The sequence below is a fragment of the Halichoerus grypus genome, chromosome 9, assembly GCF_964656455.1.
Source record: "Halichoerus grypus chromosome 9, mHalGry1.hap1.1, whole genome shotgun sequence".
Classification (NCBI taxonomy): domain Eukaryota; kingdom Metazoa; phylum Chordata; class Mammalia; order Carnivora; family Phocidae; genus Halichoerus; species Halichoerus grypus.
In genome coordinates, this window is record NC_135720.1 from 36,930,727 (window position 1) to 37,002,815 (window position 72,089).

The window sequence follows — 72,089 nt, forward strand, 5'->3', positions numbered from 1 at the left end:
ATTTAAAATTTTTTATCACAAGTTTCTGGTAGCAAAGTAAATAATAGACAATATTATAAGTATTTATATTATTTTAAAAAATTTTGTCCCGGGGCGCCTGGGTGGCTCAGTCATTAAGCGTCTGCCTTCGGCTCAGGTCATGTTCCCGGGGTCCTGGGATCGAGCCCCGTGTCGGGCTCCCTGCTCCGCGGGAAGCCTGCTTCTCCCTCTCCCACTCCCCCTGCTTGTGTTCCCTCTTTCGCTGTGTCTCTCTCTGTCAAATAAATAAATAAAATCTTTAAAAAAAAAAAAAAATTTTGTCCCACTTTTGACTGTATGCAATGGAATTTTTTTTTTATTAACATGTAATATATTATTTGTTTCAGGGGTACAGGTCTGTGATTCATCAGTCTTATGCAATTCACAGAGCTCACCATAGCACATATCCTCCCCAATGTCCATCACCCTATTCAATGGAATTTTAATACCATTTTATTATATAGATAGATAGATAGATAATTTTATAGCCACCGTCATCCATTTTAAAGCTGCATTAACAAGGTCTTCCTTAATAATTACTCTTTTTCTCCCTTGAATTTGTATTTCCATTATGCCTCCTTCACAGCTATTGCAATGAATGTAATACTTTAATGCTTGAAAATCTTTTACTGATCTTCTATCATACTTATTTGCAGCAAAAATATATTAAACATTTTAAATTTTAAAATTAATTATCTGGTAGCACAAAACAGCTCTAAGTAATCAAAATATCTTCTAGGTGAGTTTCAAGTCAAATACTATTACTACATAATTAGTCAAAATATCATAAAGTTTTAAATTATTATAAAATTTGATAATTATTAAACATAAAAAGTAAAATTTTATTGTAAATGCAGTTCTAAGATAGATAAGTGAGAGATTGGTTTTGGTGCAATTAAAGGAGGCTTCTTGATTACACCTTGGGCAATGAACCTTAGTAATATTTGGAACTGATGAGTGAATGGTAAATCACTCCTTTGCAAAGTAGAAATGAAGTGATTTTAAAAGAGGAGGTAGATGGGGTGCCTGGGTGGCTCAGTCAGTTAAGCATGCCTTTGGCTCAGGTTGTGATCCTGGGGCCCTGGGATCGAGACCCGCCTAGGGCTCCCTGATCAGTTGGAAGTCTGCTTCTCCCTTCCCCCCCACCTCATTCTCATTCTCTCTCTCTCTCTCTCAAATAAATAAATAAATCCATTAAAAAAATAAATAAAATAAAAGAGGAGGTAGAAAAGGAGAACCACCACATCATTGTCATTTCATGTGGCGTTTAAAGGCCAATCAACTTTAGGAAATTGTATCAGAGAAGCTGAAAACTCAGAAATTGATTTCTTTAAAGTTAGCCATGCCCATTTACCCCATGGAAAGCCCATGACCCTCCAGGCTACTGGCAACTAGTCTGAAAACCACTGGTTTAAATAATCAGATAATTTATCCCACTGAACAAAAAGAGCAAAGATAAACTGTTTCCAGGATGGTTAATTCAGCAACCCAATAATGTCGTCAAGGATTCAAGTTATCTCTAGCTTCCTGCTCTCACGTTAGCATCCCCCCTGGCTGCAAGATGAGAACTGTCCTTGCAGGGCGCACACAGATAGAGATTGTTCCAAAAAAGAAAGAAGCCATTTCTTCCTTAGCAAAAGGAACCCTTTCCCTGAGGTGCCAAGCCAACTTCCCTTAGTATCTCCTTGGTCAGAGTTCCATTACATACCTAAGCCGATCACTAGCAAGGGAAACAACCATGATTGGCTTAGATGATCAAGATTTACTAGTGGGGCTGATGATAGGGTCAGTCCCTCCCTCCAAAGCACATGGCCATGGAGGTGGGGGAGGATATCTGAATATACTTGAGATTCTGAAGGAAGAATAAAGGTAGTTGGGGATGTACACTGGACAAAAAATCACAGTGTCTCCAGAAATACACATCTCTAAAGCTTAGAAGGAGAAACACCAGAAAGTTTACATCCATGAGTGGCTTTTACATTCTTTCTTGTGCTTATTTCTCTTAAAATTTTTTTTTAATTTGTAACAAGAAATAAAAGATGATAAAAATTTTGCCAAAATATTTGATATATGAGATTACCATGACAATATTTGAATACAAGCAAAACAGCAATCTATATGTGACCATTTTTACAGGGCAAGAGAAGATGATATTTGTATTTTTTTCCTCTCCCCTTCATCATGATTTAAATAAAATTTTACTAACCATTTAAAGAAACTTGTTTCTATTAAAAATAAAAACATGAATTTTTAAGGGAGAAAGAGACTTTTCCAGAAGCCAAATGAGGTTTTGCGTAGCTTGAATAAATTAGGAGATAATTAGTTTTCACTAAGAGTTTTTAAATATCACATGTGAACAGGTAAATTAGGGTCACTGCCCTATGCCTGTGATCAAACACTTTCCAATAACTAAGTTTATGCAGACCTGGTACAAAGTATATATCTATCTTTTTCAAGGAAAACAAATAACTTTGTTAATATTGATTCACAGAGCTGGAAACGACTGTGAAAACTCACCTGGTCCACACCCCACCAACGTTCAGGTCTAAATAAGTCCAGAGAAATAACAAATAACTGAGTTTTTAAAGTTTTCTGGAGCATATTCCAAAGTTTGGTGGTCCATCCTACATTCTAAAATCCCTACAATCTCTGTTAACATATCTGTGAATCAGTGAATATTAGGGCTTGAAATGAATAAGGTAAGGTCTCAGGGAGCATGCAAGAGGAACCAACTGTACATGAAAATAATTGCCATACAAATGATCAGTGATGTGTACCATCAGTGAGATGGTAAGAAGCACAAAGGAGAGAGTTAGCACTTGATATAAAGAGCTAGGGAAGGTTTGGGTCCTAATGTTCCCACTATCTAATGTCAGGCATCAAAGCAAACAGACAATAAAAACAGCTATTCTTAAAAAACAAACAAACAAACAACAACAACAAAAAAAACAGCTATCCTTTACAGAGTGTATACGCTATGCCAAGCATCATATTTTAGGTACATAAACTCATCTGATGCTCCCCCACCCCAAACCCTGAGGTGATGAAACTGAAGCAAAGAAAAGGTTGGGAGCACTCGGTGGCTTAGTCAGTTAACTGACTCTTGATTTCAGCTCAGGTCATGATCTCAGGGTCGTGAGATCCAGCCCTGCATTGGGCTCTGCACTCAGCACAGAGTCCGCTTGTCTTTCTCCCTGTGCTCCTTACCCCCCACCCTAGTCTTTTTCTCTCTCTCTCTCTCAAATACATAAATAAAATCTAAGGAAGAAGAGAGAAAGAAAGGAAAGAAAGGAAAGAAAGAAAGAAAGAAAGAAGGAAAGAAGGAAAGAAAGAAAGAAAGAAAGAAAGAAAGAAAGAAAGAAAGAAAGAAAGAAAGAAAGAAAGAAAGAAAGAAAGAAAGAAAGAAAGTTCAATGACTCCTAAGATCATGTAACAGGTCTGCATCAGAACTGAGATTGGAACCCAGGCAGTGTCCATGCCTCCTAAATGCTACAACACACAGCCTCAACTATACTAGGATATTAGATATACGCAGACAGTGTGGTACACTGAGCAGAAGTGATTTAATGACTGGGTGGACCAGGTTTAGGCTCCTGTCTGTGTCACTTATGACCTTGAGCTATTCTCGTAATCTCTCCAAGAATCTAGTTTTCCTCTTCGATAAAAGAGAACAATAAAAACTACTTTAGGAAAAACCTTCTAAGGTTTAGAGGCTATGGCCACCAAGGAACTAACCCAAAAGCCTGGCCCAGAGAAGACACCAATGAGCTACTCCACAAGAAGCACTTGAAATAACATAGTCCTGAGTTGATGAGCACTACAGAAATACAGATGGGATTAAATAGGATGTCATCTATCACACAAGCTCTTCCAGATACTGGAGCCTCTAACAAAAGTGGTTTGAAAGATAAAGTGCTATGCAATCGGTAAAAACGTAATACAACTGACTATCTCCCATTAATGACAATCATAAAAGGTGTCCATGAATACCAGATATTAAGAATAAACAATGAAACTTTCAGAGAGACCAGTGGGAATTTCAGATTATTATATGATAAAGTACTATCCTTGAACTTATCTTGCAAATCTATCCAATATGCTACCCTACCAGAACTACCCCAATCCTACCCAACCACAAAACAAAAACCAGAGTCAATGATGAGAACCACAGGCAAAGTGAAGTCTGGTTTTACATTTATTGGCCATACAAGGAATAGAAACCTCAGGACCTGGTGCAGCTACATGGGGCCTCCTTTTTCTTAGCCCTCAGGGAAATAATTAAGTGATCATTTTTCCATTTTCTATAAAATTTTATTGGGAAACATTTGAATAAATAAAGCCACAGAATGTTCATGGATTTATTTTTTTAAGGAAATACATTTTTGCCTATAAAATTGACAAAGATTCTATAGTGGCTCCCCCACCATCTCCTTTAGGGATCTGAGGTACCCTTAATCATATTGATAAAAGAAAACACAAATATGTCCTCATGAGCGTTGATGGACATGAAATCAAATACAATGAAAAAGCAATATCATAAATGTTCCATTGCAGGGACATTCTACTTAAGCTCCTCTCAGGCTTTTTGTATACAAAATCAATAATTTCTGATCTCCTCTTCTCCTGGTAAATATCACAGCAGCAAGCACTGACATTCTTCATTGGTCCAGTGACTTTCAAATTACATTCAAAATTAAGGACATCTTTCTCAAAAAACTTCATTGCCTATTTGATGTGCTTCCCAAAGTCTTTGAATGGGAAATATTAGCCGAGGGACATTTTTCATGGTTATTTTTCCAATTTTCTTTTCCTACAAACTTACACACACACACACACACACACACACACACACACACACACTGCAAAGCTCTGAAAAAGAGTCATCAGTCCTCATCAGAGTTGCAGATTGATCTAGCTGAGTGGCCACGGGATTTGCCTGTTGGTCAGTTTTACCACCCGAGGCACTCCAAATCAGTCATCCTCAGGTAACCCACTTCTTTACACGTTTATTCCTTTTACATTTTGTTCCTTCCCCTGCCATGGCCTCCCCATTCTTTACGAAGAGGTTCCTTTCTTTCAAGGATTAAAGAGCCTATCTTTACTGCTCAAGTTAAATTAAGAACTCCTCATGCCCTAATGTTTCCATTGCATTTATCCCATTGTATTGTAAGAGTATTGGTCTGCATCCCCAGTATATTATGAGCTTCTTAAAAGAAAGGACCAAGTCATAGTCATTTTTGTATGTTCAGTATCTAGCAAAGTGCCTTGAACTTGGCAAAGTTCCCAAACTCTGGTTGTTCAATGAGTGAATGAAGGCCAGTAAATGACACACATGGGAAGACCACAAAGCTCCCAGAATCCCTGTTCTTGCTTCCTGACATCATTTCTTAAATGGCACCCAGCCTCCCTCTCCACTCCCTTTCGTTCTCTGCCTCATGGAGCCTCCTTCCTTGGTAAAGCCCCTCTTTTCAGGCCTCTCTCATTTCAAGAGAGTAATTTACATCTCAGGAGAAACTCCAATCCCTACGTTCCTTTCCACACCCCTGTAGGATGTGTATAATTGTAAAGATGAAGAAGCTGAAGCTCAAAAACATGAAGTCATTTGTTTGTGTGATCAAAAAGCCACAATAGAGCCAGTAATAGACTAATAGAACCAGAACTGCTATGCATACAAATCCAAAGCTACTCACAGCGCTTTCTAGTATAGTGTGTTCCTAGATGCACACTTATGGTTTTGTTCAGTCAATCCTTAAATGTGAATCTGTGGCATTGGAGAACAAAAACACCTGAATGAAAGAGATGGAATTGGCCAACTCTGTGTGACTTTCTCTCTTTGGTAGGGAAAATGCCAAGACAGAAAATTGTCTGACACACAATATATTATAATCATCAAAAATAAAATTAGTATATTCTGAAAAGTATCATTTGGTTTTCTGGTACTATATCAATTTACATATACAAACTTAATATTCCAAGAGGGTTTATTCATCTCTCATTCTAGTAAAATTGAGAGACGTCCTAGTTCTTAGTTTTCCTTAACTAATAAGCCTTGAACATTAATTGAGAGGCGCAAGTTTTTCCTGGGAATTTACTTTTGTTTCATTAGTGAAGGTGCCTCTGATAAGCTACTAATCTACTAACAAACTGTCTCAGCCATAAGTGTCTTGTGCTCAGTTCACCTTAACTAAGACTGATACTAATCAGAAGGCACATTTTAGTTAATAAGATTTGCTATTTAGTGAGTACCTACCATATGTAAAACATGTCCTGAGCACCTTCTATATGAAACCTCATTAAACCTCACCACTGCCCATCATTATACAGAAGGTAACTGAGACCCATAGAAGGTTAAGGGTGAGCAAACTAGCCTGCATTCACCTAATTGCATTCAACTAAGCTGAACTCAGTCCGTCTGATCCCACAGTCTATTTCTTAACTCCTTCACCAAATCACCTTTTCAATCTTTTGGCACTCAAAAGCTCTGCTTTCAGTCTCTATGTGTAAGAAACCAGAAAGAACCAACCCCTCAAAACAAGTAAATAAATAAAATGTCAGGGTTTACAACTCCTATGACTTTTTTCCTTTATCACATGGAAATAGAGAAGTGGTTGCCTTTACTCTTTTTTTTTTCTCCACATTTCAAGTTAATGAGAGAGAACAGCTGCCTGATTTAAACACAACAGCTAGATTATTTAGTGCCTTTCCTCAACTATAAAACATAGCATTGATTCAATAGAACTCCTTGGTGAAAAGATCAATTAAGTTGAAGTTGCCAGATTCATTTTGAAATTGTTTGTAAATCAAGGAACTATGGTAAAAACACTATCTATATGGTGGCTAACTTAATAAGCCTTCAGTTTATAAACCATCTGTGTGCTCTTTGAAGGCAAGAACTTTGTTTTAACCATTGTGAACTCTAAATATATAATTATTAGATAAGTGCATTAATGAATAAACATTTTCTAGATAAAATTTTATCCAAAATCAAATCATTTTGAACAGACTTTAACATGAACAGAAATTCAAACTAGTATCACAGTAGCCCCAGTTGCTCCACATTTTTACCAATTTACAATTTGGGAATTGTCAAACTTTTTTATTTTATCCATTCTAGTGGGTGTGAAATGATATTTCATTTTAAATTGAATTTTCTAATTACTAACAATGTTAAACTCTTTTTATATGTTTATTGGTCATTTTTATATCTTCTTTGGTGAAGTGCTTGTTCAAGCCTTTTGCCCATTTTTTATTGAGTTGTCTTTTCATTTCAATATGTAGGAAATCTTCATCTATTCTGGATGTGAGTCCTTTGTCAGATGTATGAATTGTGAATATTTTCTGCCAGTCTGTGGCTTACTTATTCATTTTTTGGTGGTGTCTTTAGCTAAACAGACTGTTAATTTTGATGAAGTTTATTTTACAAATTTTTTTCTTTCATAATTTGTGCTTCTTGTTTCCTAAGAAATCTTCGTTTATCTCAAGGCCACAAAGACATTCTCCTGTGTTTTCTTTCTTCTAGATGATTTATGGTTTTAACTTTTACATCTAGGTCTATGATCCATCTCAAAATCATTTTTATTTATAATGTGAGGTAAAAGCTGAAGTTCACATTTTCCATATAAATATCCAATTGTTCTATCACCATTTGGTGAAAAGACTTTCCTTTGCCCCATTATTCCCCACTGACTGGGTGTCTGGAGGGATCAGCAATTGATTGGATATGTGTGAGTCTATTTCTGGGCTTCACTGACTTTACTCTTCACATAGAAATAAATATTCATTACCAAATAAATATTTCAGCACAAATCTAAGCTATCTGCAGAACATTTTGAATAGAGAAGGAAAGGTAGTTTATTTCCAGGGACTACCCCCAAAATACCTCTCTTACTGACCTACCTCGTTTTCTCTTCCTTTTTGAACTACAGCAACAAATGTAATTAGAATCACTCCTTTGAATTAGAACATTTTTCCTCAAACTTCAGTGAGCCGTGAAGAAGGAAATGATTTCAAGGACTCCCATGTTGATATTGGATATACTTAATGTTGTTTAAATATGTGCAAACATAAAACCAGTTATAAGTACTTTAAAACTCTTATGAAACTATAGAGCCAAATAACATCACAACTAATATTAAGTTAAATGAAATAATAAACCAGTAAAAAATCAAACTTAACAACACTAATTTCAAGGGATAGACACTAATTGCTAGCCAAAACATCAATGTAATATTGAATCCTGTGGCATGGGTTCTTTTGAATTCAGATGCCTAAAGTATACGGCACTGAATGGTGACTCAATTTCTCCATCATTTGTCTCCACACGAAGTACTGTGAAACCTTCTGTAGAAAATATGTATCTCCGTCTATAATGTCAGATATGCTAAAAATTACAAATTTTCATTTCTGTATCTTAAATTATTCCCTGACTCCAAGCCCTGGTTCCACCAGGATGACATTACAAATGAAACCTCAAACTTCCAGGAGGTCATCCCCCTGGAACTGTGCCACACGGTGTGTCTTCGTGCCACTTCATCAGGGAGTAAGGGACAGGGACCCAGCTCCTGAACATCTGTCCTCACGGATTGCCACTGGAATGTCCATCACTCCTTTCTCCTTGATCCCTGACTAGCTACTATCCCTGTGTCATGCTTTGGGGCAAGGGGATCCTTTCTGAGGTTCTCTGTGGCTCTGCTTTCCCCTACTTACTATGCAGCCTCTCACTTCTCTGAAGCAACACTACCAAAGAGCCAAGAACAGGTTCCCCCCTACTCTTAGAACCCCACAACTCCCACAGAAATTCTCCTGCACCACTGACTGGGCCTATAAACTTTCTCGGCTATTTTCCAATTCAGAGGGCCAGAAAGGCTATGAATTCTCACCTGGAGGAAGCACTGAGGAAGCACTGAGAATAAGATATATAGAGAAAGAGAAGGTCAGTGAGACAAATGACTGACATCCTGGGAAACAGGAAGCCTCAAGTCCATATCCCATCTCTACTATATTGGTTGTGTGACTTGCCATTGAGCTTCAGGGTCTTCATCTTCAAAATGAGAAACAATAAATGAGATAATGTATGCAATAATCCTAGCACAGTGTAGCAGTTCAAAAATTTCTAACTATTATCAGTATTATACTCTGGACTCCAAAGTAAGAATATTGTCACCTAAGCTCCTAAAAGCTTCAGTGAGCAATATTTATTATATTGTGGTGAATTAGAGCCAGATACATAATAGTTACATACTAGATACATAGAATGCTCTCCTTGCCTTCAAGGACTTAGTTCCAAGAGGAAATCTAGACTATATAAATTACAATTTTTGAGACGTGTAGAAAGAACTAGAAATCAAAAGACCTGGGTTCTTGCCCCAGTTTATGCTACATGTTTGCTGTGGTTCATAAGCTAATCACTTGACTGCTCTGAATCTCCTATTACTCCTCTTTAAGGCACAGAGAATGTTTTCTATTATGCCTACCTTAAGGACTATTATAAAGCCAAATAAGATGTGTTAGGGCGCTAGTAAATGGATGATATTATTAGTGATTTTCAAAAACAAAGTCATATCTCCTTGTGTCCTCATTTTACAGATGACAAAACAGAGCCCTACAGAGGTTTCATGATTATCTAACAACATCCCAGTCAGAGCCAGGATTTGCACTGAGGACTACAGATGCCTCTCTCCCAGCTTGTTGGCATCAGTCTCCACCCACCCTGCCATCTCCCTCTCCTCTCACTGTCTCTCCCTCCCTCTCATTAAAAAGACAAAGCACCATGTAAAGACTAAGAATTAATCTAGAGTTCTTGTTTAAAACTCTGAGATGATAGAGTAGGAAAGTAATGAGCACTTAGAGGCAGGGAAGGTTTCACAAAGATGAGTGCTCAGAGCAGGTGCTCTGTAGCCCACAGGACCTCATTTCAATTCCCTGTCCAGTGCCATTGTTTATGAGCAGGGCAATAAACTTCCCCAGCACTTAGCACTCCCTGGGACCTCTTTAAAGGGCTCCCCACTCTCCTACGCTACCCAAGAAGGCTAATTAGTGAGCCTATCTCAGATCTTTTACCCGCAGATTTCAGAGAGCTGCACATTTTGTGGACTTACCAATCGTTTCCTACTTTTCATGAGGTGGCTCGTTTTGGTCAACGCAACACCCTGACACCTCTGCTTACTCATGAAAACTCTTACCCCAGCTGGCTCAGTCCTTGTTTACAGGAGAAAGTTTTACTCTCAGTACTTTTGACTTGGAGCACTATTTGGAAAGACTCAGCTCATAAAGTCTTACAGTTCCTTTGTTGGCCTTATCATGACCTGAACATTTTGTTAACAAAGCACCCTGTTAATGTTTTGACCATAAGGACTGATGTGCTTGGGGCTGATGGTGTTGCCAAAGTGGTGCTTGCTCCTAAAAAGGGAAAGTTTTAATTCTATTTTCAAAATAAGTCATCTTACCCCTGCTATATTAGGAAATGTCATAAATCAGTTCAAGAAGTCCGCAGTGTGTGTGGGTCAGTAGCGTTGGGAGGGGGAGGGGTGTGTGAATTCCTCTGTTGTTAAGGCTTCCTGGTGTCACCAACCTCACTTCCCTGTAGGGGGTAGGTAAAGTGTCACTTGTACAAAGTGCAACAGCCCCAGTTAAAATGCGTTTGAAATTGGGCTTTTTAATTACAGAATATACAAAGGCATTCTCAGTGGGTGCAGTTGGGCCGATACCTAGTGACGAGGCAGAAACTATGAAATAACAAAGGTGATCTGAGGGTCTAAAGACACAGGCAATGATTTGGCTCATTTCATCAGGACATCCCCAGAGTCCTAAGAGTCCTAAACATGACTCTTCTAAGAGTGAATTTTTAAAGCTCTCTGCCTACCCGCACCAGGAGTGAAGACAGAGATCTCACATCAGGAGGAAAGGTATTACCATATTATAGGTGCTCAAGGGAAAGAACCTAAATCCTCAGCAGGGGAGCCATACTACTGGTTGGGGGCGGGGGCTCAAGCAAGTAGGGACTCTCAGGCACAGACCCCATGGGGGAAAGAAGACAAAAAGTGATCAAAAAGAGATTGCCGGAGGCTTCAACAATCAAACCCCATTAGCCCACGTACAGGCAAAGCAATTTTGTGCCAGATCCCCTTGAGTGGTAGGAAGGACCCCAACTCTCTTAAGGAAAAGACCACCAGAAAGTGGAGGGAAAGAAGAGGAAAGCTGCCCAAGCAAGGCTCTGAGCATAGACAAGCTTCCTTACCCCTCTCCTCTCTGGCATCTCAGGATACTCCTGCCCCTCTAAAGAACACCTTTTCCTCACCATCCCCCCGCACCCCAAACTCTTCCCCAATCCTGAAAAATCATACTTTTCCTCTCTTTTGTAGAAACTTTCTCAACCCCAATCTGCTTTGATGAATGCATGAGTTCTAGAGTTTATGTCAGTATGTAATACTTCATTCTATAAAGTTACAAAACCTTTCATGTTTTATGTGCTTTATTTATGAGTCAGTTGTCTCCTTTCTTATCTCTATCAGTTTGTAAATTCACTGATAGTAGGAACTGTCTACAATTTCTTCTAAATTTCCCTCCTTACCCCAAGGAGTTCACTCTTAAAGTATCTGTTGTCTGACAGGATGACTTTGCTATGTTTTTAGCGGATCATATTGTTTGCCTCAGAGTGTTGACAAGAAGTCATTAAAATAAAGGAATCCGTGAAGAAAAGAAGTGTAGTGAGCACTTTGGCTCAGGAAGCCATCACAGTGCCTCAGTTCTCCTGCAAACAGGTCTAGTCCCAGGACACTCTCAACTCACAGGACACCAACGTCAATCCCAGTCTTGGGAAACACTCCATTCCCCACCCCCAGGGCCAACATGGCTGACAATCTTTTCTATTAACCGCACAATCACAAGCCCATGGGAACAATGGTGCCCTTCTCTTTTAGGTCAGAGTTCACATTGGTCAATTTACATTCCTGAACCTTTTAAGGTTAAGTCTCCTTGCTTCATGGTCCAACCCACAAAACACTTTCATAGGTAGGAATCTGTATTAAGGTGAAAATAGCTGGTAATGACCCAAGCATTACCCGATATGCCTAAAATGGACAGAAATTTCTCCATTACTGGAAGGAGCCACACAGAAGTTGGGCAACAAAATTTAGCAAGGTTACTGTCAGGGGAATTCAAAACTAGGGACAGAAATGAGACAACAGGTCATCACGTGCACTACCAAATACTAAGGTTTGGGATTATGAATGTTTCGAACAAAAAGAAGATAGAGGATTTAGGCAAGATATTTCTACCAGCTTCGTAATTAAGCCATAAGGAAATTTCAGCCAGACACAAAATCTAAATTCAAAGTAGTAATTCCAAGCTGTAACTGGGGATGAAACCATTCCTATTATTAACCTTACAGAGAAGATTTGAAAAATAATCTAGGGCAAGATTCTGGTAACATCAAGCACTAAACGAGTTTTATGTTTTGAGCCAGAGGTAATCACTAAAATATTTCTTTAAAAAAACTCATCTTTCTCAATGTGTGTCCTATTTATGGAACAATGAGCAGTTTAAATCTTGAGAAAATTGTGTTCTTATAAACACTTATTACATAAATAATAAAATATTAAGTAAAATATAATTTGTTTAAAATTTTCCAAACAAAAGATTTTACTCTTAGGGAATGCCCTTTGTGCTTTAAACTATTAAATTAAATTTTGTAATTAGTTGGGCTTTGTCATTAAAGCCATTTTCTATTACATGAAAAGACAATAGTACAGAGCTTTAGCGGTCAGATTAAGACAAGCAATTCCCATGACTCATAAACCATAGAACTTTGTAGCCAAGTAACTGAAGCATCTGCACCTGTCCTAGACTCAGATTGCTGCACACATATGCAATTTCTGAAGAAAAATAGGCAACTCCTCATTTTACAATTGTATTGGAAGCATATGTATCATTCCGACTTCTTTATGTTGTAATTCTGGCCTAAACTTGTTATGTTCTCTAAATTAATAAATTTAAGGACTAATATGTTAAGAAATATTTTGTTTATAACTAACATTAAGTTTTCCTTGCCAGATGCTTCCTTGGTAAACAGGATAAACTATCCAATGAGTGAAAACAATATCAGGTTCACCCAGCTAATGGCAACAATTACTGTGCTTTGGATTTTAAGGAAAAGGTATTTAGTCATTGTGCATCTTACCTAGCTCTCTGGCAGAAATTCCAATTTGAAAAGTATAAAATATACTCACATATATTTTAAATTTCTGATTCATATTCATAATAGGTAATCTGTGCAGATTATCTAAAATGATCAAATTCACTATTTCTGAAAATATGATTTCATGGGTCAATGATCGAGAAATACAATCACTCAGGTTTTTTCTATAAAGTTATATTTTTCCTATTTCTTTCATTCCAAATTATCTTTAATCATTTTACCACACAGTATATTCTTTTTTGAAAAAAAGCAGGTTTAAAGTTTTATTAGTGATTCAAGCATATGGATTCTTATTTATTACAGAGTTTACAAAAATGCTGTTGCCCAGAAAATGGTTTTGACAAAGTTCTATAATCCACAGAAATAGTCTATACCTTTCTGAAAAGAAACAGGAAAAGCATGAATCTCAATTTGTGTTTTTTTTTTCATTTTCTTTCTTAATTATTAGGGCTTGGTAAATTAAAATGTGTTCATATTTTTAAAGCATTTGCAATTCACAATAACATTTCTGAAAAGAGAGAAATTTTAAACCCATTTTCACTTGCTTGAGTGTTAAATAAATATCTTCAAAAAGTATGTGTTTTGCTTTTATTTGTGAATTGTCTTACAGTTCTTTGCAATGAGTGAAATTTTGTCTTCTAGCTATGTCATCTAAAGATACTTATTCTGGTACTTAGGTTTGTATTTTTTTAGAACTGTCATTTTGAGTTTCTTTTTATAGTGTTTGGAGAAATGAGAGATTAAAATCCAGCCTGCAAGACTGAACAGCCCCGCAAAGTCGGAAGAAATCCGGCAAATGTGTTGTCGTGGAAGCCAACAAGAATGTGTTTCTAAAAAGAAGACAGGATCAACGTTGCCACATGCCACTGATTCAGTATAGTAAGAGTACTCTGATTCAAATTAGTTTAAGCAAAGCCTGTGTGTCTACCCATTCCCTTTCAGGCTCCACTTAAATCACAATAAAGAAATAAAAATGAGATCTGAACCCACATAAACAAAGAGAATGAAAGTGGAGACCACAGCAGGTGAGCGACATCAACAAAATTTTGGAAGATGGAAAGTGAAAAGATGAGCAGCAAGTGACTTTGCTGAGAGGAGAGAGCTCCAAGCCCTCACAGGGAGGAAACCCACAAGAACACAATTCAAAGCCACAGCACAGTTCCTACTGCAAATCCCTAGAAGGGATCACATATTGGAAGTGTGCCTCTGGAGGATGGGGGGCCTGATAACAAAGGAACTCGGTGAAAGTTTGTATAAGGAAAAGATACATGCCCCAAATCACTTTCCAATTCCACATACCCTGAGATTACCTCTCCCACACACTGGTAGAGAATACAAGTAAAAAGAATTCTCCAGAGAGTTCAAAACAGAAGTTTGGTAGGTTTGCCAGGCAGAGCTGAAATTGGGGCTGAGATTCCAAACTAAAAATCCAGACTATTAAGTAAAAATATTTCTACGAATAGTGGGACCCCCAGAGACTTCTCCCACTAGGTCCCAGAAAGCTGCTAGTCAGGTTTATGTTCTCCAAGCAGGAGAAAGGAGGAAACTGCCTGGGGCCAAGAGAAGAGACCTACAGACACCAAAGAAATAGCTGATTTCGTGACTTTTTCTACCTGGTGACCCTAAGGACACATGTACCTCACATACTTAAGTTTCTAGTCAACTTCACTTTCAAATGAGTTTGAATAGAAAGCCTCTAGCATGGAAATCAAAGTCTAAAATGAATAGACAGAAAAAAGGTAACAGGAGAAACAATCTATTGCATAAAGAAGAGAACAGTCGCAGCTTTGTTTCCCTGGAAGCCAACTGTCAGATGGTGTTTACTAGGAGGTGTCCTTAAATGGCACCAAAGCAGGAATGGCCATGGGGAGAAGTCAAGCTGCAGGGGCAGTCCCATGGTAGGCTCAGCCTCAGTCTCTGGGGCTAGAACCTCTCAGAGTTGAGCCAGTTGAGCTAACATGGCCCAGCATACATGTCTCACATGGAACAATCTTTGGATGTGGGCCATCCCAGAAAGGAGGTGATCTTCGGTTAAGGCAGTGCTCTGCAGCTGAGATGATCCACATGGGGCTCACAGCTGAAGATTCTCTGCCCGTAGCACTCCTAGCAGTGGGGGCATCACACCTTTCCTTAAAGGGGTACCTGGGTGGTGCCTCCCAGGGTCCACCACAATAACTTCAGAGAAACTAAAATAAAGATCTTTAGAGAGCTAAAAGAGAGTCTTGTTATCTGGTGAAACACAAAAGAATGCTATCTAGGGTTGGTTTGGTTTGGGTTTTTTTTGTTTGTTTTTTAACATGGAGTAATCTGAGGGCATAAAAGAACTCTTGAAATTTAGATATAAAAACAAAAATTAAACAATAATTCCACAGAAAGGGTGGAAGGTAAAAATGGAAAAGATAATCCAGAAAATGAAACAAAAAGAAAAATTGGGGAAATAGCTTCAGTGAAAGGAATTTGAAAAATTGGAAAAGCAATTCAGGTTTAATATCTGAATAAAGGGAGTTCTAGAGAGAACAGAAAACATGAAGGGAAAAATTAATCAAATAACTAATACACAAAAATAACACCAAAAAATTACAAAAGGCGTGTGTTTAAAAATTGAAAAGTCCCATTAAATCTCCAATAAAATAAATGAGAGGAGAAATGACATCATTTTTTGTGAAATTTCAAAACTCCAGAAATAAAGCAAAGATCCTAAAAGCTTTCAGAGGGAAAAGTATATCCCATGTGTAGGATTAGGAATTCAAATAGCATTGGACTTCATAACAACAAAGTGGAAGATAAAAACTAATGGAACAAAATCTTTAAAAATCTGAGGAAAAATAATTCCCATACCAAGCCAAACTTTAATAAAATGGGAAGGTAGAAAAAGACGTTTTCCTCTCATTCAAGTTTCCTTAGGAGCCAATTGGAGAATGAACTCCAGAAAAAGGAGAGAATAAACCAGGAAAAGCATGTGATTGAGGAAAGAGAAGCAAAGACAGGAAAGGATAAATAGAATCCCAGTTCCACAGTAAAGGGAAGACCCAGGACAAGAACTTAGTAGTAAGCATAAGAAGCACCTGTGGTGGGGCACCTGGGTGGTTCAGTTGGTTAAGCATCTGCTTTTGCTCAGGTCATGATCTTGGGGTCCTGGGATCGAGCCTGGTGTCGGGCTCCCTGCTCAACAGGGAGTCTGCTTTTCCCTCTCCCTCTGCCCCTCCCCCCTACTCATGTGCAGGCGCTCTCTCTCTCTCTCTCAAATAAATAAAATTTTTAAAAAAAGCACCTGTGGTGTGAGGGCTTAGGGGGGATTATATGTGACTGTATTGAGAGGGGTTGTATAGCTCTTTGAGATCTGAAGGATGAATCAGTATTAAGTATATAAAAATAAGCTAATGATGGGGTGCCTGGGTGGCTTAGTCTGTTAAGCACCCAACCGGCTCAGGCCCTGATCTCAGAGTCCTAAGATCGAGCGCCACGTCGGGCTCCACACTCAGCGCAGAGTCTGCTTAAGTTTCTCTCTCCCTCTGCCCCTCCTCCCTGCTTGCTTTCTCTCTCTCTCTCTAAAATAAATAAATCTTAAAAAAAACATAAAAAATAAAAATCAGCTAATGAAAAAATCATGCAATTTTTCATTTAGGAAAACAATTTCCTTAGGAAAAAGAGAGGTCAGAGCATCCTGCTAAGCTCAGCTGTATACAGCATTTATTTAGTCATAATCAAGTTAACACCAAACACAGGTTAAATTAAAATGATGATTGAACTGTATTTAGAGGATAAGGAACTAGGAAATACATGGCAAATGGCATGGGGATGGTAGATAGGGCTGGATTCCTTTCTTCTATAAGTGGAAGCTATAGAATATATCTGAGGCTTAATCACACACATATAAGAAAGAACAGTATAAACATGTTATTTAGACATTTGGAGTGATAGGCCAGAAGAAATAGCTAAACAAATTGGAAGTGGTTTTGTTTGTGCAGCAAGAATTGGGATGGGTATGTGCTATGGTGAGCACTGTGAATTGTGTAAGACTGTTGAATCACAGACCTGTACCTCTGAAACAAATAATACATTATATGTTTAAAAAAAAGAAGAAGAAGAAGATAGCAGGAGGGGAAGAATGAAGGGGGGGAAATCGGAGGGGAAGACTAACCATGAGAGACTATGGACTCTGAAAAACAAACTGAGGGTTCTAGAGGGGAGGGGGGTGGGGGGATGGGTTAGCCTGGTGATGAGTATTACGTTCTGCATGGAGCACTGGGTGTTATACACAAACAATGAATCATGGAACACTACATCAAAAACTAATGATGTAATGTATGGTGATTAACATAACATAATAAAAAAAAAAAGAATTGGGATGACAAGTGGTGGAACAGAATACTGCTGTTTTTCATTATAAATTTTATACTATTTGACTCTACAGTATATATGCTATCTGTATTAAATTTAAAAATAAAATATTAATTTAAAATTTCTGTTTCCATAATAATTTGAAAAATTTGATTTTATAATGCCACCATTCAATCCACAAGCAATGAACCCACATTTAAGCATATTCTATCATACCTGGGAAAAAAGAAATTCAGTGAATGGATGGTGTTTACAGCTAGGGCTGGCTTTAATGATTTGATTTCCCTTGGCTCTGATAAAATACAATGGCTTTGCTGGAATTGACCCATTTTACCCTTCATCTCAGCTAACTTTTCTTCAGCCACCCTTAAACAAGAAGAAACAGCTGTTGGGAGTCTAAGTAAATGTAACTTTAATTTTGATTTCTTTCCAAACTCTACATTTAACCTGGATGAGTGAGTGAAATGTTGATGGATCATCACATTCTCATGTTATAATTTATGTTCATGTCAGGCCAGCGAACACTGTTCATACATCAATGTGTCAGGTATTGTCACCTTAATAGAGTAAACAATTAAAAAGAAGAATTGTAACAACCATTTTAATGGGTTTCTCGTTCATTTATTTCATAGAAAAAAACTAAAACTGTTTTGTGAAAATAAACTACCCATACTTTGCCCCATCTTTCTTTTTAAAGTGATCCATCAACCAGACCATAACAAGTGTTTAATAAATCTATTTTATTCCCTTTATTTTAATAGGAAAATTAGAGAATGGATCCAAGTAGAGAAAAGGCCATTGTCTGGGTTCTTATGATCTCTTCTCCACAGGTCACAGATTTTCAAAGTTCTTAAAATTACACATTATTAAAAATGAACTGGGTTCCTTTTTCCAAATAAGATAACCCACCACCTCCCTCAAGTGGTCAATTGGATTAGTTTTCTGTTTCCAAAGCTGACTTGGTTTATTTCCAAGAACTGTAGAGCCATGTATAATGGCTGGCCTGAATAGATTCTTTTCCTTGAACAAATTATTTGGCCTTTGGAGTGAAGGAGGCAGATTACGTTGAATTGTGCTGATATTTTAACTTCTCTAGGTCAAGATAAAAAGATGCTTACCCAGGGCTAGCAGTTGTTCATGATACTTGCCAGCTGAGGGTTGCCCTCCCTCCAGACCTCTCCTTTTCTGCTTAACCAAACTCCATCATTTCTAGTTACTTAAGGTCTTGTACCATTTTTTTATTCACTCAAGTAGAGGTGCTAATTCCTGCTTCCTGAATAAATGGGCCTTTCAGTGATTATACACCACCTAGCAAAACTTGTTTAGTGATGTTATTTCCTAACTAAAACGAAATAGTTTTAAAAATGTTTCCTCAGTTAATCTGATTGGGAAAGGGGAAAGAAAGGAGACCGAGGCTGTCTTTCTGATGAGCAACAGTGAGCAAATTCTCATGAATATCTACAGTCAAATCATTTCAGAGCATTTAGTACCAAAACTTCAATTCAGGAGACACATATAAAAGTCACTGCTCTAAGTTACTAGGCTAATTTCAGTTCTAACAATCCCCCAGAATAAAATATGCCAACAAGGATGTCTGTGGGGTATTAACTTGAATAAAAATATCTGAGTCGATGTTACCACTTAGTTACCATCCAAAAACATGAACATTGCTGTTCTTGTTTTTGGATGGTAACTAAGTGAAATTCTTTTTCTATTATGTTCACTCCTCAGGCTTCTGGAAGGATTGAAAGGAACCGTGAAACAGTCAGTCTGGGAGTCAGGTATAAGAGTGGACACAACTGAATAGAGTTTTGTTGCCTTTATTGTCTAAATAATGCTTAACCAAAGTTTTCAAATTGATTTACATAAACTAGCAATCAGCTAAATCTGTTTTTTGAGGGCATTTCTAAGCTTCTTCTCTTTGGGCCCCAATCACGAGATAAACTAACTCCTACTACAAAAACGGTAAGCCTCTCTGGTATTTTGGCTCTTCAACTGACTTCTCCATTAAGCCAAAAACCCAGGAATGGAAAAACGTCCACACATGCACATGAAATTTACCAAACCTATGTTAAAAAAAAAAAAAAAGAGCCAAGTATGTAGGAGTAGAACGGAGAGGATCCTGAACATTCTAATCCCAAAATAGACCAAGCCATACCAAGGTCTCATTCTTCTCTACCTCGGTCTACTTCTAAAAAAATTGCACCAATTATTCTTGAGTGGAAGACCTGGGTTCATTCTTGCCACAACGCTATGAGTTTGAGACAGTAGGGTTGACAGACACAGGAAAAGTAGTCTATGATATAAAATATTGATATATTGATATGTGTCCCTACTGAATGAAGGTATGTGTGAATATCACAATTGTACAGTTTGAAACCAGCCTGGGAAAGCTGCAGCAACCTTGCACATAATGGACTCCTTTTGACACCGTGTTCTGGAAGGAATCACTTATCTGTGCTCCCATCACTACCACCAAGAAAGGATGTGTTTGGGGCTCACTGGGGCTTTATTCATCTCATTCACTCTGTTTCTCACTCTCGTGTTTCTCAATTTGCTCTTGTTCTCTCACTATTTCTTTCCTTCTGAAAACCCAAGAAACACAATTATAGCTTGAAAGTTGCAAGGGTAGCTTTACCTTTCACCCACAAAGAACTAAAAGGCAGGACCGTATATCAGATACGCCATGAGTTCTCAGAATGCTCTCACTACTCTTATATGTGGCCAACTACCAACAGGTGAGGCTACACACTGAAGAGGAGGAAATCCCTTTAGCTAGATAAAACTTTAATGGAAGAGTTTTGACTCCTACACAAGAGATTTGTGATAATCAAAGGGACTGAATATTGTCCCTATTTTATAAGAAGGAAACTTCATTTATATTAACTTCCAGGGAACAAATATCTTGGTTTACTTTTTTGTGTAAAGTGCTATAAAGGAAAGTGTGGTTGAGGGTAGTATTGCTTTAGGGGCTTGGGGTTGAGACAAACACCAGCGTTTTCCTCATTATATGGGTAGAATGCCATAATGAAGTTTCCATATTTTGGTAAATTGAAGGTCATGGCAGCCAAACAGATGTCAGGAATTACAGATTCAAAATTCACACCCTAAAATGTCTAGGGGCTTTTTTGTGGCCGTCCTGAGGTTTAACCAGCAAAGACTCTAGATGTGTGTGAAATGAGACCATTTCTTTGTTTTCTGTGACTCAGACACTTCTGGGTTTGGAGTCCCAGTAGTAAAGAACTGAATGTTGTGGCCTATTCCCTCATCCAGGACCCACCAACGCCATTCCTAAGGGTAGCCTATGGGGAACAAGAGACAGTGGGAGTGAGGGGTACAGAAGGTGAGGCAGGAAAATGCATTGCCTAGGCCAGTGCTCCAAATTTAACTTCCTGATTCTGGGTGGTTGTGGGGATCTGAGATCTGCATGTTTCACAAGTCCCCAGGACCACATTTTGAGTGGTGAGGACCGTGGATCAGAGCTTCTACACTCCCTACTGAGAATAATTACCCCACCCACACAATCCCAGGTAGAACTTTGCTCCAATTCTTCTCTGATATTCTCCTGAGCCAGAGAAAGAGTCCACAGTGACACACTAATCCCTTTGGCAGCATACCAAGGACCAGATGCATAGCCAGAAATTCTGCTGGGTTCCAGGATGGGTGTTTGAGAAAGGAGACAGAATGAACAATGAACTCCTTGCTTCACTGCTTGAGGCCACACAGTCTCTCCAACACATTGGGGAATGCTGGGTTCCTTTGGTTTTCCTGAAAACAGCTGCTGACGCTACCCTTGTATTTAGAGTCAGATTTAAAATCCACCCACAGCCTATTCTTTTTAAAGCAGCAAATCATGAATTTGACTTTCTATATGCTTCTCATCCGTGGGGTCTGGTCACCAATTGACTCCTCATAGGGGGTTTGCCCCTGGTGCCTTGCAGTCTCTGTAGATGAAATTCAAGAATTCTCTGGTAACTGTAGCAGGACAACTCCTCAGACCAATGACTTTCCAAATAACCTCCTCATTCCTCTCATGTTCAAAGAATGGGAAAGAATTCCAGAGAGCTATGTGAGGGTGAACAAGGGCCAGAATTGTCATTTATATCTATGACCTGACAGAAAGGTGGAAATGGAGAGAATGTTATTCAATGCTTTCTTTTTCCCCACTGTCCTAATCTCTCCTCAAGAATGTTTTGCCAAGACAAATAATATATTTTACCTGAAGCATCTCCCATTGAAACTTCTTTGCCATAAACAGGCACTTCAAACTTATGAGAGACGGAGAACTCTTTTACCAGACTGTAATCTCCTTGAAGGCAGGAATTCTGTTACCTCATTTACTGCTATACCTTCAGCACCCAGAACAGTGCCTGGCACAAAGCAGGTGCTCAAAAAATACCTATTGGTAGTTAGCCAACCATAAGATTAATGAAGGTACTGTGAGAATTCATGGTGTATCATACATATATCTACATACTGCACACATGCTTATGAGATCCAGTTCACCTCCTGCCAGCTCCCTTATCAACTCCCTTCTCTTCTGCACAGATTTAGTCCCTCCATAGTGTCCTCAACTCTCCTATATCCTTCCTTTGTTCTACATTTTCCCTGATCTTACATATATCAGAGACAAATTTGCAGCACAAGTTTAGAAAAAGTGTAGAGTTATGGCACCACTATCCTTTCTAAGGACACTATGTATGGCCACTGAAGGAACCTTCATCTGCAGCAGGACAAACTAAATTTAAAGACTGACTTCAGCAAAACAAACAAACACCTCACTGATTCAGTCTACCCATTCCCAACGTTGATGAAACCATAAGAAATCAAACTTTGTCTCAGCAAAGTTACTGCTTTATGTACATAATACCCACAATTACATAATCTCATCTATTTCGTTAAAACAGGATTTTTCCAAATTATATCCTTTCCCAGAATCTGACAGACTCCAGTTATGCCCCAGCTCAGAACCACTTCTGTAAGAGTGTTATAAGGAAGTCCCTGTTATATGTGAGGAATGTGACACTTCTATGATGTATTAGAGCAGAAATGTTTGCAAATCACCCATTCTAAAAATGGGTTCCTCAGGGTCTCCCAGGCTGCCCATTCCCCTCTCTTCCCCACCTACAAAGGGCTGACATCTTTTTACAGCATCCCATGTTTTGGACTCTCCCTTTCACTCCACAAGCAAAATATACCTTTCCTGTGTGTGTCCTCTTCCTGCAGAGCTCTTTCCAAGAGCAAAATAATCCAATCTATTAGTCCATGAACAAAAAAGTATTTGGTCTCAGACATCTATTTGCACATTGCCAATGACACTACCTAGAAGGAAGGGCACTAAAGATGGGACACTCAGGCCCTGTGGAATGGATATGTGGGGGGGACTGTATTGCTCATGTTTTTACTATCTTCAATAGCACAAGGTAGTGCTAGGTAGCTTTCCTTTTCTATCCCAAGTGCAAGGGGCTCCCGAACATGGGACAGCTCATCCTGATACGCCTGATAGGCTTCTTACTGGAGCAGACCTTCCCTGTTCAGACACAGTGTGAGTCAGAACACTGTTCATCCTCTCTGCCACCTCTTGGGCTGACAGTTCGGGCAACTCAATTATTTGAATCTGACGACCAGACAAAAATAAGCCTTTAGTTTCAAGCTTCGCTTCCATTATTTCATATTTCCCTCTACAATCTGGAAATAGAGGAAAAATCCCACCAGCCAGTGGGAAAACTTGTGAACTGGAGTAGTAGGTGGAGTTTTCACTAACCCACAACAAATTCCAAATACTCTCAGGAAAAATCACATTCTAACCAGCATCAAGCCTACTTTTGTTGTTCTTTAAATTTTCCACAGCACTAACAAGGGTATGAGAATTTTCGTAACTCTGGAGTATGTTCTAACTGAAGTGGTCACACCACAATTTAGCAATAGCCTCCAAAAAAAAAAAAGGGCACTAGAAGTAACTTCTATTAAATGTCATGAGAGTTTGTAGGTGCAGATCACTGGTTCAAACTAACTATATTTGCTATCTGTTGGCATATAGGCTGAATCAAAAGCTATGAATATGAATGTGGAAGGTGCTAATAATTCAGAACCACAAAGATTCCAGACCCATAAAGGTAATTTTTGCAAAGTCAGTCTTGTTGTTAAAATATGTATTTATTTTAAGGTGAATATATATAAAGGTAAAGGTAAGATAGAGTTATCTGTTATTTTTTTATGGAGCTAAATTTTAACATCACATAACATACTTTCATCTGACATCATGGTTTCAAAGAGTGAGAAAGAGGGGCGCCTGGGTAGCTCAGTAGGTTAAGCGTCCAACTCTTGGTTTTGGCTCAGGTCATCATCTCATGGGTCATGGGATCAGCTTGGAACTTGGCAGGGAGCCTGCTTGGGGATTCTCTCCCTCTGCCCCTCCCCCCATGCACACACATTCTCTCTCTCTCGCTCTCTCATAAACAAATAAATCTTAAAAAACAAAAAACAAAAAACAAAACAAAGAGTAAGAAAGATATAAAATGCCCTGAGGATTAAAGCAAGGAAAATGACTATTTCTGATTTGTTTGATTTCCAAGCTTAATCCATATTTCTGTACCACTCATCACTCAGTTACCCCCAATACCACCACCCCGTTCATCCAATCTCAGTGGAACCCTGGGAAAGACATTTTCTATTTGAAAAGTTCTAAGAAAAGGGGAAAACGTGACACTTCTATTTAGCTTTAGAATACAGATTGTTTTCTTTAAAGATGAGGGGTGAGGTTCAAGAAATATTCTGGAATTTTTTTCTTCAAAATCAAATAAAGTAGCCATACTAGAATGCCCCAATCAAGTTTTTGATGGGAAGCTTTTCTTTTAAATATTTATTTATTTATTTGAGAGAGAGAAAGAGAGCGCACGAACAAGCAGGGGGGAGAGGCGGCGGGGGGGGGGGGAGAGAATCCTCAAGCAGACTCCCTGCTGAGTATAGAGCCCAACATCAGGCTCCAGCCCATGACCCTGAGATCATGACCTGAGCCAAAATCAAGAGTCAGCTGCTTAACCAACTGAGCCACCCAGGCGCCCGGGATAGGAAGCTTTTCAACTTCAACTTCCTCCCATTTACAAAAGACTTAAGAAAGCTGAGGAGATGTATCAAACATTGTAAAAAATAGATACCTTGTTAATAAGAAAAAATATATCAGTTAGTAATTTATCTATAAAAAATGCATAATAATAGAATGGCTCAAAGAAGTTATCACAAAGATACCATACGTAGGTAGCAGGTGTGAGTAGGTCAGAGATGGGAGCACAAGGGACAAAAAGTAGTACAATAGGGAAAAGTGTTTCAATAAAGAGAGAGAATGCAATCAGAGAGGAAGTTTCCTACTTCACAATTCTGACCAGGGCTAGAATAATTTTGGAGGACATATTTGTTGAGTCTTCATGTAATGCTGAGCAATGTGTAAAGAAAGAATCACATACCTTCTAGAGACTCTCGGCAGACCTGATGAAATGAAGCCACGGCCTATCCTCGACTAAAGATTCTGCACAGGGATTCTGCTACACAGTGGGAAAGACAGATGTCCAGCCAGACTGATGTTTCTCTGCTCACATAACTTCTTGGACTAACACTCAAGTAACAGACCAAGGTGACATCTTATTCTAAATATCTCTCTTCTTCGATGTGACACCTCAGAAACCCCCCACAATGACAGAATTTTGGCTCCTCAGCTAAACTTAATGATGCAGAAATAATTCAAGACATAGAAACTGAGAAAAGAAAGTGCTATACTAAGCAGAAAAATGTTTTGTTTAAGTAAAATACATTTTTTCTTTATTTTAATCAAGTAATTCAATCACTCCAAAAATGTAATCATTTGCTTGTGTTCTCATTGGTACTGGAGAAAAAAAATTTAACCTTAAAAAAAAAAAAGCAAATCTTTAATCTTTAAAAACACAGTTTCTTAAGGTCTGACTTGAAAAACTGTAACATAAAAGAATTGCCCCATAATGGTATTGTCACATCATCTACTCTTGTGACAAACTGTTCTCTGACTATTCCTTCCCCAGTTCTCAAAATAAAGATACTATAATGGAAGTTTTAGAAAAAAAATCTGTTGGTTTCAATTTTTCTTAAATCAGCTGCAGTTCAACAACCTGAAATAATTAAAAATAAATTGGAACTTAATGTTTGTTAACTCAATCATAGCATGTGGCTAATCGTGCTCACCCAGTCAACACAAGCACCAAGTTGCGATGAAATGAAACCATCCTGCTAAAATATCCACCCCGCCCACTCCCCAGGACTCTCAGGATGCGATGTCATATCTATCACTCGCCAGGGGTTACTTCCTTCTTCTTACCACAAACACTCCCATTGCCAGAGGTCTGAGTGAGACTTGAGAAAAAAAAAACTGTGAGCGAACCTTGCTTTTTGCTCCCAGAATGCAATAAAAATACATACAGTCACCTTCAATAATTATCTCTTTACACCTTTATCCTCCCCAGAATAATTTTTGTGGATTTAAGTAGGTAAAACCAAATAGTTTTGACTTCCTCTCTTTCCACAGTAATGATTCACCTTACATCCAGAAGAAAGCAGTGCTGATAGCATCAGAAAAGGAGGTAAAAGTTCAAGTAGTATACCTGAGTGGTTCTCAGTCCACTCATTAAAAATTACTTAGGACATGAAAAAAAATACCATCCCTGGAGCTTCTCAATTAGTTGTTCTAAGGGAGGACCCCAAGTCACTGGCATTTTATCAAAGATTTTGGGATGATTTTACTATGGCATGTGAGAAAGGCAGCTTTCACTTTATTTTTTCACTTACTTTCACTTATTAAAATAAGTTTTCAACTATGTTCAGCAAAATTAAAGCTGGAAAAAATCTTAGAGATCATCTAGTTTGTGCTTCTCAAACTTTGGTAAGCATGCAAAGCACCCGGGGATCTTGTAAAAACTATAGATTCTATGTCTAGAAAGGTGAGGGAAAGACCTGAGCCAATTTAGTCCTAACAAGCTCTCAGCTGACTTCGATGTGGCTGGTCTAAGGACCAGACTTTGAGCAGCGAGAAAGTTCTTCCCCTTAGCTGTGACAGAATAAGAAACTGAGATCCAGAGACACTCTTCCTTAAGATAAGACAGCCAGCAAATGAACAAAATGGCACCAGAACCTACATAATGACTTCTAGTCCAGCAGCTACTACATGGAAGAAACCTTTATTTCTTAAAAAAAAAAAAATTAATTAAAATATTCTAATTTTCGGGGCGCCTGGGTGGCTCAGTCGTTAAGCATCTGCCTTCGGCTCAGGTCATGATCCCAGGGTCCTGGGATCGAGCCCCGCGTCGGGCTCCCTGCTTGGCGGGAAGCCTGCTTCTCCCTCTCCCACTCCCCCTGCTTGTGTTCCCTCTTTCGCTGTGTCTCTCTCTGTCAAATAAATAAATAAAATCTTAAAAAAAAATAAAATAAAATAAAATAAAATATTCTAATTTTCTATAGAAAACTGGGGGGGGGGGACTAGACTTTGTTATAATGGGATTTTGGCAATTTAGAATATAAAAACTGATTTATAGTGTGTGGTTATTGTAAAGAAATTAGGGAGATCACTATGATTTACCAGTAAGAGTCCATTTTGTGTTCGTTTGTTTGTTTGTATGCAGGAGGCATAAATATATGGTAAGAGAATAAAACAAACTGAACAGAAGAGAGAAATAAACAGACCACGTACAATAGCACATGAAGGCACCAAGAGGAAGAAAAGGAAACAATAACAGGAAATAAGAGGCCAGGCTGACAAAAGAAAAATAGGAATAAAAGCAGAGAGCTAGAAAATTAAACACAGATTCTAGAATAAAAGGAAAACATAGCAGCATAGAAGGAAAAAAAAAGGAAAACCCAATGGGATAGAAGGATTCCTGGAAAAGACCATATAAAATAAATCATAAGAAAATAGCAATCATGGGAAGGAGGGGCACTTAAGAATCAGACACACAAATATGTATAGAAAAATATTTGTCTTACTTGGTATTAAAAACCAGAAAAGAGGTTGTATTTCATTTGTCATGGTTTTTATATTTTTTCTGATTATATTTTCAAAATAACAAAAATTCCAATTTCTCCATAACCAACTGGAACCTGAAAGATGGGCATGGTCTTGGGCAAGGAAGCAAGAACTCCTCTGGAAGAAGAAATCCTTTAGGTAAAAGAAGTTGAAGAGAGGACAAGGACTAACTAAATCCAAAAGCATTCCACTTTTCTTACCCAGAAACTTTCTTGCCTAGCCAGGTGGCCATATGTTTTACAATAGTTCAGGATATAGTCTCCTTGGAAGCCATAGTTCCAGCTTAACAAACTGCTCCAGGCACTCAAGACCAACAGTACTGGCCTTCTCTGGAAAACATCTCCCCTTGACATGTATCTATGGAAATAAATACATACTGCCTACTGGTGCTGCCCATTCTGTCAGTCTTTCAGACATGGACAACTCTGAACCCAGTTATTGTCAGAAGTACTCAGGTTGTGGTTCTCAGAAAGTCCATTTATTTACTTATTTTCACCAGCCATTTCCATTCCCTGGCTATGGCTCATTTCCAAACAAAAACAAAAACAAAACTTGGAGCCTCAAGGAAGAAAATTAAAATTGTTGAAGCTTGCTTTCCTATATCAGACATTGCAAATTCCAGTGCCTACCAGGACAGGGAAGGTCATGTCCATGAGTCAAGCTGGCCTACGTTAATAAGAACACGTGCCTCCATCTGAACGTGGCCCCGTGCACCCAGCTCCAGTGTGTTCTGTCATGCAGAAATGCAGGCCCAGTGCTGCCCCAGGTACCTGTTTTACAAGAGGTACAAGAAATGCAGATTCTTATGGGCAATCTCCTGATTTCTAAATGATGATAACGCATTCAACTTTCTGTTGCTGTTGTTCTGTTGCTGTTGTTCTGAAAGAACTGTTTGCAATCTTGTTTTAGATCCTGCTTTTTCATTAAGGAAGATGGAAAGTTATCTGAGGGGATCAAAAGGTAAAGGGGTGGGCCTGATGGTATGAGACAAGTGGACTCACCACAAGTAGACCCCCCCCCCAAAAAAAGCAAGAATGTTTCACACTTTTAGAAGACATCTTTGCCTCCTAGGAAAGTGATATGATGGCAATTCTCATGTGAAGGCCCACACGATCAGTAGCATACTACAGGTAACCTCCCTGCTAGCACTTGTTCTTGTATCTCTACACACTGGGAGCCTTTTCTTTCCTTCCACCCTGTCATTCATGACATTTACAAGAATAAGTTTGGTTCTTGGAATTTACTTGAAATCCCCTGGGTGAACCCTTTCTCCTAGGAGTCAAAGCCTGATGAAGAAGCCACAGAGAAGAGCTCAGGACCCTGGCTCAGGTTCTAACTATGCAGATTGCCTGGGAGGGGCAAGACTGCCAATGGAGGGGGAAGATTTCCACAGCCTCATTATTCAGCATTAATGTTCACTGATAGAGAGATATGTTTCTTCACATGATAATCTGCTCCTAGAGTGTCCTGAATGCCCTGCTGTGGCTGACTATCATAAGGCCCATGTCAGTCTTCCAAAACACATCTGAAACCATCCAGGACACATTCCAGCTGTAAATGGGAGGCACTGACCCAAGTCCAAACAAAAACAAAAATCATCCAAAACCTCCTTTCTTTCCAACATCACAGGCCTCTGAATGATATGTTTAGATTCTCCCAGGCTGGAGTTCTTCCAGACAGGGCTGGAAACCAAAGTTACAGTGAATATCTCTGCTGATTGATTACAAATCAGTAAACCTACCTGGAAACACATGTCTGAGGTAGGAGGAAGAAGCGTGGCCTATAAGCATATGAAGCCTAAGAAACACATTTTTGTGCTGATCACTTGCATAAATTTACACATTTTTGTGATCACTTGCATAAATTTAAGAAACATTAATGATTAAACACAGACACATGCACAAACATCGCCTTCTCAAAATTCATTGATTTCCACATTTTGTTTTTTATTTAGGCTGTCCACAGAAGCATGAATTAGTGGTTTAAGAACTAAAATAATGAGTTTACCAGGTGGTGGCTGCCAAGGTATACCATAAGTGGATAAAAACTCCATCTTTTGACTCACCTTGGTTTATACCTTTGTTTGAAAATTTCGCTTGAAGGAAATTGCCTGAGTCACTTTCCTGTCAACCAGTTACTTCTGTTACGCTTCCCCTAAAAGAAATCTGTTGGTTGGAGATGGAGGTGACGTTGTAATTATCATTTGTCATTAACAAACCTTTTATAGTTCTCAGGAGAAGGACACCAAGCAGGGGCGTCTGCTGTGTTCAGGTTAGGATGAAGACATGACAGTCTAGTCATGTCTGCGGGGGGTGGTAGCAGAAGGGTCAGGAGAAAAGGAAGTGGTTCTGCCAAGAGTACATTTGACTAATGAGCCTCCTGGAAAAAGTTTATACAGAGGGAATTGAGAAGAAACGGAGTTCAGCGGCCCCACGAACAGCAGGTAGAACAGTGCTCAGGCGCACAGCCTGTCCATTGCTGAGTTAGCTGTGATTTCTTAGCTCTCCATCACTACTCTGGTTTCTGTCTAGCCCCCTGTGGCCTGGGGCATGAGTTCTACAAAGATGGTGGCTCTTCTTTCAGGTGAATAAGTTGTTTCATACACACGCACACACACATAATTCTGAGACACATTGAGTGAGATACAAAGGTGTGAAAAACAAATTTTCCCCAACGAAGAACAGCATGCCATTGAAATACTCACAGTCCAGTGGGCCTCAGTAATAACTAAACTCTCCCCCAAAAATGTATAATAGCTTTTTGTTAATTGAATTATATATCCCAAAAGATACGTTGAAGTCATAACCCCTGGTACCTGTGAATGTGCCCTTCTCTGGAAATAGGGTTTTGTAGATGTAATTAAGATGTAAATTATGGTGAGGTCATACTGGACAGGCCCTGAATCCAGTATGACTATTGTCCTCGTTAGAGAGAAGAGACACAGAGAAGAACACACAGGAACGACACCACATGATGGTAGAGGTGGAGATTGGGGTGATACAGCTTCAAGCCAAGGAGCTGATGGCCACCACCTGACACTAGGAAGAGGCAGGGACGCCCCCTCCTTCCGGGTTTCGGAGGAAGCACAGTCTGGCCTACATTTGGATTTCTAGCCTCCAGAATTGTAAGATGATGAATTTCCATTATTTTAAGCCATCCAGTTTGTAGTTCTTTGTTATGGCAGTCCGAGGTAACTAATATACAAATCAAAACCAATAAAAGTTGATTCCTCCCTCATGACAGCTGAAGGTGGGTCTTCCTAGTTGACAGGATCCAAGCTCTTTCCATCTTATGGCTCTGCCATTTGCTAGGCCAGATGCCAACAAACTACAGCCTGTCCCCCCCCCCCCCCGCTTTTTTTTTTTTTTTTGAAGTATAGTTCACACACAATGTTACATTAGTTTCAGGTGATTTAACAAGTTTATACATTATGCTATGTTCATCACAAGTGTAGCTACCATCTGTCTGGTTACAATATCGTTGCCTGCATTCCCATGCCTCTTTTTAAAAATAACCTTTAATGGGAACACAGGGCAATGTATGCATTTACCCACGGTTTATGGCTATTCTTGCACAACAGCTGAATTGAGTACTTGGAACAGGGACCGTCTGGCCCTCAAGACCTAACATATTTACAGTCTTGCTCTCTCCAGAAGAAATTTATAGATCTCTGCCCCAGAGCATCATCATCACTGGCATCTAACCAGCATAATGGGAAAGAGAATATGGAAGGGGCAATGCAATTCTTCTCAGCAGTGGCCCATATCACTCCCAAACAGCTAGCATTGTCTAGAAACTAGTTACATGGCTCACACAAATTGCAAGGATGACTGAGAAATGCAATAGAGTGATAGAGCCAGGAGGAAGAGAAAATGGGTATTTGGGGGGAACAATTGGCAGACTCTGCCCCTGGGCATCAATAAAAGATGTCACCTACATCAAGGCAGTGGCAGCAGCCATGAAGGGCCACCTACACGGGGTTTCATTGAGTCCAGAAGCTTTAAAGAAGACATCACCAAAGGGAGTCAAAGCCAGTATGGGCACCAAGGGAAGAAACAGAAAGATGCCCCATTGTAGCTGAGAATGCGGTTTTCCAGAGCATAGAGGCCATACTCCCTGGGGAGTTTCAATAGTAACTGATGAGAGAGAGAGGCCTTTCTGGGGAGAAGTTCCACAATAGCGGGTGGGGGATAAAGCCAGAGAAATTGTTTTCTTCCAATGCAACTGTGGCTCTGCATTTGCTCCAAGCTTGATGTAGCTTCGACAACCTGGTTTATACCAAATATATAAATAAGTAAAACACATTAAGAAGTTTCAAAAAATTATAGTACCATTTGGGAAGACTCATCTCCAATTTACCCACTGTTTTCTGAATCTTGCCTATATATTAAGGATCCAGAGTATAAAAGAAGCCCTAAAGAATATATGATATAATCAACTTAGGCGCTAAACATCAACAATTGCTATCAACAATTGCTAAGATCATTAAAAAACAATCAGATATCATGTGCCTCCTAATCATATAGTCTAACCCTCATTTGCCTGTAGTTTTCCCCCATCTTTCCCACACCCTCTTAATCCATGGAGTTCATTGTTCCAAGAAAAGAGCAACACTCAGCCAAGAACAGCAATCATCAATCAGCTTACAGTTTTACAATACAAGATTTTACATCCATAGCAAGACTATTGCCTGAATGCTAAGGCTTTTGATTTAGCAGGAGCCAGGCTTTCTTGAGAAAGAAAAGGGCTTTACTGAAACTTCCCAACGCTGAGCATTTTGCATATAAAAGCCAAACCCAAAGGACTCAGATCAATAGTTAAATGCCCTAGAGTAGAAAAGAAAGATGATAGGACCACAGTCATTTCCTTGAGGACAGGAACATTTCTGTGCTAGAGTAAATAGCAAGAGGAAGAGAGGGACAAGGTATCAGATATGAGGGGTCTACTTCTCTCCTCTCAACTCAGGGTTCCAATCTCAGGGACAGAGAGGACAGTCAACAAGAGAAGCACCCACATAGGTTTAGGAGCATCTAAGGGTCCGTTGTTGATGATCTGCTTGCCTGGGCAGAGACTGAGCCCATCACAAACCTTCCTGAGAAGTTCTGCATTTGGAACAGCACAGCATCCAAAATGGCAGCAGGAGGAGATATGAAATAGTCTCCACAGCTAAGGAAGGTGCCTGGGTGTGAGCTGAAGGACCAGCCCCACAGAGGTTCACATACTCCAGTGAGGTGTGGAGAATGAAACCAAAAGTCCTCGTGGACTCTAGTGGGTAACGTAGAGGTGTTCAGAACCTGAGTCCGAAAGAGACCTGCAACATTGATGAGGAGTCTCAAAATCAAAGGTACACAAGCATCAGTTATAGAAATCAGCAGGATGCTGAAAAGACGAGTCATGTACTAGGACCAGGCAAGCCAGGCAACAGCATGGTGAGATCCACAGGGCCCAGGAGGGCAGCAAGTAAATCACAGCCAAGCCCCCATGCCACTGCTACGATTGGACCTCCCACCTTGCTCCCAGATGCCACTGACGGAAATGGAAAGAAATCCTCCTAGATGTCCTTTACTGAAAAGTGACCAACCTTTGAAATGATAGGTAACTAAGATATTTAATTATTGCTAAAAAAAAAATTATTGGATCAAATTGAGGTTACTGTGCTGGAAGAAATTAAGTTCCCGCCCCTAGGCAGAGAGGGGCCTGAAGAGTAAAACTGAGACTGATCCTAAAAAAAAAAAAAAAAAAAGTCATATTTCTGCCTTCCTAAATTATGTATAAATTTCAATCTGCTACAATAGATAAAACTTTTCCATACTTGGGTTAAAGCTGTCACCTGTCAAAAAGTCACTTCACCTCCTCTTTAAACTTGCACTACACATGCACACACAGGCACAAGCTTTGCTACCTTCTAGCACTGATACCTGACACTCTCCGGACAACGACACGATCATAAAATACGCTAAGACAATGTAATATGACACTTACAGGAATTTTTAATCTCCCAAGTTTTAGAATTCCATGTGTGAGATAACAATACATCACAAAAGTTGAAAGCTCATTTGACAAGTGGAAAGATCTGGTTTTATTTAAAATTCCAAAATTTGATTCCAAAATGAGGGGGCTCTTAGAAAGAGGCAGACATCCAGAGAAAGGTTTAATTGCCAGGAATCTAAGAGTGGCGGTACACTCTTGCCTCGTGCTAGTGGTACCAATGTGGAATAAACATGCTTGGCATCTGCTGGGCTGTCTCAAAGACATGAGACCTCATATGGGAGCTCCAGTGTCATCGAAGTGAGAATGACTCACTGACAGTAGCCCAGCCTGGGTATGTCATTGGAAAAGGATTTCTGGTCGCACATCAGGTCTTTTCAGCCCCACCCACACACATGGTTAACAATCATCGTCAGCACATCATTTAAAAATACAATGTGCAAAACATGCAATGTGGAATACAATGCCGAAAAAGTTAAATTAGACATTAATAAGACTGAGGTGGTGAGTGGATGCAGACTGACAATTTGAGTGGTCTTTTCCCACTCTATTATCTGTGATGTGGTTGTGTGCAGATTTGGTTTAACAAGTTTATAAACAAATCAATCTGCCCTTAGCAACTAAGAGATTAACCCAGCTAAATAAAGAAAGCACAACCACTAAGAATGTTTCCTAGTGTTTTTTAAAGAAAGGCTTAAAGTAACAGTATCTTCTTAGTTCTATTTTTATATTATAATTGATAGTATAATGTGTATATTTTAATCTTATATCAAGTGTAAGTACATGATCAAAACATGGATTTACTCTTGTAGGAATTTTGGAACTAAATAAAATAACTCAGACTAAAGCCAGATCAGACATTTCAGTTTATTTCAATGTCAAGAGTTTCGCCTCTTGGTTCCCACAAATTAGCAACATTTGGACTAAAACACACTTTAGGGAAATGTTTAAATGTTTTATGTTTTATATGTAAATTTGTTTTATTCTTCTTAAATAAAGAGTTATTAGCCCTTTTAAAATGAAATCAGTTGTCCCAATAGGGTCTGTCTAAATCTCATAAATGTTACAGCCTTAAAGAAAAAACATTCATGAACTCTCATCTGGTATTTCCAAAATATAATACCATTCAACAGTTGAATAGATTCCCAACGCTTCCAATTAATATGCTTGCAGATCTTTGATAGGTACCTATATTTTTAGCAACATCTAGCTTTGTGAACATCATCTAGCATCTTTCCCTCCATTTTGCAGATGAAGCACCTGAGGATCTGAGAAATCCAGTAACATTCTTTGGATCAGAACTAGGCTTAGACTCCAGGTCTTTGGAAACCGGTGGAGGGCCCCTGTACCTCTTCAACAGCCGCCTAGGGTACAATTCCTACACCAAACTTTACTATTTGAGTTATAATAGCAGTGACCAAGGAAGGGCAAAAAGTGAATGCATTAAGACAACAAATCAAGACTGAGATGGAAACAATACCTAAATCAACACAACTGCCATTTTCTCTCCTGAGACTACTGTACAGAACCTAAAGTTTTGGGGGCCAAGATTGGAAAGAATATATAAAAACAACGAAGGCTCCAGCCCCACTCCACACTTTAGCCTGAGAAATAGTTGTTCTCCTTTCTTTGGTAAAGTATTCAACCCTGGAAAAACAGTTAATACCACTCTCTATTCATTGTAATCTCTTAATTCCCATTGTCTTCTTCAAGCCTGAGGCATGTGTGTCTCAGTAATCCTTCCATTTAGTAACCATAATCTGCAATCTCTCCTCCTAATGCCAGTAATCCTTGGATTCTACTCAGGGCGGAGGGCAGTAACTTCCCAAGTCAATGTCTTGTCTTTTCTTCAAACACATTATCAAGTTAAAGACAATTCTCTTTGGCCATCAGAGGGTGAAGTGCATTTGTGTCCATTGTCCTCTTCCTCGTTACGCATTTTCTTTAAATGGTTTCAAAAATTGTAAGCACACTGATTGATTTTTTTTTTTCCAGCCACTTGATGAAATGCATTAATCCAAAATAAGCCAGCACAGCACAACCTGATTCGCATTTCAGAAAGTCATAAAGTTTCATTCAGCAAGCAGTTTTAAACTTTTCTGTGTGGAGATACACACTCCGCTACCACCCTTACCTCGCTTGTCCCCCAGAAAAAGAGAGAGAAAACAAAACAAACAAAACCAGAACACATGGTGCCTGCAACAGGAAGAAAAAAAAAAAAAGATGCTTTAATGAGAAAGGGTTATAAGAGTGAATAAAAGAGTAGGAGAAGAAAGAAGATAGTAGACAAAAGTGGTCATTTTTTTCAAGAAACTGAAGAAGGGTATTAAGAATGTGGGAAACATAACACTAAGGAGAGAGAGAGGGTGAGCTGCTTCCATGACACCGTCTAACCTACCTTGGTCATCTACATTTGGCTCTACCCTGACCTCTTAGTCTAAGGTAATAATTATAACAAGAAAGTTGGCAATTTCATGTCAGATGTAGAAGAAAGTAAATACTGAAGTTCCTTGAGAGAAAGAAAGAAAGTAAAAAAAGAAAGAGAGAGAGAGGGAGGAAGGAAGGAAGAAGGAAGGAAGGAAGGAAAAGAAAAAAATGTTAAAGCCAAATAACTAAGGATCAAGAACGTTTGGTTCTTATTTTAAACCCTCAACTTACTTGCTAAGGGATCTTCGGCAAATCCCATGACAACTGAAGTCTCATAAATAAGATGGGAAATTATGTAGTTCTTTCTCAAAGGCTTCTGAGGTATTTTAATTAGTAATTTAAAAGTACCAGGGCATGGGGCACCTGGGTGGCTCACTTGGTTAAGCGTCAAACTCCTGGTTTCGGCTCAGGTCCTGATCTCAGGATCGTGAGATACAGTTTTCCATAGTGCTCGTCGCTCAGAGCGGAGACTGCTTAAGACTCCCTCCCTCTGCCCCTCCCCCCTCCACCCTGTGCTCTTTCTCTCTCTCTAATAAATAAATCTTAAAAAAAAAAAGTACCAGTGTCAACCCAAAGCGCTCCATACATTCACCATATATGAAAGCCTATTTAAATGCTAAGAAAGAGGAAAATAACCCTGATGTATAGACAAATGCCACAAGGGAAAATAAATAATATTTCAAAGTTCAGTGGGTATAAAATGAGAACTAATGATTGTGATGCATTCAAGTGCCTCCTTGACAAATCAGCTGTTTTGTAATACAGATCCTGGCTCTGGCAACAGCCACATCACTCCAAGTGCCCAAAGGGGAAAACGGAGCGACAACCTAAGGGAGCTAAAGTGAAAACTAATCTTCGTAAGGCACTGCTTGTACGGGCCAGATTCCAAAAGCTGAACTTCCCTTCCTAGAAGACTGCTGGTGACCAAGTGAGAACCCTAAACTATCAGAGCATGTGTGAATCAGGAAAGGAGCAAAAATTCGGAAATAACAGCATGCAGCATACGTAATGACCACCAAAAGGCTTGTTTTTGTGTTTTTTTGTTCTTTTGTTTTGTTTTGTTTTTTTCAGCCATGCTAAGGTTCTGCTTATTTGTGAGGCGGGGAGGAAGTGCAGTGAGCACAAATAAATCCAAGCTTTTAAGCTTGTTTTCTGGACTTTATACATGATAGAGAAACCTTATATTGATAAGTGTTACTTGAGCACCTACTATTAACCAGATTCTATGCTGGCCACCACAGAACCAGCAATGAACAAAACGGAGTCCACACTCACATCTGTGTGGTATGGGATACAGAGATTAATAAGTTGTGATAAGGGTTATAAAGAGCATAGAAACAAAACACCTGAAGAGAAACAAGACTCTTAGTTGGGAAGTAAGGGCTGGTTTTTCAACACCGTAAGATGCATGCAAGCAAAAACTACAAAATATAACCACAAACCCATGACAGCCGCCCTTTACCACTTCAGAAGAAATAGCAAGAGCCATTTCTGAATCACCTAGTCCCTTGTCTGAGGTCACAACTGGCATTTCGGGCAGGACAATTCTCCAGTCGTACCGTCCAGAACGCCACAAAACATTTGGTATCCGTGGGCCCCACCTCCCAAATCTAGCAGCACCTCCTCAGCCCAGTCACTGTGACCATCCAGTTGCCCCGGCCACTTTACAAACCTCCTTAGGGAAGCCGCCCCACTCTCCCCCAGAGAACCACTCTCTTTTATGCCCTTTTTCTACACTTGTGCTTAAGCAATAGGAGCATCAGGGAACTAAGGCCGTGGAAAGAGCAGACTTACCTTCAGTTTGATAAAGGCTTTAATCCCGGCTCTACCATTTATCATTAGGCAAGTTAGTGAAGCACCTGTAAATATAGGTGATAATGTACACTTCAGAGGATGACTATCAGGATGGTATTAAATGATGCAGGTGTAAGTCCTCACAGAGGTCTAACCCAATGTGGATGCCCAGTGAGATTATCCCAATAAAGTTACAAAAGACGAAAAGGAAGAAAGAATGTTCCTTAGCGGGTGCCTGGGTGGCTCAGTTGGTTAAGTGACTGCCTTCGGCTCAGGTCATGATCCTGGAGTCCCTGGATCGAGTCCCGCGTCGGGCTCCCTGCTCGGCAGGGAGTCTGCTTCTCCCTCTGACCCTCTCATGTGCTGTCTCTCTCACTCTCTCTCTCTCAAATAAATAAATAAAATCTTAAGAAAAAAAAAAGGATGTTCCTTAGCAAAGTAATTCTCTTAGAAGATGACAAATTCTGTAATTACGGGGTAGGTACAAAAGTGCTAAAGGCACACCGGCTGTGCCAAGCAGGGAAACAGAACCGGAAGCTGCTCAGCTAGGCTTTCAGGACACAGCACTCCGCTCCATTGCCAACCACCCATCTGGCTCTCCAGAAACATTGGCCCTAACTTTTAAAAGGTTAGCACTCACCAAAACTCTGTCTTGCAGGTTCTGGTCACATACATTAAGGTCAAAAGTGCTACCAGACATCATCTACTTATTTCCATCTTTGCCATAATAATTACTATGTGGTCTGTAAAGCACGGGCATAACCCCATCTCTCAGGTAAGTCTGGGCACAGCTCACAGCGTGAGCCTGGAGGTACTATTATCCCTACGGGCAGGTCAGGGAACTGACAAAGTTAATTGAATCAAACACTCTGATAACAATTGTAGTAGCAGCTAACAGTAGGTATTTTCAATGTTCATCATTATATTTATTAAAGAGTGTGTTAACAATAGAAGTATATTATTACATTTATCATTAATAGTCACATTGATTATTAATAGATCGGTTACTGATTAATAATCAATCTCATTTAATGATAATTCACTATGTATCAATCACTGTACTAAGTAACCTAAACACACTTTTTCTTTTACTCTATTTTTTAAAAAACTTTGCGCTAAATGCTATTATTATCCTTATTTTACTAGGGAGCAAACAAGCTTAAATAACTTGCTCCCAATCATACAGCTAACAAGTGATGGAGACAGAACTTCAACCCACATCTGTTTAGTTTTAAACACACTAAGCTATAGTCCTTTCCTGACTCCCTTCCAAGTGATGCTCAGATACAGTGGCCAACAGAGTCTTTCAATACAGGGGCTTTCACAGAAAATAAAAGGCTTTGGGAAAGAATGCATGTAATTAAATAGATCACGTAAACTACCCCTACATTTAAGTAAGAGCTAAAGGTAAAAATGGGTGGACAGGCTGGGCCTTGGAGGCGGCCAAGTTGCGTTTGCCTGGTAAGGGAATGTTGGTCGGGACCCCACGGCCTGGCCTGCCAGTCACTCACCATAGACCAGGCCAACGAAGATACCAGCAGGGCATATCAGGAGTAGTAATCAATGATGTTTGTAGAGAGTAAGAACTAAATGAGTACATCACTAGGAACAGTTTCATTTCACCTCCCCCTAAACTTTATTATACAGAGCATCATACAATCTCAGGATTTTTTTAAAAAACCACCTCCCTAATCTTCCATTTACAGTTGCAGTGAAATTCTGGTTTATATTTTTAACCTGCTTCAACTGTAGAGTCCTCAGCACCCCCTGACTCCCTGGCTGGCTCCACCTTGCTGTAAGTCCCCACCTCTGAAGATCCCTTCACAGTTGGGACTGCGGGAGAGTGCAGAGGACAAGAGGTGACTGCAGGGACCGAGCCCTCCAGTAGCACTGTATCTTATGACAGTAGATTGCTCAATATGATTTCTCTAGTGAATGGAGAACAGCCAGCCTAGACACGAGATGGTGTTTACTCATTGTTGAAATGCAATGCTTTTCCTAAGAAATTTCATGTTGTCCCTAGGAATATCAACTCTTTCAATTTGCCTAAAATATATGCAGTCTTGCAAACATAGCTCCCTAGAATTAATTCCAAAATGGTATGCTTTCAAAGGTGAATACTAAACTAACCAAGATTCATAAGGATTTTAAAATGGCATAATATTATGAGCATATTTATTATTTTGGTGCAGGTCACAGCTAAAAAGAAAAAAAAAACTTGATTTAATTTAATAACAGGGTACTGATAGAAAGGAAAAGGGAGAGAATAACTGTTGGACAAATATAACCCAGAAAAACAGCTCTGAAACCCTACCCTTTTTTTTGTTATATGCTTACTCACACTGTTCTCCCTGACTTCCTGTCTCTTGAACCTTAAATTCCCTTCTGTATGTTTTAAATTCTATCTGCTCTTCAAGGCCCAGTTCAGTTCTTACCTCTTTAGGGAAGTCTTCTTTCCCCCTCAGCTGGCCCACATAAATCTTTCCTTCATTTGAGTGCCTGCAATTGAAAACATAGTTCTTATCTTACAGTTTAACACTTAAATATCCTCTAGGTGATTAATGTCTGCTAATTTTAACCCCTAAACAGCATAAAAGGATTTGAAGTTATGGCTAATAATTGTTATTAATGTAAACAATGATAACGAGCCAGCACTTATTACTTACAGAGGACTTACCGTGTACCGGGCACTTACAGAATTTCATTGAGTCACCACCACAACTCTATGAGACAAATATTATTATGTCCTCCTTAAACACATGAGGAAACCAAATTCTAGTAAGAAGATCATTTTGCCAGGAGACAGAGCCACAATTTGAATCCACTGCCTAATCCTACTATGTCTTTTCCCTCTGGAGCAAGTGGGCCAATGTGTTACACAAACTCTGTCCCATGATGAGGACACGGAGTGCCTTTACTACAGCTGAATGACTACTGATGGGAAAGGTGGAAAATTCCCAGAATGCTGGATTGTGGATGAGGTTGAATTCATAAGAACAATAGGCAACTGTTAAAATTCCTTCCTTAATTTGGAAAAATGCCCAAAGTCCAAATTACCCCAAAGGTCACTGGAAGATGCACATTGTGTATCCAAACTTTGTCACTGACACAAAAGAAAGCAACCGTTTGTCCTTTTGGTGAAGGTTAGGTTCTCCAGGCTTCAGTGGATGGACCATATTCAGACATCCTCGTGAAACAAAATGTACAGAATAAAAAAACATCATATGTGGGATATCTGCCATTGAAATACTAAAACCACAAAGATGGTAGATTAATATAAACCCTCAGTCAGACTGAAGATTTGTTTTTACAAAATCAGAAGATTTTGACCTCTATAAGGTAAAGGATTGAAGAAAAACATGATAGCATTTTATGGCATAGTTAGAAAGGATTTTAAATAAATTTTTAAATTTTAAAACTATACTTAGCTAAATAAAAGGAAGAAATGGAGAGCTAGAGATGCCCAACTATACAAAACACAAAATGGAAACCAAAAGAGAGTAATAAACAAAGAAGATAAAGTGACAAGGCTGTAATCTAACCTGAAATTGACTAAGGGTCCTGGCCATGAAAGCCTTTCCTGACCTTCCCTCCCACCCACCCCCCACTTCCCCTTACATTCCTGGGTAGCCCCTTCTTCTGGGAACAAAATGCCTGGCAGCAAGAGAAGCAGCACAGCCAGGTTTATGACAAGGATAAATTGCCTTTTCTCCACTGGGTGCCTGGTGCTAAATGGAATGTTGGCTGTAAATATCCCGACGCCCCTCCCTTTTCCTCTCTTAAGGCTTCTTCCCAACATGCTAGCCCAGCATTCTCCTTCTCTCTTGTCCAATTTGGCTCCTGCATCTTATCTTCTACCTTTTTCCTGCTCTCTCTTCCGTTTTCCACTTCCCTCTTCTGTCCTGTGGAGTGTGGGGAAGTCAATGACAGACTAAGAAAATTCATAATCCCAGCACTCCCAGCACTCAGACATTCAATTTCCAAAGTACTAATTCACACTCAGTGTAAGTGTAGTGTTTGGTTACTGGTCTAAAATCTATTGATTCATACCAGAAGGTAATTTCTTTTGACTTCCCTAAGCTTGTTTGTTCCTATTTCTCCTTTCCAGAAGTCTTCAGCAGTGGTGTTTATTTGATCTTTTACTAGTTTCAAATCAGTTCTATTTTCTTCCTATAGCCATCATAAAGCCCAGGACCATAAACATGCAATACTTCTTCTGGCAGTCTTTGAAAAGTATCATGGAGATCTATATTTTTTGACATAGAAAAATGATCTCTTTAAATTAAGTGGAAAATTATTTTAAAGCACAACTATATAAAAATTATCATATATTGCAGAATACATTTATACAGAAAAACCAGGAGGTCTATTTTAAGATGTTGAAAGTCTCTAATTGCAGCAAACTTGACTGATTTTTTCTTCATTTTCTTAAAAAAAAAAACTTTAAAAAATATACATGCATAGCTTGATTGACCAAAAGCAAACAAACAAACAAACAAACAAAGAAGGAAAAAACTGTGAGCCTTTACTACCTTCCGGACAAGGAAAAGTATGTGAGAATTGTATGGGCATGTGGGAAGCAGAGTAGAGGAATGCAGACACCCGCCTGCCCGTGAAATAGGGAGTTGGTGACAAAGCTTGAGTAGAAACTGGGGATGTTGCTGTTGTCTGGAAAGCTTTGGAGAGAAGTAAATTTATTATTGAGAAAAGCTTTTTAGTCCTAACAGCCACTCCAGTCATTCGAACTGCTTTCTTGCAACCTCATTAGTTGGTTCTAAATAACTTAGATAATCCAAAAAGGAGAGAAGGGAAAGTCTGAGCTCTAACCAGGACAGGGCTGAAACCACTCTTCACAAGGAGTCCTATAGAGCTTGTCTCAGCGAGAGATGAATTGATGATGAACCTCCAATTTGGATGTTAGCCCCTTGGAAGTGATAATAACCCCATCAAATTCCCAAGAGGAAACAGCTATAGAAATAAAAGGAAAACACCACAACAATGTTTAAAGCTGAAGAGCACAAAAACACTGGGCAGAGCCTTACAAAATGGAACAATGGTCCAAGTAAAACCTGAACGGCAGGAGCGCTAGACCGTGAAATGGAGAAACAATGCGAGCCGAAGTGGGATGGAAGACTCAAAAGCTGCTATTAATTCAAGCAAGATCAAAACAGAAATCAATCTATTCATGTGACTTCCAAAAGATCATTAAAAACTAATTACTTTCTGTCTACCTCAATTGCTTTGTTGCTTTAGTTGGTAAATTGTTCTTCCTCACTCTCGGTGTAGATGGCTGTGGAATAAAGCAGTGTGTTCCAACTCAGATCACAGCGAGTCAAGTGGCCCCATCATAGAGCCCAGACTCTGAAGTACTTCTAAGCATTATCACAGACTCTCCACTTATCAGCACAAAGCTTATGTATGCAACTGGGTTGACACCTAATTACATAAAGCAATGTCGTGCATTATTCTAATTTCAAAAAAAAAAAAAAATCAAACCCTTCTTTGCTAGGGCTATGGTCGGTGATTTGGCATGTTGGTAAATCAGTTCTCTTGTGCAGAAAGAGTCTCCATGACGGTAACAGAGCTCATTCTTATTTCTTTTCCAAATCTGACATAATTATAAAAAAAATTAAACAAAAAGAAGAGAAAATCGGCTACTCAAGCAAATTTGTTCTGTCAAGTGGCAGTTTCTTCAAGATGAGTATTATCTCTAAAAACAAAACAAAACTTCTAACAATATTTATTTTCATTTGACCTTGATAAATAATCTCGTTTCTCTTTCAACCTAAATCTGTCGATTTACTTTCCTTCAAAATTAAACTCCTGATCTTCTTGCCATTATATGTATATATTTTCTAGGAGAAGATTCAATATGCTCTTAATTGTTTCTCAGGAAGTGAAATGGCTTTCAGTGTCCCACAATTATATTTGTAAAAGAACAAATATCAATAGTCAGAAAAAAATCATTTTTTAGAATCTTATTTGCACATGGACTTAGAAAATGACCAAGGATAAATGTGGTGAAATATGATCTTAGATATTAAGACTTGCTCTTTCCTGAATGCTTGTTTATTGCACTTTTGTGATAAGATACAATGTATGTCTATCAGTGCCTGAATTGATATCTACTTTTAAAGAGAATGGCTTGTATTTCCTTAGAACTTAAAATTTTCAAAAATTTATTGCATACTACTTTCTCATTTGAAAACCACAAAATTTCTATAAAAGAGATCTTTCATTTGGGAAGATATTTCTTCCCACTTTATAGTAAAGAAACATGTATGGGAATCACCAAGGTCATATAGTTTGTAAGAAATAGAGACTGGAAGAGAATGATCTTCTTGCTCCCAGCACTGTTAGTATAGCTACTGAGGAAAAGAGGAATTAATATCAAGGGTCTTCTACATACCAGGCCTCACTAGTGCTTTACGAACGACATTTCATTTTATCTTTACAACAGCTCTATGAGATGGATATTATCATTCCTACTGATGTGTATACTGAAATTCAGAAATTGTGAGTGCCTTCATCAAATTTACTCAGCTAAAATATGGCAGAGCTAGAGTTCCAATGTGGGTTTTCTAACTACACAATCCAAGTTCCTTCTCTATTTCTTGATGCTATTTCTACTTACAAATTGGAAGTTACAGCCTTTGTTGCATAAAATTCAAGTTTAATCAATTGGAAAATTCCACACATTTAAAAATAAAGTAGATGATATTGATGTTCAGAAATCGTAATTTAAAACAAGCACAATCAAAGCCAAATGCCAACATGCAATCACAACACATCCAGTATTTAGGTATCCCCCTTTAAAGGAATGTCTCTTAAGGACATGGCATAGTTGGGCTAAAAAGTGTGCCCTTACTCCATAGAGCAATGCAAGCATGATTTCCTTAACAATCATCCCTCCCCTCCTTTCTCCAATATACTATATCTTCTCACTATATATCACCTACTTATTTTTTTTCTAGGGATGGAGAGTTGATGAGATATAGAAATCTCCTCATCACAAAGAAGTCAGGGACCCCCACCAATAAAAAAGTAGATTTATTGCTAGGTGGTACAGTTTAAATCTCTTGAGGAGAATAGTGCAAGGAAGCATTAAAAAACACAAACTTCTAACCATGTAATTGTGTGTCTTAGATCTGAAAATTTAGGGCCGTAAGACAAGTGGTCTGCTAAGAAAACGTGGGAGCTTTTTTCCTGGTAGGGTATAACAGAGAAAGGAATACTCAAAGTTGACAGGAAAATTAAGACAGAAAGAGTCTTGGAATAATGAAATCTTAAGGCAACGCTAAGAGAAAGAAAAAGCTATTTAATTAATGAGACTGGATTTCACTCATCCTTAGTATAAAAGACATTTATCTTATTAAGAAGGTCAAAGATAAAGGGCAAAACTGAGCAAGTGCTGTTGAAGAAAGGTTCTTGAGCTGTGACTGAATATACACCATACACATACCTTTCACAAAATAATGATTTAAGTTAGTTAACCACGTGTCCCAAACTGAACAGAACTTCTAATTTAGCTTCTTGACCTCCTCTCCTGAATTTTTCTTCTCAAATCACCTTCACTGTCCTGCCAGGCTTGACAGGCTTAGAGTAGAGAAATTTCTCTCCATGCCAAATACATCTTAACTTTTGTAACAGCAGAAAAACCTAGAGATTTTTGCCTGCACATCTTCAGACCTGCTACTTTCATACAATCTCTACTAAGTCAGCAAAATCATTCTCACTGATTTACTATGTCTATGAAAACACAACTACTTTTGACTACTTAACTTACTTGACTGCTTACTTTTATTAGAACCACAATTAACTAAGTACAACCGCTTTTTATTTGCTTTGCTTTTAATTAAGTTTGATAATTTAAATTTAGACAACAGTCCAAAGCTCCAGATTCAATTCTAATTGCGTATCCATTGAGGAAAACTCTCTTATGCAAATACACAGCTTACACTACATTTTCTTTAAAGCAAAGGGTATATATTAATAAAAAAAATTTTTCTATAATTTAATATGCACAAACTCTGGGTAGAGGTTAGTAGAGTCATTATATACTTTAACATAGCTACTACCTCCATAAGATAGCAAGATATTTTTTTCAATTTTATTGATGAGGAAACACAGAGTTTAAGAAAATTAGAAGTATTGTGGAATTTTCTGATTCTTGAATCTGGAGTTGGGGGTGGCATTATTTAAATGCATTACCACTTGGTTAAAAAAAATAAAGGCAGAATTTCCTACAGTTATTTCCCACAACAAAATAACTAATTTCATTGGAGACATCACAAAAACTGGAGTAGTGTATAGTTTGTTTTGCTGGTACAAAAGTTAAAATTAACTTGGCAAGAAAAGCAATTCCTCTACTCTTAACCTGCAATGTAGGAAAGAAATGCCTATTTTTAGGTGGCAAATTTAGCATACCTAGATGAACCCTTAGCTGAAATGGACAATTTTCCAGAAAAAAATATGTGGATCACCAAAACTGGCTCAAAGAGAAGCTTAAAAGATTCACACAAAGGAATAACCACTGAAGAAATTAAACTAATTATCAAAATGTTATACTTCAAAAGGCACCCAATCCAAGTTTTCACTTGGAAATTTTATCACACCCTTAAAAAACAGATAATACCCCTATTATATTATATTATATTTCTTTTTGGAGCAAAGAAAAAGATGAGAAGTAATGTGACCCACTTTGCTAAGCAAATATAGCACTGATACCAAAACAAGACAAAGCACAAGAAAAGAAACTAGGACCCAATCAGGTTTACAAATTAAGACATATACACATTAAATAAAACATTAGCAAATAAAATTTATAGATGTATTTTTAAAAATTAAATATCAAGATTAAATTTGGTTTATCCCAGGAATTCAAGGATGGTTCAATACTAGAAAATCCATCAATTCTCCGTATGAAAAGACAAAAGACAAAAGCTAAATAATGTAAAGACATTGGATGAAATTTAACACCTGATTTTTTTTTTATCTTAGCAAACTAGGAATAGAAGGAAAATTTTACCTTAATAGAGTGTCAGTAGTTGAATTATATAAGTACCATACACAATGCATGAAATATTAGAAGCAGTATACAATAAGGAATAATAAAAGACACTGATATTATCATTGTCTATTCAATGCTTACTCTCTATCCTTGTCTATCCAAGAAAAAAAAAGAGAGATATAAAGATCACAAGGGAAAAGATAAAATTATCATTATTTGAATATGATATTACCATCTACCAAAAAAAATCTAAAAAAATCACCTTATAAATTATTACAGTTCATTAGAAAGTTTATCAAGGTGGTCAAATAGAAACTGCAGAATAATATATACATTAAAATATAATTTATATTTTAAAACACACACATTTTTTAAAAAGTGCTGTGTATAGCCTAGGGCCATAAATATATCTCACATAAGTAAAAGTAAAATGGTCTGTAAAGATACACATCATATTAAATGTTGTTGGTACTTCTCAAAAAAGAATCAGGATTGATGGTGATGATCAAAGGAGAGTATAGCTTTATCTATAATATAGGTATAACTTCAGCTATATTTCAGGTTCAGTTCCAGACCCCTGCAGTAAAGCAAATATCACAATAAAGTGACTCAAATGAATTTTTTGGTTTCCTGGTGCGTATAAAAGTTATGTTTACACTATCCTGTAGTCTACTGGGGGTACAACAGCATTATGTCTAAAAAAAACAATGTATATTCCTTAATTTAAAAATACTTTATTGCTAAAAAATGTTAACCATCGTCTGAGCTTTCAGTGAGCTGTAATCATTGACCACAGATCACCATAATAAATCATAATAATAATAATAATAAAGTTTGAAATATTGTGAGAATTACCAAAACATGACACGGAGATACAAAGAGAGCAAATGCTGTCAGAAAAATGGCACCAACAGACTTGCTCACTGCAGGCTTGCCACAAACCTTCAATCTATGAAAAACTCAGTATCTGTGAAACACAATAAAGTGAAGTGCAATAAGATGAGGTATGCCTGTATTGTTTTTATGGCCTAAATATATTTATTAGTTATACTATTAAAAATTAATAAATGAAATTGAAAATATACAAGAAAGAACTTTAACTATTTCTACATTTCATACTATCCATACTATTTCTTAAAGTTTGCATTATTACTTAACTCAAGGATAGCATCAGGAAAATAAAGGAGCACATCATATATAAGCTCATAAAAGCTAACTTTGCGGCTAAGTATGCTTTATTGTTGAGTTAATGTCTATGAGAACTGGTTTACTGACATTTTAAAATTTTGATAAATACAATTTAATAATATTAAGGCCAAAGACTGAAAAGGTTTGTATATATATTAATATACATGTCTAAATATGTGATTTTCCCACAACTTTACTAGTGTTAAAATATAAAAATAATAAACTGACCATAAATTCAGCTCAATGAAATAGATTTATTGTGAAAAAACATTGAAAGTTATTATTCAAGATTATGACAATTAAATTTTTTAATACTATTTTTCAGAAGAGACCACTATATCATTGAATTTCTCTTTCTCTCTCATAGATATTAAACATCTGGTAACCAGGTTCCTTTATGTACTTGTGAGAAGCTTGAAAAGTTCAAAATAATGGATATCTGTTCCCAAATCAAATATTTGCCTTAAAAAATAATAGTAAACTTCCCGAGAATTCCATGTAGATTGACAACTCACTTCTTTATAGGCAGTACACCTAACTGTCAAGGGCAGTCTTGGTGTGAGATTCAGAGGATAAATACACTCTGGATGTAATGCTGAGAGAAAAGAACTCATGTTCATTCTAAAAGGAAAGATATAAAAAGTACACAAAACTGCCCTATCAAACTCATTATACCCCATTAATATTGTACCACAAATTTGATTTCCTACAGTAAAAATTAGTCTTTGAAGAAATATAATTTACTCTCAGGTGTTCAGACTGTTAAGATCCTAAAGATTTTTATTTATATCAACTGATATTCACTTAATCATGACATACATTTTTGTATTTTATTGTCAATATAAAAATCATGCTCATTTTTACTCACATCTTCTCTAATTGAAAAAGATTTGGGGGCACCTGGGAGGCTCAGTCGGTTAAGCATCCGACTCTTGATTTCAGTTCAGGTCATGATCTCAGGGTCATGAGATCAAGCCCGGTGTCAAGCTCTGCGCTCAGTGGGGAGTCTGCTCAAGAGTCTCTCTTTCTCCCTCTGCCCCTCCCTCTGCTCTCTCTCTCTCTCTCAAATAAATAAATAAATCTTTTTTAAAAAAAGAAAAAGATTTTTACTCTTTGTCTACTCACACATGAGAAGAAAAGAGTGTCAACAATTCAATGCCCTCTAGAAATCTTGCTCAAACAATTCTGAGGCATGTGGAGGAAACTGAGTTGTAGAACATTTTTTGTTGGTGCTAATTTCTTAATGAAAGGGTCATTCTTTTTCATTGGATATTGAGGCTCAATGGGCAAAATTTGTTTCAGAGGTGCTCAACTTCCCTGAGATGATGAGATGATAACTTTAGGTCATTACTGACTTGAAAAGCTTTTCAGCCTCACAACTCTTTAGAGACACTGTCTATGTGTATTCTATGTAAAACATGTACTGATTTTCTGGAATTCTCTCCAGGAATGTCTTCAGAACCTGAACCTCCAGGGAAATACAAGACAGATGGGCAATCCCACTACATGTTTCATAAGTGCCCTAGAGTCATCCGTCTACCCAGCAGGACAAATCTGAGGATCCTGGAGGTGCGGAGGATATAACACAGTGAGATCCTGTGCAGCAGCAGCTCCTTATCTCCCTGCAATGCAGCAGAAAGACCTTTGAGGGAAAGAACAGGCAGAACTCTATGGAAACGCTGGTGGGAACAGCAAAGGAAGGCACCCTGAAGGTCCAAGCTGACAGCTCCGCATCTACCTCTAAAGGAGTTTAGAGCTCACTCTTTTATGTATTCTTCTTATTTTTTTTGAACTTGCTTTTATCCTTTACACTAAAGAACACATTCTGGGCAATAAGCATTCAGACATTTAACTGCAAAAGAAAGATTTAATAGATGATCAAATTTAGCATCCTGGCTAAAGCATATTGGTACTTAGAAGAAATAACTAAAAAACTACAAGAGGATAACATTGTTTTCTAAGTGAAGTTTGGTGGCTCTCAAAAATCTTGTACACTCTCAATTTTCATCCGAACTTAATTATTTTGTGGGTTCAATTTCTGTTTCCAGCAAAACACAACTTCCTAGTACTGCGGAAGAAAAGACTTATAAAATGGGCTTCGTGGAGCTCAAATAGCTCTTAAAAACAATATCTTGATGAGTTAAGTGTAAATGAGCCAAAACATATGGATTAAATGTCCCTTTAAATACACATGGCTTTAAAAATTAAGGGAAAAAAGGTTTTGGCAAAATGTGTTTCAGATTTGGTTGAAAGAAAACATTTGAAAGGAATAGTTTGAGGGACTGAACTAACCCAAAACATACCTGAGCTCTTCCAACCTCATATAGTACAACCAATTCTAAAACATATGGATTTTATACTATAATTCCCCTACCACACCCACCCTGAGTTCTGAGTTCTTAGTTTTTCTTCCTATGTTGGAAGTCATTAAAAACAGTCATGGTGTCAGTACTGTGTTGAAGAGACCATAACCTACTACTGTGATCAGTTTAAGTCAAATAGAATGAATGGCTTATTGATCATCACTCCACAAAAATAAAAATAGTTTTTGTTTCAAACTCACATATTTCTCACTAGCAACCCCCATCAGACAGTGAGACTACATCATAGATACACATTGAGATAGAGGTAAGACCTGGCCAGACACCCATGTTGTGACTCCCTACTTAACCGAAGTCAGGTAACAGACAAAAGGTCAACAGGAGAACACCAAAGCACAACCCAAACAAAGTCAGATAATTTTGACCTGCTTGGAATAGTTCAAAATGTACTTATTCGATGCAGATGACCAGGAGCAAAAGCAAATGGACAACCTACCAACTGACAGGTCCTAAGACCTGTACCACCTGTACCTTAGGTTTGTCTTCAAAGTTACCCCCCCCAACAGACACACACAGGTGGTAATGTTATAATAAACTCTACAAGCAATGAGATTTACTTCTAACGTGTGATCGGGGATAAAATTAATACAAATTTTAAGTATCAAATAGATAAATCATTAGCTTTATGAATTTGTGAAATTATCCATATTGCTATCCCATTTTTTCCACATGAACCCCGGGAATCTCACCATCTCTACTGAAGCAGGTAGAATGGTTATTTACTGCCACTCTCTCCCAGATTACATTTGAAAAACAAGCAGTAACATGAATAAATGACCCTAGTCATGATGCCACTAAGTTGCCCTAATGAGCATGCACCCTCGTCTAAGCAATAGAGTTATTATGCCACTAAGGTATATTGTATTTCTTCAAAGGCTGGGAGTTTTTTTGTTCCACCCCCCCCCAGTTTTATTGAGATATATAAAAGACATATAGCACTGCGTAAGTTTAAGATGTATAGCATAATGATTTTGATTTACATATATTGTGAAATGATGGACCACAGTAAGTTTAGTTAACATCCATCATCTCATAGAGATACAAAAAAAGAAAAGGAAAAAAATTTTTTCCCTGTGATAAGAACTGTTAGGATTTACTCTCTTGACAACCGTCATGTATCCCAGACGGCAGTGTTAACTACAGCCATCACATCGTGCATCCCATTCCTAGTACTTACTCATCTTAAGTGGAAGTTTGTACCTTTTGACCACCTACCTCCATTTCCCTCACCCCTCACCTATGATAACCACGAGTCTGATTTCTTTTTGTATGATTTTGGTTTTTTGCTTTGTTATTTTTAGATTCCATATAAGTGAGATCATGCAGTATTTGTCTTTCTCTGTCTGACTTATTTCATTTAGCATAATGTCCTCAAGGTCCATTCGTGCTGTCACAGATGGCAGCATTTTTTATAGTTCCAGCTGATAGCTAAATAATATTCCATTATATGGATCTAAGCATAGACATCACATTGTTTTCATTCACCTATCAATGGACACTTAGGTTGTTTTCATGTCATGGCTTTTGTCAATAGTGCTGCTATAAATGGGGTGCAGGTATCTCTTCAACATAGCGTTTTCATTGCCTTCAGACGTAATCCCAGAGGTGGAACTGCTGGGTAATATGGTACTTCCAGCAACTTTCTGAGAAACCGCCGTACATATGGCTGTACCCGTTTGCACTCCTACCAACAGGCGCTAGGGCTCCCTTTCCTCTACATCCTCACCAGCATTTGTTGCCACTTGTCAAAGCCTGAGGTTTTGTCTTACACTCACCAGATCAAATCTACCTCCCTAAGGCCATTACTGAGGACATTTTTTTAAAAAAGGGAATTGATGAATCAGTGTTTAAAAACTTGTCATAAGAAGAGTTGTGAAATGAATCCATTTGCTAGAGAAACCATGTCTAAAGAAACAATCCAGATTGCTATACTGCTAAGGGCCTAAAAGAAAAATCAAGAGCCTCACACCAACGTGGTAGTGGGGTGGGCGGGAGGGGAGGTGAACGTGCTCTCAGTGAAACGGAAAGCCTCTCTAACATGTGACTGAAATGGACTGACAGGGCAATTGAAGAGATAAACGGTGGATGAAGGTCAGTCTGGCCTCATTCCCATGCTCTAATTTCCTTTTAAAGGTGTGGTGTAACTGCAGCTTTATGTGTTGAGTTGAGGATTTACTTGAAATATACTTAGACATACTGCTTCTACACAAGGGAATTGATGCAAGTTCTTAAAATTCCTGCAGTTCTCTCCTTGGGGAGCAAACACTCTATAGCTAAATCCCATAATGCACCACCTTGCCAATACTGCTAAACCCCAGATCAGTTATCTCCTCTGTGGACTGGGGTCTGTGGGGGTGGAAGTTTAAAACCTAAAAGTTATCCAGACTGTGACAAGGTCAAAATTTGCTGTAACAGCAATTCTCTTGTCCAGGATGAAATAATTCCCTTATATTTTATGCCTGTCTGTTGTCTTCAGTCAAGGAAGCTATTATTATCCTTTCTGTGGTAGATTTTTAAAAATATATTTTGCTTTGTCTGTCCACAGACTTGAATGAACCATTTTTCAAAAATGTCTTTGTCCATGTCTGCCAAAGGAAATAAATATAAATATCCATAAAGATCAATATACTTTGCCTCAAGATACAACACTTCCCACTGCATGCTAAGTAACTACAGCAATTCTCCTGAAGGCTGATAGATAATGACCAAAAGTGACATCTCTCAAAGGTATTCATAGAGAATACTCTGACAGTGGCTTCCTCTTGTGGAGGAACAAAGGTTCACATCTACCTCAGATTTGAGCATTTGTTCAGAAAGTCATTGGTCACTGCTAATGTTTTCCCATGGAGTTGGACTGCATGTGGGAAGAAAAATCTCTCTACTCTCCTAGAGGAAATCTTGAGAGTTGGCTGCTGTGTGGTTAGCAGGGAGGTTGTGGTTAATGTTGAGAACCACCATCTCATAATCATATGCTTGAAGCTTTAAATCATGACTCTGTCAAAAATTCAAAGTTGGAAAATCGTGGACCACTTCGGACAATCAGAGTTGTGACTACAGCCTAACAATAATAAGACAAACAAAATGTACAAGGGGCGTCTGCATTTTACTCAAGATTTATTTGGCAGAAACAGCATCACATTCTTCTCTCTGAACACCCTGGAGCACACACCCTAGAGTCAGAAGACCCAAGTCCACATTCTGGCTTGGCTACCTGCTGGCATGTTATTTAACCTCTCTGAAATTCAGTTGACCCTTAGATTTAAAAAATCAAATAATAGTGATAAGCATTAAAGAGTATTACATATATGAAAGGATTTTGTATGCAATGGGTTTCTTTGTGTCAGCAATGTCTTCTAAGGGGTACTGCACTCAGAATACCTAGAACACCACATCAAATAACAGTGCTAACTCCTTAAGACTTAAGACCCCACTGTTGTTTCCTTCCTATCTTTCTCTCTCATACCTTCATGGGATATATTTCCTTACATCCACAAAATTAGAACAGAACTTATCGCAGATCAAAATGCTAAATAGATATAATTAAACTTCTAATATATTGACCTGAAATTATTGACCTTCCAGTCATGTCAATGTAACATTATGCCCAGGCCAAAATGAAAGTTCTAGAAGGATTGGGGCATTCTGATGCTGAGTGTTCCATTAGAATATTAGACTCCGATATCCCTAGACATCATCTCTGTGTGCCAGTTGTCTCCACATACTACTGATGAGTTCTATGAACATGGAAATGGCAAGGTCGAAGTCTCTCCATGGTCTCAGGACATGGGACAATGAGACATAAGCCAAAGATCAGTGGTACCTGGGTGGCTCAGTCGTTAAGTGTTTGCCTCCAGCTCAGGTCATGATCCCAGGGTCCTGGGATCAAGCCCCGCATCGGGCTACCTGCTCCACGGGAAGCGTGCTTCTCCCTCTCCCACTCCCCCTGCTTATGTTCCCTTTCTCACTGTGTCTCTCTCTGTCAAATAAATAAATAAAATCTTAAAAAAAAAAAAAAAAGAAGCCAAAGATCAGTTGTGTAAAAACAAACACACTGAGCATTACAGAGTATGAGTTAAAGATAACAAGTTGGGGACCAGAGTAAGTGAGTGATCAAGATACTCTGAATACAACTTTATATAATGCTGCTTGAAAGAGGAATAGAAAATAGATTTAAAACCAGTATTGGGTATGCTCCCTATGCCAGGCACCACATCAGGAATTAGTTTGTAATTTTAACAACAGGGGATGGACTGACTGACATCTTTTCAGCAAAGTAGCAAAATAAAAGAGCTAACATTAAGTTGGTGCTGCTTCTGCATCAGACACTGTTCGAACATTTCATATGCATCAGCCCATTTGATCCTGATCATAGCACTAAGAAACAGGTATCCCCCACTTTATAAGTTAGGAAGTGGAGCCACTCAGAGGCTAAATAACTTGTCTGAACTTGCACACATTATAAGGAGTCGAGGGAAAGGGTACCATGTCAGAGATAGGGGGAATTTCTCAGTTTGGTGTCGAGGAACATTAAGGCTGGTAGAAGCTGCAAATCCAGTGAATTTCCCTTCTCTTGTTTCACAGATGAAGAAGTGGAGACCAGAAAGACCCCATGCTTGGCCCAATGCCACATTGCTAGCCGGTGGTAGATCTGGGGTGAGATCCAAGAGTCCTCTGCTCTTTTACAACTCTGTCTAAGCACTGGGAAACAGTGGCTCCAGACCACAGGAAAAGGCCATCCCCACTTAAAAACCATGTTTAAAAAAAAACCTGTCAAATGCATTTTCTTTTTGACCATGTTTCTATACACTCAGAGCCACCAGGTCTGTTACCTTCTCACATAATGGTAGTGACCTATAACTTCCAAGACAAGCTCATCACAATCTCATAGGGGATATTTAATGAGTGCTAGCATATTAACTGCCAGACCAAACTTGTGGCAAATAAACAGAATGAGTTTATGGTAGAAATCATTTGAAACTACAAACATTTATTGAGAATCACTTTACGCAGGAGAGGGCAATAAGTGTGGGGATTACAATGTACAAGACATTGCCATCCATAGGGAGAAACAAACATGTACACAAATGACCAATCTCTAGTCAGAACACAGGAAATGGGTCCAGGGACACAGAAATACATGGAAAGAACTCAGACTGAGAAGAGGAGGTAAGGCTATGGGGAGAGAAATTCATAAAGCTGAGGTTCAGCCCATATGAAAGTAAATGAGACTGAATAATAGGTCCTCCTAACTGGAGTTTCCAGATTTACCATATTCTTAACTGTCAGTGATAATATGTATATCATTTCTCTAATCACTTTCCTAATTTGGAAGGAGCAAAGGAAAAAGGAAAAAAGATAAATATTTTTAACCCAGAAATTGGGGCTGAAGCTAACATTTGTTAAGTTCTTATCTTAATTGAGCCTGAGTGGTTAATTTGTAGAAAAAGCAGCCAGATTTATTTCAACAATATTCAATAGCACTTGTTGACCAAAAAAGAGGTCTAATTTGCTGTATGAGTAAACAGAACACATCCATACATTAATATCTCATTACCATTATAATAGAAATAAATTGATTCTTAGATTATCTAAAAACATGCACTGTATAGTGATTTTAGTTTTAAAAATGTGCTGGAATCTCCTGTCATGACAATTTCAAATACTCTACATAATCTCAGGATAAAAGGAAACCTTAGAGATCATTTGGCCAGATCATCCCATCAATGAGTCAATCCCTTCTACAACATCCCCACCAAGTGGTCATCCACTTTATGCTTGGTTGCCTAGAGGTCCAGAATATTCTCCCTGAGCAGCACATTTCAGCTTTGAACTATTCTTCTTTTTTTAAAAAAAAGGAGCCTATAATGTCTCTCTGGGACCCATTGAATCAACTTCAATCCCTTGGAGTCATCTGTTCTTTCTTCTACATGACAATTTGGTGATTCTGATGATAACTACATTCCTTGTCCTCTCTCAACCACCCCCAAGTCTTCTCTTCTCCAAACTTACTCTCCCCAGACTTCTCAACCTCTTTTTACATAATATAGCTTTGCATTCCTACAACCCACCCTGAAGGTTCTCCTCTAGACAGCCTCTAGCTTATCTACATCTCTTTCATTTGGTGAGTGCACAGGTTGAAACACAGTGTTCAGAAGTGGACTGAACACTGCAAGGAAGAATGAGACCAACCGTCAAACTCCTTCTCCTACTACAATGCCCAAGAATCATATTTGCTCTCATTAATCTCATGTCCCTTGAAGGAATCAGGAAAAATATAAGGGCACCATATAGTATCTAAAAAACAAAGATTTATTGCTTTTTTTCCTAAGTAGGTGAGGAAAATCAATCCTTGTTCATGGATTTCCATAGGTGGAAGCCAATTATAAAGTTCATTTCAAGTGTTCAAATCAATCTTAATCTCTTATGAGTGTTCTGCTCAATATGATAACTATCACAGGACCCTAGGGTTACAGGATGTCTGAACCCCCTTTTTTGATCTTGGGAGGGGTGGGCCTCAGCAGGGGTGTACCAGCCCAAGGTCTGGAGAGATGCAGGGCAGGGTGAACAGTTCTGTTGAACCACCAAAGTTAATGGGAGGCACTAGGACTGGAAGAATAAGCCAGGCTGGGGTCTTTAAGGGATGCCCACAGCCGAAACACCATGGAGAGCAAATAGGAAGACTGGTTTTGAAGGGAGAACACAAGGTTGGATAAATGGAGTCATGAATTCAGAACTCTGTGGAGACTAAATGAAAATGAAAATGGGTCAGAAACAATTTGGAGAAGGCTGGAGACCAGGGTAATTAGGTACAAGGATATGGCAAAAAGGGCTGGAAATCAGAAAGATGAGGGATTTCACAGAATTAAATACCTAAGAAGGCCAAAAACTTGTTCAGAATCTGCAACCCATTTAACAAATACTGGTGAAACAATGAAATATTGAAACACATTTAGAAATAGGAAATACATTAAAATACACATACAAATAAATACATTCATATTTAGGGATATCTGATTAATAATAGAAAAGGAACATTATCTGGGGGAAGAATTGGAATGTCTCATATCTTTGAAAGTTACAGATTTACTAAATATTCCTTTTAAAAATAGGATTCCAATATCCTAATCTCTAGAGCAGGTGAAAAACTCAAATGCATGTGAGGCCAGACAAATAAGACAAATGTGTAAAACAGCCAGCTCTACTACAGTGGGAAGTGGGGGGACCTCGGCAAATGGGGCAGATCATGCTCCATCTAAAGAAGTCAGCCCGTCCTGCTTGGAGAAACTGGCAAGGAGAAGCACCGGCAATACGACAGAAACACTGGTCTGGGCTTCAGGATGCCTTTGAGGGCACCTCTACTGACAACAAATTCTCCTTCCCTGGTAATGTCTCCATCCAAGAGTGGATTCTGTCTGGTGCAGTGACCACACTCAAAATGCAGAGGACCATTGTCATCTACCAAGACTATCTCTTCTACATCCAAAAGGACAACTGCTTCAAGAAATGCCACAAGAACATGTCTGTGTACCTGTCCCCCTGCTTCAGGGATGGCAAGATTGAGGATGTTGTCACAGTGGGTCCCAGCCCTTGAGCGAGACCGTGCACTTCAGTGTGTTCAAGGTCACCAAAGCCGCTGACACCAAAAAGCAATCCCAGAATTTCTCAGACCGGACACCTGCCCATACCTCCAAACAAAATAAAGTTACTTTTCCAGTCAAAAAAAAAAAAAAGAGGAAGAAGTTAACCCTTATTGAATTCTGCTTAATGTTGCCATGCAGGAAGGTGGCCCAATGTTGTAGTGTCTTTGGATTTTTCAAAAGAAATCAGAATGTGCGTACATGTGCTTGCATGCATGTTTATGCAGGTGTAATATGTATTAGAGGGAAAGAGGAGAGTGATCTTGATTTTTAAATGTTGACAAGATTTTTTTTAAGTACTTCACACTACACCAAAGATCCCAAGGTTTACAGAGGTTAAGTTCCTGCCCAATATTTAAGCTGACAATCATGTGACTCCACTCTTAAACTTGATCACCACATTATAAACCCCAGTGGACAATGGAGGTAGCTCGATAATATTTACAAGGACAATGCAGAAAGAAGTGCTTAGGGAAGACTATTGATAGATTTCCATATTGTAGTTTCCTTAAGGAGAGTTTCATTCCCCACTGTTTCACCAGTACTAGCACAATATTTGGTCTATAGTAGACCCTTGATAAAAGCCTCTGAATGAATTAATATATGAAAGTCAACACAGGAGAGAGAAAGCATTGGGAGAGGAGTCAATTATCATTATACTACTAAGTTATTTAAAGAGATATTTATAATCATGTCATCTAAAACCATGAAGTAAATCACACCTATCAAACATTCACACACACACACACAAGACTGAGAACTTAGTATCAGGGAGAAAAAAATAAATAACTGGAGATATTTCTGGCTAAACATGGAATATGGATATGATGGTAGAGAGAAGTGAGCAACAAAACCTCAGACACTGGGTGAATGGGCAGATGACCTAGCCAATAGGAAAAGGCCAAAACCTGGTGCCTACAGAGGGAGATTAAAAAGGAAATAATCCCAATAATGACACAGAGCCATGGAAAAGCTCTGAATCGGGTGCCAAGGTGTGACTCACAAGAGGAGTGGTTGAAGATTAGTATAAGGTTTAGTTAGTCAACCCAATCCCTCTCCTACCCCATATAACTGGGTGACTTCTCCCCAATCTGGGCAGAAGATGGGAGGTTAATTTCTGAAGAGGCCTGCAGCACTGAGGAGGAGGGTGAAACCCTGTAGTATTAGTTATTTGTTATGGCAATAATGCTTTGTAACAACCATAAAACCCCAATGGTGTTCAACAATAGCAATGTATTGCTTATGAATAAGGAGTTAGCTGGAGATGCTTGTGTGTTGGGAGAATGGTTGGCTGATCCAGGCTCACTTTGGCTAGTGTGACTAGGGGGCTCCATTCTGATCCATAAGCCTCTTGCTTCCAGCAGTAGAGTTCAAAATGTTCTCATGCCACTGACAGGTGTGAGAGAACAGGCCAAAATGCACAAGGCTTTTGAAGTCCAAGGCTTGGAATTGACGCACTGTCAATTCTGCCATATCCTATTGCCCAAAGTAAGTAACAAAGCAGCCCAGATTTAACTCTTGGAGAACAAGACTCTACTCTTCAGTGAGAGGAAATGCAGAGTCCTACAGCAAAGGGCATACGGGGAGATATGAAGAACTGGCACTGTTACTGCAAGCTATCATACCTGGCCTAAAAAAAGAGGGCAATTCAGTGAAAGTCTGCAGACTGAGCAGTGAGACTCCCACATTCGGCTCTGAGAACACTGGCATCTGACCTTATACCTCCCACATGCTCTAAAATCCTCCCAGAGAAACCGATGGACCCAAGAGAGAACTAAGATTCAGATATTTGGGGGACCCTGTCCCATGAGAAATCTGACTTACCTCCTTGTTAATCTTCTGTGAAGCACAATGCCAATACCTTTTTCGTGCCTCACTGATAATTATGAATAAACCTAGGTTCACCAGACATTTGAGGACACCTAACACAAAAGTCAGAAACAAACAAACAAAAAGCCAAGAAAGAAGAGACAGGGCAGGGAGCAGAGGAAAACTTAAAAAAACCTATTAAATCATCTGTCAAATTATAAACTATTATAGCTGAAATAGATATTCAATCAAAGGATTAGAAAGTTAAGTTTAAAAAAAACTGGAAGGAAGGACAAAAGAAACGAAACATAAGGAAAGAAAGAAGAAAAGAATCTAATAGATCATAGAACCAGAATAAAGTACACATTTCATTTATTTCTTAATATCAGATCATCTAATTATTATTCCAGTACCCACTCAGGCACACCATTTCATTTCTACCGTATCAAATACCCATGTTGTGAACAGAAGTAGAAATTACATCAGAAAATAAAGACGTTCCCTTATCGGGAAGTTCCTGTGTTTATTTATACGGTCAGTGGCATTTGAAAAAAAAAAAAAAATCAGTGGTGTCAAAGTTGAAGGACAAGATTACTTAGGCAAGGCCATCATTTCCCTTGTCCATTTGCTGGGAGTGTTCAAGTCTGTCACTGCTCACAGGACGCTCCTTATCTCGTTTGGCGTCTGGCAATTTTTTTCAGCACACTGTGCTCCTTGACTAGTGCTGTTAACAAATCCAAACCACTGTGAGGCACAAGTCTCCAAAGACTGTGCTCCATTCCTCCCCACAAAGATGGCGTCAGGACTACAATAAGAGCTTCACTTCATTGTTGGAATACTTCGCTCCACACACTCCTTGAAGAGCTCCACCTATTAAATCACTTTACTAGGAGTTGCTAGCTTTGTTCGACTGCCTACTATGCGCCAGGCACTGTTCTAAGCGCTTGGCAGAGGTAAGCTTATTTTCATAAGCTGCTCAAAACAGCCCTATAGGGCAGATATTACTATTATTGTTATTATTAGTATCATTATCATTATCATCATTCCAAGTTTAAATAAGAACCTCTCTCGGAAACAAAGATTAAGTATAGCAGAGGATTTTTAACCCAAGCAATGTAGCTCTGTAGCCCACTAAACTCTCCTGCTTTGAGTATATAAAAGATTCATAGATTATATACTTATATCCAAATAAGCTTTTACTGCAGAAATTTATTCAGTAATCCAGCTCAGTGTTCCCTCAAAATTTTCAAAGGAGCCACTGTTTGGGGGATTGTGTTACACGAACAGATCAGTGAGTTCAGAGCAACAGACCAGAAATTAAGTAGATACTGCCCTTCAAAGTCTGGGGTGCTTGGCCCTGGCTTTCTTGGAGGGCATAAATTGTCCAGGACATGATGGATCTTCTGACCTCGTGAGCCCAGAGACTTAAATCTGTGTGCAAACACTATGTTAAGTGCTTTCATACATCATTTCATATAATCCTCACAACGATGCTGGGAGACAGCCATTAAATAATTCCACATATTAAAAATGAGGAAACTGAGGCATGGAGAAGAGAAATTATTTACCCAAAATCCCACTGCCAGTAAGTATCAAGGTTAGGTTCAAGGATTAGTGGCAGTTCTCTCTAACACTAAAGCCCACATGGTTCTTTCATACTACTAACGTTAAATAAACCATGGTGGAGAGCCCAGGGAATTTAAACCATGAGTAGTTTGTAGTTCTGTGTTCTATGTTTTCCATCTGTAAATAGTTCACTCTAGAAAGTTACCCCATTGAGAAGTTTTGAAAAATTTACTGTTACCCTTACTTGTAGTGCTCTTTCTGAGCTAAATGATGGGAATCATATCTAAGTTGCATGAAGAAAGGGAGGCAGACTATGAGCCAGCCAAATTAACACATGATTCATTAAATAAATAAGCTCAGTTCTGCCCACATGGGCAAGACATGGGGGATAAAAGACATAGCAGCCCTTGGGCTTAAGAAATTGGCAACCTAATAGGGGGTATAAAAAATACCATAGGTGTGTGCACCATGGAGGTTCAAAGAGCGGGAGATCACCCTCACTGGGGGCAGCAGTAGAGGCTTCAAGGAGCAGCTTCCACTTAACACAGGCCAAAAGAACATGAGTGGGGAATGCATTCCCGGGGGAGGAAAGACCAGGAAAATGGTACCAAGACAGTGAGTTCAGATCTCTCTTCTTCAGATATGTCAGCTATAACATGGAAAGCAAACCAAACTTAGGAAAAAGAGTTTGATGACCCAGGTCTGTGTCCAGAGAGGAGACAGAACTGTTACGTGTACCTTTGGGCTAAAAGGGACTTATACCAAGGCTTCCCCTGCCTCCTGCATGTGGCTGCCACTGTCCAATTCTAAGGGAAAGGCTTAGAACACACCTCCCTATGCTAAACTCCATCCAACTTGTTTTTATCTCAGATTTGGACACAGCAAGCTACAATCCTATCCAAAAACAAACATCAGGTGCCAAATTTCATCCTTTGTAGACATCTTTATGTAGAATTAAAGTCCTTGACTATAAAAGACCCATACATAAGGAGAAGTCTGACAGATCTTTAATTATCCACTGAGAAATTGCTAAACAGAAATAGTCCACCTCCTCAGAGGACACGCATATTTTAGTCTTATAACCTTTATCCAAACATTTGCTCTTGGATGAATTTTTTAATAACTTTTTTCTGTATCTAAATGTAATAAATGACCGCTGTGGAAAATTGGAAAATATATAAAGGAATAAAGACAAATAACCATTTACGGACAACCACTAATTAAAATTCTATTTTTTTATCTATACATACATATTTTATATGCCTGAGATCATATTATTAGTATATTTTGTATACTGTTTTAGTCACTTTTATAGCATAAATTCATTCCCACAGTATTAATTCTCCTATTAATAAACATTTAACTTGTTCCATTATTTTTACAATCATAAATAATGTCCCAATGAACATCTTTGGGTACAAATTTGCTCATCGCTGATTATTGTTTTAGGATAAAGTCCCGCAATTGAAGTTATTGGCTCTCTCTATAAAAGAACTCTTCATCGCCTTGATAAATATTTCCAATTTGTTTTTCCAGAAAGATATTCTCCATTTACACTCAGCTGGAGGCTCATGGGAACATTCCAAAAGCTAACACAGTGCATAGACACATTGAATCCGTACTCATAAGTGTAACCAAGTTGACTCTCATTGGCACATTGGCACTTCATCTTCCATTATGTGCATCATTTTTCTTCTTTTAATACCCTTTCCCTGCCAGTTACCTAGTCTTCTCATCCTACGCTGTTTCTTTTGTCAAAGGAAAAAGGATCTTATAAAGTCAAACACACCAAAGTATTAGGACCTTTCCCAGAGCTATGGCCACATTTTAAAGAGAATGGCCTGGAAAGATTTCACCCACAGGAGTGATACACTGTTAGTGAAAATGTAGGGCTCAACAGGGAAAATATCTGGGACAAAAGGCTTAAGATTTCTCAAATCACACCATGCAGGCAGCCATGAGCTTCTGAGGAAAATTGGTCCTGTTCTTATTGTAAAGGACAAGACTCTCATTGGGGAGCTTTCATTTTGCAAAGGGCCCAGAGTCACATGCTTATCTCGTGACTAATGGCTATGCTGAAGGTCTCATCAGAAAGGATCTCTTGGGCCAGCCTTCAGAGAGATCACACAACCAAATGTAGGAAGTGAATAACATATATTTTGACCCTAGAGCTCTGTAGAAATAAAGCAAAAGTCCATTTCTGTCAACTTGGCCCTTTGGGAAAGTGTATAAAAATCCTACCCACCTAAGAAAATGTTTATAAAGAGACCTGGCAGTCTAAATAGTTGTCATTCTGCTTATTAATGAATAGTGATACATGCAATTTAGAAAGGGGAAAAAGATGTCCCCCCAGTGAATAGCTGTTGAAATATGATAACAAGATCTTCCTCTGAGCTTTGTCTTATATACAAAGTACTTTCTATAATTTTTCATTTGGTAATTTCTTAATAGTCGAAATTTCTATTAGGGAGAGAGAGGCTAAGGAACGTTTTCAAACTCTCCTTAAAGAATCGAAAGAAAATAAGAAACAAAGTCAGAAAACAGTCCATGAGAGCCAAATTCAATTTTCGAGCCATATATTTGAAAGTTGGTCATTTCTTTAAGAAACAGGAAGAAAGGAAGTAAATTTCTTCCATCTCCCGGGGAATCAATGTTCATTTTTTAATCGTAATTGCTTCACCGGCCTTGTACCCCAAACCTCCCGGACATCCCCATGACCACAGCTATCTACTCCATTCTGATGAGAGGCTTCATTAGGCCTGTGCATCCCTGTTTGCTCTGTATTGTTTTGGAGGATTTTGTTGTGGGCAGTGGGATTTTTTTTTTTTTTTTAAATAAAGGATGTGCATTTTTTTTTCCTACCAGGAACATTTAGAACTCTCAGAAGATAAGGTAGCATCCCCCGAACTACTAGAAATTACTGAGGACTGACAGCCACTTAGAGTGCTATCATGTTCTGAGAGGGCCTGCTGCTGGGTCCATGGGCACTATCTGCACGGTAGCAGGCACTTAGTCGTCCAATGTTATTTGAAGAGGTTTAAGAGGTGCTACCACGGCTGCATCTCAGGGTTCTATTTTTAATTGGGTTGAACTTAACTGGGGTCTGAATCTCTTCAAGAGAGAGACTCTCAGGAAACATTTATGGTAAATCTACTGACAGCAGCAGAATATAAAGATAACTCAATCATCAAATCCTCTAAGAATAAAACGCTTTTCCAGAAAGCCAACCTGAACAGAAGAGTTGGGGAATTTCCAGGCTCCAAAGAGTTCATCTGTGGGGTGGACACAACACATATTAAAACTTACATTTTGCAATATAGAATGGGAAATGAAGGTTCAGAGAGGCTAAGTGACACACCCACGGTTACAGAGTTAATAAGGGGTAGTGTTTTGACTAGAATCTACATTTTCTGAGTTCATTTTTAGTGATTTTTCTCCTATTCCTTGCTTTTTCCGGTGACACAGATTTTGAAAGCCTTTATTGTCATTGTTTGTTTTGTTTTGCTTTTCCATTCAGATCGTAGGGTTACAGGTAGCCATCCATATTCCTTTTTAAGTTAACGAATGGATCTAGGTCCTACTGAATATCAGGTGGATGAAATTAAAATCACTTGTAGAGGTTCAACCTCTGCAAGTTCCTTGGGAGCAGAGATATGTCTGCATAAATCCTCATTGTATCTTGTGTGCCTCATAGATTGTCTGGCACATAACACCCAATAGGTGTGGATTTTGTTTATTCAACAGATGGATGGAAGAATGAATAAATGAATGAATTCTATTTTGGCTATAAAATCAATACAAGCTCTCGTGCATATGCTAACTTGAACTTACATTCTTTGGAATCACAGAGAATTTCAGATCTAGATTTCTTCATGATCAGCATTTGCTTCCACCTTCAACATGAAGCTAAACTATAAAGAATAATTGTCAGCAATTCTCCCTACCATCCGCCAAGACAGAGTGGTATAGGAGACTTAGAATAATCAAATCCGGGTCTGGATCTTTTTTTTTTTTTTTTTTTTCCCCAGATATTTAGTCAACTCCTTTGGGGAGTTACTTTAAAATTCAAATGATTGAGGAAAAATGCTTTTAATAACTCATACTATTGTTGAGCTTATTTACTAAAAAATACAAATGGGCTAGAGCAAAGGATTGTCACCCTACATTTGATGTGATCTGAAAAAGTACAAGCACTACTGCTGATGAGAAGGGGAACCAGATCAGGATCCTATTTCACTGCCTCAACCACTCATGCAAAGCCAGCAACACAAAAATTCTCGATAAATTGAAATGTAATTGTCCCCAGATCAAACGAACTTCATATATGGGTCTTTGATTTGCAAAAAGGAACTATGCAATTTATCATCCAAGCAAAACACCAGAAGTGAAAGAGGGCCCTAGAAATAAACTGGCACTACCTGGGCACACAGAGATAAATCATTCCTCTAGAAGAAGTCAAAATACTACAGCTTGCTTCAGGTACAGACGAGGCAACATCACACCCCAAAAGTCACCATATTTGTACTTTAGTTTTAGCACTTAGCACATTGTACCACGGCTGTTTGTTGAGATGCTTAGCTTCCAGCTGGAATGGGAGCCCCCAGAGGGCAGGGACAGGGTTTCACCTGGGTCTCCAGCCACCAGCCCGCAGCCTGACCGGTTTGTCAGGTCCTAAGTTCAACAAGGGTGTATGGAATTGATTCGGTAGTCTAGAAACACACAACCTAGCTCAGGAATCGGCTCTCCGGGCTATAGCAGACATAGAAAAACCGAAGACGCGGAGAGACACCCATGATTCAGTTTCTCTTCCTCACCACTGAGAAGGGCATTAAATCTCGAGTTTAGCGAAAAATCATAGCAAAAGCCAGGGGCTCAGAGAAACACAGTGATATAGAGGGAAGTGGGCAGCTAGAGAGCAGTAGAGGATTTGTGGTAGAAATGACAGATGAGGGCATGCTAAGAAATAGAGTCTAGAAGGAGTTGCCAGAAGTCAAGCAGAAATGTAGGATAATTAATAAAGTTCATGTTTTTAGACAACCAATTATGTACCCTGTGATTGTTATTATTACTACAACAAATGATCACTGAAGATAGCAAGGCCAGACTATCTGTAACTTATCCCATAGCCAAAATATCCTGGAGGAACTCTTGGCTGGCATCTAGCCAAGCCGTGTCAGTTGAGGGAAGCTCCATATCTTCACTATGTCAGAGCAGAACTGGCTGTTTGAGGGGAAACAGCATCCAAGTAGTAAACCCTTGAAAAAAAAAGGGGGGGACAGAAAGAATTTATAGATGCAGGGACCTAAGTAGTTGATGTAACCACAGGAATTATTTCACATAGAGGGACTGATCACTCCTGCCATTCCTAATAAATACCAATTTTTATGGGATGCCTGGGTGGCTCAGTCATTAAGCGTCTGCCTTCGGCTCAGGTCATGATCCCGGGGTCCTGGGATCGAGCCCCACATCGGGCTCCCTGCTCAGTGGGAAGCCTGCTTCTCCCTCTCCCCCTCCCCCTGATTGTGTTCCCTCTCTCGCTGTGTCTCTCTCTGTCAAATAAATAAAAATCTTTAAAAAAATAAATAAATAAATACCAATTTTTAAAGGGTTGCTGAATAACATGAGTTTATTCAAACCCAGGTCAGGGATCCAGCAAATAGCCCAGTTCTCCAATAAGGAGGCGGCGGCACCAGCTACTAACCAAGGAGAGACCAGAGGACAGGTTAACACTGGGCAGAAAGGAGCTCCCTAACACAGCAAATCCCCTAGCAGAATATGGCCTAGTTGGAGCTTTCTATTCTGGATTTATAGCAAGCCTGGTATGAATGCCATCTTTTATGCCTTCTCACCTTAGTATTTAGGAGTTTAGAAGAGCATGAAATGGAGTGGAAAGAAACTAAGAACCATCATTCAGTAGCAACTGACCCCATGCCAAGTACCATCTCGTTATCACCTAATTTAAGATTCAGAGCCACGCCAGAAATTAGGACTCATTATCCCTAATTTATATACAGAGAACCAAGACGCAGAGAAGTTATTTGCAGAAAATCTCATATACTTAGGAAGTTGCTGTACCAGGTGTCAGTCTGAACTTGGGTGACGTTGGCCTCAAAATTCTGTTCAATGGGACACCTGGGTGGCTCAATCGTTAAGCATTTGCCTTCGGCTCAGGTCATGATCCCAGGGTCCTGGGATAGAGCCCCACATCAGGCTCCCTGCTCCACGGGAAGCCCGCTTCTCCCTCTCCCACTCCCCCTGCTTGTGTTCCTTCTCTTTCTGTGTCGCTCTCTGTCAAATAAATAAATAAAATCTTTAAAAAAGATTCTGTTCAAAATTTCCCAAATGGTCACATGGGCGGGTGATGGGGAAAGCCCAGCTCACTCCACTCTATCTTGGGATGATGTGCCCTTGAACCCAGATGGCAAACTCCCTGTGTAAGCTGCAGCAATAACACGTGATTACTTTGGAAACCTGCTGTTTATTATTTCTGTCTTACTCGTAAACACATGGTGGCCACAGCAGTTGGAAACAAATGGGAGGCGATCTGGTCCTGGGAAAGTGAGCAACCATGTAATTAGCAAAGTTAATATTGTGCAGTTTCCATAAATAACCTGCAGCTTACTTTTGTTATTGAGACATTCAATATTAAAAAGTGTAGGGGGTATCTGAGGTAGGGAAAAGAGGGACGATCTGGGACACATGTGAAGGGGAGGGAAAAAAACTTATTCTAAGAAATTACATCTTTATTTTTGAATGACCTTTACATCCTTAAAAGAAAAATCCCCTCAGAGTTTCCTTCAAAGCTTGAGGATTTGATTATTTGTTGCATTGGTTATGTGAGTGATAGAGTAAAACTTCCACCTGAAAATTTGCCTACACAGAGGGTCTCTTGTTATTATTATCGAAGACGGGGAGTTTCCTCATCAAGATTCCTCCCCATGGGGTCTGCACTGTGGCAGAGGAGGATTAAAGTGTTAGATCATGCAGCCTCCACGGTCCCTCCCAGGGTTCTTGGAAATGGCTGCAAACCATCCCTAAGCTAGACACATAAGTCTTCTCACACTTTCTTCATTCCTCACTGCCTGGGTCAAACTCATTTTCTCCTTACCTACCTTTTCTGGGAATGCATTAGTCAATATTTCTGTTTTGGAAGTATTATCTTTTTCCATTTTGTGGCTTTGCTATCTAATTTCAAGCATAAATCCACTAAGCAGAGTTGACTTCTAATTCCAGGGTCTGTCCGGGAGACCACAGACATGCAGTAAATGTTAAATCATGATGACAAAAACAATAGACTCAAATAGCAATGTGATCACAATGAAACACTTCATTTTCCCAATTGCATGAGCTTTGCAAAGCTTTGACCTTTAAACAGCTTTACACACACACACACACACACACACACACACACACATTTCTATGGTTTCTGTTACCATAGGAAGGGTTTCCATTCTGCCCCATTGTATGTTTATACAACACCTCATTGCTATGAACTCTAGGAACATTGCTTAAATTAAACAAATGGGAAATGTCATGGGAAAAGAAAGGGATTACAATAAGAAGCTGAAAGGGAACAGAATTACAGAGGGTAAGAATAGGTGATGATTTTTAAAGGCAATTATTTTGTAAAAAATCCTATTCTGACATAGTGCTTTAACAATACCTATATTTTTTAAAGATTTTATTTATTTGAGAGAAAGAGACAGAAATAGCAACAGAGACCATGAGCGGGGAGGAAAGGGAGAAGCAGGCTCCACGCTGAGCAGGGAGTCTGACGTGGGACTCAATCCAAGGACCCTGGGACCATGACCTGAGCCAAAGGCAGACGCTTAACCAACTGAGCCACCCAGGAGCCCCTACCAATACCTATTTTACTGAACATTCTGATTTTCTCCTTTCTCATCCACCCAACTCACCCACCTATATGGAAAGGAAACCATATTTCTCAGTCTTAAGTTATTTCTTAGAAGGGTATGGAGCCCAGATCAAATCATGCTATATGTTTCTCAGACCCAACAGTGCTGCACAAGTGATATATGATTGAAGAACAACTTTGGAAGAGGGAACTTTTCACCTCCCCAAATAATAATGCGACCTTAAGGTGAATGTGGCTTGGATGAGGTGAGTATAACTGTCCATGCTGATTGCATTGCTGCTAATTATGAATGGACCTCAGGTTTTTAACAGCATAAGCTGGTCAAGCTTGGTCTACAGATCCCCAATAAAATATTTTGGGAGACGTATTCAGGGACCCAACTAGGATCACATGTTGCATTGAGTTGTCGCTTCTCTGTAGTTTCTTAGTCTGCAACAGTTTGTCTTTTTTTCGTTTTGACATTTTTTAGAGTATAGGCCAGCTGTGTTATAAACGTTCAGTTTGTGTTTGTCTGTGGTTTCCTCGAAGCTATACACTGCTTCTCCCCCAGCTGGAATTCTTTGGTTCTCTTCCTCAACCTCTAAGATCAGTCCAGATTTTAGGCTAAAAATTTCACTAGTTCTCTGGCCTCACTCACAAGAACCTCCTTCAAGTCACACTTGGTACCAGTGTGGTCTTGGTACCAGCCCAGACCTGGTCTTATACTCCAACTCTGTAATCTTCTGATCCCCCGGGCTAGAGGACCAGTCTGTGCACCTGCTTAATGGCCAAGCCTTTTATGACTGGGTCCTCACCTGTATTTCCTCTTCTAAATTTCTTCTCTATTGCACTACTCCCACTCACACACACACCCATTTCCCCGTAACACACATAGAACATCCAAGTGCATGCACGCGCGTGTGCACTGACACACACACACACACACGCACACACACACACACACACTGGTGGACTGAGGGTGAATCCAACTGCCTGCTACCTGGACACATGCCTCCTCCACCATTTAATGTAATCACCAAATGTTCACAAATAATACCATCCCTCCCCTCGAGGGGAAAGATGCAACTTCAGGTGCCAGCCCTTCCAACCTGGCCCAGTCCTGCTGCAGAGAATTGGGCCTCCAGACCAGGTATGAGGCCATCTACCTCCTTTCCAACAACGGCACAAAGCTAATTTGACTACACCCTCCATTCCCACCCCAAAAGCAATTGCTCTAGAAATGGCTCTGCTCACCATAATCTGATCAATGATAAAAATCATTATTTTGGGGCACCTGGGTGGCTTAGTGGTTAAGTGAGTGCCTTCGGCTGAGGTCATGATCCCAGAGTCCAGGGATCGAGTCCCACATCGGGCTCCCTGCTTGGCAGGGAGTCTGCTTCTCCCTCTTACCCTATCCCCTCTCATGCTCTCTCTCTCTCTCAAATAAATAAATAAAATCTTTTCAAAAAATCATTATTTTGTTTTGACATAGAAGTATTTTGATATTCCATTTATCTCATTAAAGTTTCGCCAAATATCAAGACATTTTCCTAAGTACAAAGGGAATGATTACTTGGAGATTCTGGTGATAGAGATAAGACATCGGTTACCATCACTGCCCACTGCTCTGGTCCTGGGGCTTACAGGTCAGGAAGCTAGCTCTTCCCGAATACTCAAAGTTGCTGGGGTGATGGACTTGCTTTGAACCAAATTCCCAGGCACCTGGCATCTAAATGAAATTTAACTTTAATCCACTGAAACACTGTAACTTTATGGTAGAGAAATTTGTTAATATTAGGAGCAATGAAACAAATTAGCACCGCCTGCCTCCTGACATGATTCACTGAGAGCACAAGACCGCTTCAGTGTTATTCCCGCCCAAAGTGTATAGCTTCGAGGAAACCGCAGACAAACACAAACTGAACGTTTATAACACAGCTGGCCTATACTCTAAAAAATGTCAAAACGAAAAAAAGACAAAGACAGAAACTGTTGCAGACTAAGAAACTACAGAGAAGCGACAACTCAATGCAACATGTGATCCTAGATGGGTCCCTGAATACGTCTCCCAAAATATTTTTATTGGGGTGATTGGTGAAATATAAATAAAATCTGTAGATAAGATATCGGCACTGAATCAGTGTGAATTTTCTGAAGGTAATGATTATAATGCAATTATGTAAGAGAATTTACTTATTCTTAGAAAATGAACACCAGGGGCGCCTGGGTGGCTCAGTTGTTAAGCGTCTGCCTTCGGCTCAGGTCATGATCCCAGGGTCCTGGGATCGAGCCCTGCGTTGGGCTCCCTGCTCAGCAGGAAGCCTGCTTCTCCCTCTCCCACTCCCCCTGCTTGTGTTCCCTCTCTCGCTGTGACTCTCTCTGTCAAATAAATAAAATCTTTAAAAAAAAAAAAAAAAAAAAAAACAGAAAATGAACACCAAAAAAAAAAAAAGAAAGAAAATGAACACCAAAGGACCACTGTGTCTGCAATTTATTTCCAAATGGCCCAGAAAATAATGAGTATCTATTGAGAGAGAAAAATGACCCCCCAGAAATGTGGTAAAATGTTAATGAGCAGGGAAGTCCGGGTGGAGGCATATGGGAGTTCTTTGTACTTTTCTGTAACTTCTTTCAGGGTATAAGTTATTTCAAAATAAAAAATTACCAAAAAAAAAAAAAAAATCTGTAATCTTCTGTCATGAAAGATCATCCTTTTCCAGTTCTAAGAATGCCTGGGTGGCCCACCCCACATCACTTCCTATTAACAAGGTACCTAAGAAGCCAATTCAATTCAATTCAACAAGAGCCAGTTGTGTGACTGAGATCCTCTTCCATGTT